The sequence below is a fragment of the Labeo rohita genome, chromosome 19 (assembly GCF_022985175.1).
Source record: "Labeo rohita strain BAU-BD-2019 chromosome 19, IGBB_LRoh.1.0, whole genome shotgun sequence".
NCBI classification, from domain to species: Eukaryota; Metazoa; Chordata; class Actinopteri; order Cypriniformes; family Cyprinidae; genus Labeo; species Labeo rohita.
The window spans coordinates 22909603-22979968 of record NC_066887.1 but is presented as its reverse complement, the minus strand read 5'-3'; the positions used below and the strand labels follow the sequence as shown (position 1 = coordinate 22979968).

Here is a 70366-nt window from a genome sequence, read left to right as displayed (position 1 = left end):
TATGAAATATCTTATTCAGGTCAAAAAACAAACAAACAACAAAAAAAAAACATGCATTTTGTATGATCCCTCTTATTTTGGTAAAAGAATTAACATTTTGCAGATTCTGCAAGGCGTATGTAAACTTTTGACTTCAACTGTAAATCTATAGATTAGTTCATATAAATTGTTAAAACGTGTATTTATTTACAAACCAAACATTTTATTATGCTAAAACTTGTCATAAAGGATAAGTACTCCTATTTTAGCGTTTGTCATGTATCATAGAAACGCTGCATAACATTACAATTAGGCTTACAGTTAATTAAATTAGACCTAATTAAAATAGCTTAAGGCAAAATGTTTAAAAATTATCAAAGATCACAAAACAACCTTTAGACTGTTCTGCTGTCAGAATCTGTAAACGAGGAGCTTTAAAGGCAATGACAGTTCACTCAGGTGATAATGATTGAGAAACTGAGGTAACTGCTGGATAAGGGGAGAACTGTATGCAAAGTGAATTGATTTTCAACACAATGATATGCAGTGTTAGACTCAGTTTTTCCTCACAGTTTCACTCTAGGTGCACATGCAGCTGCAATATTTAATTCACATTCTACACTGTTTAAATTTAAAGTTCCATTAAACAGATGAAGTAATGCAGGCAATGCTAAAGGTCTAGCATCTTAAGCCACTGATATGGTCATACTGCTGGAAAAACATGAGGACTTTGCACTGGCGTTACAGGCTTAATAAGTAAGCAGACAGTATCACTGGAAAGAAAATACAGCGTTTGCACCTGTCCAATCTTCTGATAGGCCTCGATGATGTTGAACCAGGCTAATACAGGGCCTTTATCATCGGTAGATCCACGTCCATACATTTTACCTATGACAATTAAATGAAGCATGAGCCGAAGTCAAATAAAATGTCATAAACTGTGATGATTATAATGCAATCTCAGTTCAGCAAGCATTTTACAGTACATATCAAAGTGCATATAAAACCCTCACAGATGCATGGCCTTGGTATTTATTTAACAAAAACTATAACTTAAAGCCAGTTGTAATAGATTACTAGAGAATTACTACACACAAAGCAATCATTTAAGAGAATCTTGAAATTTGAACCTAGTTGTGAAATTTCTGAATTGGTGGAAGAAAGAAAAAAGATTGAGTAGGTAAATTTGACAAAGGTAAATTGATACTTCTTTTTGTTAAAATGAATATTCATTTGTGCCAGCTTGAAAAAAACCTATGGGAATCAGCTGACAGGTCACAAGGCTAGGCTCAAGCGTCAGATCTATCTCAGCAAAAAGAGACAATAGGATTTGTCTTGAAATCTCTTCGGGCTGGAGGGACACAAATGTAACATGCTGAGTCGGTGAGATTTCTTCCTTTTTTGTGTCAACACCCGCATGCAAGCAGGACAAAAAAACTGTTAAAAAAAAACGCTAGTGGCGACTAATTTTAGCCAAATCGAATGTGAAATATTACCTGGAGGGAGCACTGCTTTCAGAGTATTGCACAAAAAGCAAATCAATTGTAGAACCTCATTTGGTCTTAACAGGTTTCTTCCATACACTTCATTAATAAATTGATGCTAGTATCAGTCTCTTCAACCCCAAGAGAATGCTACCGTACACTTTAAAAAAAAAAAAACAATGCCTTGTACGTGCACAATCATACCGTCTTTTTCCACCAGAGTGAAGGGCGGTGAGTCCCAGCCATCCTCAATATTGGCTGGCTGCACATCCAAGTGGCCGTAAATGCACACAGTCTTCTTACCTGGGTCGGAGCCAAGTCTGCCCAGAACTATTGGAGGAAGAGGGATCTCTTCACCACATGGCAGCTAAATTGAAACAAGAAAAAGGCAATGCATTAGAAATTTAAAATTATGCTGGAGTGAAGTTATAAAAATCAATACTTTTATTCAGCAAGGATGCTTTAAATTGACCAAAAGTGATGATACAGTTTTATAATGTTACAAAAGATTTCTATCTCAGAAAAATGCTCTATTTCAGAACTTTCTATTCATCACAGAAACCAGAAAAAAAATTCTACTTAGCTGTTTTCAACATAATAATAATGTTTTTTGAGAAGCAAATAAGAATATTAGAATGGACTGGAGTAATGATGCAAACATTCAACTTACATTACATTTTTAAAAAAATATTCAAATAAAAAACAGTTATTTTAAATAGTAAAATGTTACTGTTTTTGCTGTAGGTCTACTTTGGAACAAATAAATGTTTCAGTTTCTCAGGAAATAATAGCATACGAATTTGGAACTACATCAGATAATGACGGAATATTGGGAGGAACCATTAATGTCACTTTCACATGATCCTTACTTCAGTATATTCAAAGCATAACAACACGACTGCAATCTTGTAGGGCACGAGACCTGTGCAGTCACACGGTCAACCACAAAAAAATTACAAGCAGGAAGCAGCTTGTAATGTTTGCGTTTCAAGGCTGTTCTCACTCAAAATTCCAAAGCCAGACACAAAAATACAAATTGAAACTCCACTGTAGGAGATTAATATTAACTGAATTTTAAAGAAAAATAAAACACCTTCTGCATGCCGATGTCAACAATCTCCACAGTTCCCCCCAGTCTCTCAATGTCTTTGGCTGCCATCTCCATCATCTTCTTGATTTCTCCTCGTTTCTCTGGCCAGGCAGACACACTCTGTACAGCAACCCATTGTGCCAGGCGCTTCAAACACAAAGTGTTTACATTACCATTAGAAAATACATTCATGCTAAATAACAGTAAAGTCATCAAACATTTTAGAAAACATGTATGAAAGTACATGAATAAACAAAACAGGGTATTAAATAAAAAACAAAACTATCTTAGCTTAAAATATACACATATTCCAAATTTTGACTATATAATATAATACAATGTGACGTCAGTAAAGAAAATCTTAATACCTCAACATACTCGTCCTGGTGCTCATCGACGTATTTGAAGAGAGTTGGAAGGTAAGACATTTCTGCACAGTGATCCAGTCACTCAATGACAGAACAACTGACCTAAAAGAAAGGAAGATTGACGTGTAATAAAGATTTTTGTCTTCCAGAGAGGAAAATTAACTCCTCCCAATTCTGTAACTGCTGACAAAATCATTCTCCCTATCGGTGTACAAAGGCTGAGAGTATAACAGGACACAATGTATCATTAACTACTACTTAAAAATAAGTAGTACACAAACGTATTTTTGTCAATCTCAGCCATCGCTTTAACTTTATTAATAATGATAATGATAATAATAATAAATTATCGCTTACTAATAAAACTCCTAAGCAATAAGTCGTTCATCGAAATTCACTAAATATAGCTAGCAGTGGCTAAGAACTCAAAATACAATTCTATACTTACCGAGCAAAAACAGTTCTAGGTCTTCAAGTTCACTGAAACTGAAAATTGAACTGCTCTGTTATCTCAGTCGTGTGAAGAACGCCATCAGCAGCAACTCATGTTCAGACAAGTTTGATGGATTTCAAAATAAAGGTCTGAGGAAGAGGCTTTTACATACGGTACAATGGCCTCAGAAACTACTTTCACATTTAAGCAACACTGCATTAGAATATCATAAATTAAACCAAGTGGTATGTATCACTTTTCAAAGAAAAAATATTTCACAAAAAGATTGTTAGGCTTTAGCTTTATTTGCATTTTAATTTTTTTAATTAATTTTAAAAGAAAAAAACATGACCTCAACAACGTTGCCTTTGGTTGATATCATCCCAACAATTAATGTAATTTTCAAATTACATTCATTTTCCAAATAAAATCAGATATGAACTGCAATCAATTCTGCATAAGTTCAGACATGTACAGCTGAAAGCAAAAGATTACATACCTTGCAGAATCTGCAAAATGTTAATTATCTTACCAAAATAAGAGGGATTACACAAAATGCATTTTATTTTTTTATTTACTACTGCTCTGAATAAGATACATAAAATATGTTTACATAGATTAGTGCACAAGAGAAAATAATAGTTGGATTTATAAAAACGACTCCATTCAAAAGTTTACATACACTTGATTCTTAATACTGTGTCCTTACCTTAATGATCCACAGCAGTTTTTTTTTTTTTGTTTGTTTGTTTTGTTTTTTTTGTCCTTTAGTGATAGTTGTTAATGAGTCCCTTGTTTGTCTGCCTGCTGTTCTTCAGAAAAATCTTTCAGGTCCCACAAATTCTTTGGTTTTTCAGCATTGTGTATTTGAACCCTTTCCAATAATAACTATGTTTTTAAGATCTATCTTTTCACACTGAGGACAACTGAGGGACTGGTATGCAACTATTACACAAGGTTCAAACGCTCACTGATGGTCCAGAAGGAAGCGTGACGTATTAAGAGCCAGGGCGTGAAAACTTTTTGAATTTCAAGATCAGGGTAACTTTAACTTATTTTGTCTTCTGGGAAACATGCAAGTATCTTCTATAGCTTCTAAAGGGCAGTACTAAATGGGGAAAAAAATATTAGGCCAAATATTAGGCAAAATTAGAAAAATACACATCTTCACTCCGTTCTTATATCTATATTGACTGTTGACAAAGCATTGTTTTATTATTATTACCAAAGTCATTATCAGTTTTCCTAGGGGAAAACTTTGTTAGGTAATTATTTACAAATGCACAGAGCAAATGCAAGCATCTTTAAACACCTTTAATAGAAAAAACATTTTAATACATTTAATCTCTAAAGAAACCAATACAAAAGCACACTGTACATTAGACAATCACATTTAAAAGACATTATACAATCAAATTAAGATGACATGATAACATACATCTACAGTTTAATAACTGTAAGGCAATATTAGAGTTCTAGACAAACATTGCAGCATAAACACTAGCTAGAGTCAAGGACATGGATGATTAATTGCTGTTGTGCAGAAGCAGGTGTATTACTCTTATTGGAATCAAAGAGTGAATCAAAATGTGATATTCTGAAGACGTGGTTCAAAGCAGTATCCCTTGCTTAGAAATAGGAGCTAAGGAATTGGTGCATCAGTTCTAGCTGATTCTTCTGGCTGGTAAGGAACTGGTGGGATAACAGAGAATTCCCATCCAAAGCCAGCTGCATTACCAGTGTAAGCATCTACTGGGGAAATGCTTTCAGAAGGTGTATCTTCACCTGGCATGGGTGTTAGGAAAGTCATTTCTGGAACTGTTGTAACTGTAGAAGCAGCTTCTACATGAGCAGCCACAGCTGTTTGGTTATTTCGAGGAACTGTGGTCGTTCCAACAACCCGAGTCGATTGTCGGCTAGTAATTGTTTCATTTGGAGTTACAACTGGTTGGTATGGAACTGATGGGATATCAGAGAATTCCCATCCAAAGCCAACTGCACTACCAGTGTAAGCATCTACTGTGGAAATGCTTTCAGATGGTATATCTTCAACCGGCATGGGTGTTAGGAAAGTCATTTCAGGAAAGGCTGTAATTCTAGAAGCACTTTCTACATGAGCATTCACAGCTGTTTGTTTATTTAGAGGATTTGTGGTCATTCCAACAACTTGAGTCGACTGTTGCCTATTAATTGTTTCAGTTGGAGTTACAACTGGAACATAAGGAACTGACGGCATACCAGAGAATCCCCATCCAAAACCAGCTGCATTACCAGTGTAAGTATCTACTGGGGAAATGGTTTCAGATGGTATATCTTCTTCATCTGGAATGGATGTTAGGAAAGTCATTTCTGGAACAGCTGTAATTCTAGAAACACTTTCTACATGAGCATCAGTCACAGCGGTTTCTTTATTTAGAGGAATTGTGGTCGTTCCAACAACCCGAGTCGACTGTTGGCTGTTAATCGTTATAGTTGGAGTTACAACCGGTTGGTAAGGAACTGATGGCATATCAGAATTCCCATCCAAAGCCAATGCATTACCAGTGTAGGTATCTACTGGGGAAATGCTTTCAGATGGTAAATCTTCACCTGGAATGGGTGTTAGGAAAGAAGTTTCTGGAAGAGTTGTAATTCTAGAAGCAATTTCTACGTGATCAGTCACAGTTGTTTGGTCATTTCGAGGAACTGTGGTCGTTCCAACAACCCGAGTCGACTGTCAGCTGGTAATTGTTTCAGTTGGAGTTACAACAGGTACATGAGGAACTGATGGAATATCAGAGAATCCCCATCCAAAGCCAACTGGAATTGTGGTGACTCCAATATGAGTTGACTGTCGGCTGTCAGCCGTTTTAGTTGTGGTTACAGTTGGTAGGTATGGAACTGATGGGATGGCTGAAAAAGCCCATCTAATGCCACTGGATGGAGTGGTTACATCTTCAGTTAAAGTGGCTACTTGTAAAGGGCTTTCTGTAACAACACAAGTTCCCTCAGCTACAGTAGTTTCAACATTTTTTGTTCCTGCTAGAGATGATGGTTCCAATGGAAAACCTGAAGTTTTCCTTAAGAATGTTTTAGCTTGTGTTGTAGAGAAGGGCATTGTCTTAGCTGGTGTGGTTGTGTCCAATACAATACCTATTGATGGTGTCATTCCAAACATCATTTTTTCAGTAGATGTTGCTGATGGGAAAGTAGCAATGGCTGTTTTAACAGATGTTGTGGTGACAAACTTATTTTCATTTGAAGTTGGTGCCACAGCGGTTGTTAACGCAAGTGTAGATTTCCCCAATACAACTTCTGCTGTGCTATCTAAAGAAGTGGTGTTTGGTGCAGTTGTGGACAACTCTAAACCATCTTCGGCTGCACTATGTGATGGAATGGTTCCAGATGTCATTTCTTCAACTGAAGTGGTTGCTAAGGTTGATGTGGAGACAAACATTGTCTTAGCTGTTGTTGCCACTTCACCAGTGGTCACAGGTTGCATGGCTTTCGAAGTAGTGCTAGTTTCTATAGGGGATGTGGAGATTGATGTCATCTCAAAAGTCACTGATCCTTCAGCCCTTGTCATGGTTTTGGAAGCAACTGATAAAATACCTTTTGTGCTAACTGAAGGAGTGTTTTCAGAGATTAGTTGCTCTGCAGTAGTGGTTGGCAGGGTAGTCATAATCGAAGAGGTGGCCATGGTAGTTTCAACAGGGATTGAGGAGACAAAGGTTGTTGTTGCAAATGGTGTTGTGGAGACAGATGTAGTTTCATCTAAGTTTGTTGAAGTTTTCACAGCAGATGTGGACACTTTAGTTGCCATTCTTTCAGCTGAAGTGGCTGCTATTGAACTAGATTCTGTAAGTGTTGCAGACGTTGCAGGTGTTGTGTTTAATACAGTACCTGCTGATAGTGTTGTTCTCATTGAGGTTTCAACAGTTGATGTTGAGAAGGGCAAAGCCTTAGCTGTTGTTGCCACGGGTTGCATGGAAATGACCTCTGACGTAGCGCTAGTTTCTATAGAGGATGTGAAGATGGATGTAATCTCAGAAGTCACTAATGCTTCAGCCCTTGTCATAGTTGTAGAAGTGCCGATGAAATGCCTTGCGGGCTAATTGAGGGCATCTTTCCAGACATTCGTCGCTCTGTAGTAGTTGCTGGCAGGGGAGTCATGAATGAAGATGTGGCCATTTCCACAGGAATGGTGGTTTCAACAGGAGATGTGGAAACAAAGATAGTTGGTGCTTCAGGAGTTGTTGCAAATGGTGTTATTTCTTCGCTTGACATGGGTGCTGTCATTTCTGTAGTAGTTGTAAGTTGAGATACAATTTCTACATGGGCAGCAGTCACAGCTGTTTGTTCAGTTTGAGAAATTATGGTGGTTCCAACTTCCAACAACCGGAGTTGACCGTAGGCTGCCAGCTGTTTCAGTTGTTGTTACCTCTGGTAGGTATGGATCCAATGGGATATCAGAGATACCCCATCCAAAGCTAACTGCATTATCAGCGCCAGTGAAAGGATCTGCTAGGGGAGTGTTTTCAGATGTTAGGGTTTTAGAAGGCAGCACCGAGACAGCCATTGTTTCAGCTGAGGTTGTTGCTCCAGCTTTTGTCACTGAAGGCACTGAGGTTTCCAGTTCAATTCCTGTTGTGATAACTGTTTTTGTGTCTGTGGAAGTGAATGCTGGAGAAGTGGTTTCTGTAGGACTGGTGCTCTCAACATGCGTTGCGGAAACCAACAAAATATCTGGTAAAGTAGTGCCAATTTCTTCTGTAATGGGTGACTGAACAGGTGTTGTGGAGATGGACATAAACTTTGCTGTAGCTGCTGAGATCACATGAGCGGTTGTTGTAGCAGCTATAGATTTGCCTAAAACAGTAGCCGTGGTGCTAAATAAAAGAGTTTTTTCAGTACTCTTTTCGTGAGTGGAAGTGCGTTCTAGCGCCACAGGTATGGTCGTTTCCAAACGCAATGTAGAGAAGGGCATCAACTTAGCTGTTGTTGTCACTTTACTAGTTGTTACAGGTTGCATGGAAATAGCTTCTGAAGTAGTGCTAGTTCCCATAGGGGAAGTGGAGATGGAAGTCATCTCAGAAGAAACTGATGCTTCAGCACTTGTCCTGGTTGTGGAAGTATCCAATAAAATACCTCTTGTACTAATTAAGGGCATTTTTCCAGACATTAGTTTCTCTTTAGCAGTGGCTGGGTTGGGAGTCATAAATGAAGGTGTGGCCATTTCCATAGAAATGGTAGTTTCAACAGGGGTTGTGGAGACAAAGGTGGTTTCAGGTAGGGTTGGTGGTTCAGGAGTTGTTGCAAATGGTATTGTGGAGACAGATCCAGTTTGAGCTGAGGTTGGTAAAATTTTCACTGAGGATGTAGACATTTCCAAAACAGTTCCTGTTGTCTTTCCTTCAGCTGACGTGGCTGCTATTAAACTAGTTTTTGTAAGCATTGTGGGGACAGATATTATGTTGGCAGATGTTGAAACATCAGGAATAGACTTTGCAGGTGTGGTTGTGTGCAATACAATACCCACTGATGGCATTATTCCAAATGCAATTCTGTCACTAGATGTTGCTGAGTAGTTGGTGTCTCAGTAGTTGTTAATGCAGGTGTGGAGTTCCCCAATACAACCTCTGTTGTGCTATCTAAAGGAGCTGTAGATGGAGTTCTAGATGTTTTTCCATAAGTGGAAGTGAATGCTGGAGGTGAAGTGGCTTCCATAGGACTGGTCCTTTCAACTAGAGTAGTGGAGCCCTTCAAAGTAGCTGGCACAATAGTTCTAATATCTGCTGTGATTGGTGATCGAACAGGTGTTGTGGAGATGGACAAAGACTTGGCTGTACTTGTTGATATCCCAGGAGACAATGGTGTTTCAGCAGTTGTTAATCCAGCTGTAGATGTTTTCAGTCCAGTAGCGGTGTTGCTAACTAAAAGAATTTTTTAGTACTCTTTTCATAAGTGGAAGTGTCTTCTACTGCCACTGGTACAGAAGTTTCAACATTTGATGTGGACAAAGGGACCGTCTTAGCTGTTGTTACCATTTTACCAGTTGTCACAGATTGCATGGAAATTTCTTCTGAAGCACTGCTTGTTCCCATAGGGGATGTGGAGGTGGATGTCACCTTAGAAGACACTGATGTTCCAGCCCTTGTCATGGTTGTGGAAGTAGTTTCAACAGGGGATGTGGAGACAAAGGTAATTTCAGGTATGGTTGGTGCTTCAGGAGTTGTTACAAATAGTGTTGTGGAGACAGATTCAGTTTTAGCTGAGGTTGGTGAAGTTGTCACAGAGGATGTGGACATTTCCAAAGCAATACCTGATGTGATCCTTTTTCCTGAATTGGCTAGTATTAAAGTAGATTTTAGAAAGTGTTGTGGGGACAGATACAATTTTGGCAGAGGTTGAAGCTTCAGCAATATTCTGTGCAGGTGTGGTTGTGTCCAATACAATCCCTACTGATGTCATTCCAAATGCAGTTTTCTCAGTAGATGTTGCTGATGGGGAAGGAGCAACTGTTGTTTTAACAGATGTTGTGGCAACAGACATCATTTTTGCTGAAGTTGGTGCCTTAGTAGTTGTTAATGCGGGTGTGAAATTCCCCAATACAACCTCTGCTGTGCTATCTGAAGTTGTTGATCTGATGTTTTTCCATAAGTGGAAGTGAGTGCTGAAGAAGTGGCTTCCATAGGACTGGTGCTTTCAACTGTGGAGGCCACCAAAGTGGCTGGCAAAGTAGTTCTAATTTCTGCTGTGATGGGTGATAGAACAGGTGTTGTGGAGTTGGACACAGACTTGGCTGTAGTTGTTGATATCCCAGAGGAAAATGGTGCTTTAGCAGTTGTTATTGCAGCTGTAGATGTTTCCAATCCAGTAACTTTAGTGCTAACTAAACATGTTTTTTCAGTACTCTTTTCATAAGTGGAAGTGTCTTCTACTTCCAGAGATACAGAAGTTTCAACGTTTGATGTGGAAAAGGGAACTATCTTAGCTGTTGTTGCCACTTTACCAGTTGTCACAGGTTGCATGGAAATGGCTTTTGAAGAAGTGCTAGTTCCCATAAGGGATGTGAAGATGGATGTCATCTCAGAAGACACTGATGCTTCAGCCCTTGTAATGGTTGTGGAAGTAGTTTCAACAGGGGTTGTGGAGACAGACGCGGTTTTTGCTGAGGTTGGTAAAACGGTCAAGTCAGATGTGGACATTTCCTGATGTAATCCCTTTTCCTGAAATGGCTGCTATTAAACTAGATTTTTCTAAGTGTTGTGGGGACAGATACAATTTTGGCAGAGGTTGAAGCTTCAGCAATATTCTTTGCAGGTGTGGTTGTGTCCAACACAGTACCTACTGATGTCATTCCAAATGCAGTTTTCTCAGTCGATGTTGCTGATGGGGAAGGAGCAACTGTTGTTTTAACAGATGTTGTGGCGACAGACTTCATTTCAGCTGAAGTTGGTGCCTTAGTAGTTGTTAATGCGGGTGTGGATTTCCCCAATACAATCTCTGCTGTTCTATCTGAAGTTGTTGTTCTAGATGTTTTTCCATAAGTAGAAGTGAGTGCTGGAAAAGTGGCTTCCATAGGACTGGTGCTTTCAACTAGAGTAGTGGAGCCCTTCAAAGTGGCTGGCAAAGTAGTGCTAACTTCCACTGTGATGGGTGATAGAACAGGTGACGAGGAAATGGACACTGATTTTGGTGTAGTTGCTGATATCCCAAGAAAAGATGTTTCCAATCCAGTAGCTGTAGTGCTAACTAAAATCATTTTTCAGTACTCTTTTCATAAGTGGAAGTGTTTTCTACTGCCACAGATACGAAAGTTCCAACATGTGATGTGGAAAAAGGAACCATCTTAGCTGTTGTTGCCACTTTACCAGTTGTCACAGGTTGCATGGAAATGGCTTCTGAAGTAGTGCTAGCTCTCTTCTCAGAAGACATTGATGCTTCAGCACTTGTCATACCTCTTGTGCTAACTGAGGGTGTTGCTCTATAAGTTAGTCCCATTGTAGTATTGGCTGACAAGGACTTCATTATTAAGGAAGATGGGGTCATTTCCACAGCAATGGTGGTTTCAAGAGGTGTTTTGGAGACATATGTTGCTTCAACTGAGATTGGTGCAGTTGTGGACAATTCCAAACCATCTTCAGTTGCACTATGTGACCGAATGGTTCCAGATGTCATTCTGTCAATTGAAGTGGTTGCTAGGGAAGAGATTTCAGATAGGATATTTCCAGGGCCATTGTAAGTATGTATCTGCTAGGGAAGTGGTTTCATAAGTTATTTCTTTGCCTGACATGGATGCTAGGGATGCAATTTCTGGAACAGCTGTAAGTCTAGATGCACTTTCTACATTCGTATCAGTCACAGCTGTTTGTTTAATTTGAGGAATAGTGGTGGTTCCAATGACCTGAGTTGACTGTAAGCTGTCAGTTGTGGTTAGAACTGGAAGGTAAGCCAACGGGATGTTTGAGAAATGCCATCCAAAGCCAAATGTATCAGTATCATTACTGCCAATATAATTATTGGCTTGAAGTGTTGTGGGCTTAGAGGGAACTGAAGTAATGGGATCTGAAGGATCTTCTATTTGCCTAACAACTTTTTTATAATGTAACTTGTGTTGTACACAGGACACTGTGATTGCCTGTGCTTTTCTAGTCATATCAAGGTAATCCAGCTGGAGAGTGCCATTCTGGCAAAACAAGAACCAGTGGTTTATACAAAGTAGTATGTATTGACATAAGTCCTTAAAAATTCAACAGAATATTAAACAAGGTTATACCTCAATCACGGAGCGCTTCATTTTGACAAACACAGTGTGTTGACTTTTCCAAAAATGGTGCAGAGGCAGACCTTGAGAGAACAGATGTTTAGACCTGGCTCATCCATATATTCCTTCATAAGTACTGCCTTGAGCATATACATTTTTAATTTACTGTATTATAATTACACATCACCATATTAGTGGTGACAATTTAGGTAAAATGGCTACAATCAAAATATTATTGCATTTAATCATAAGCACTCACCTAAAACTTTTGCATGAAACACCCTCTTTGCTGGTAATTTCACAATCATATAAGACTTTCCACAGAGAACTTCAGGTGATGCTCCTCTAGAAGTCATACTGTGAGGCACAATGGCGGCATGACAGCTGAGCCAGACATGTTCCTCATTAGAAGGCGATCAAAGTAAAGTACCCTTATAGAGTAGTACTTCCTTCTGCCCTGAGTCTAAAGAGACAAAAAAAGCAGTTTAAGAGTTGGTTTAAAACAGCGCTGGAGCATAAAATGGCCTAATATATATATATATATATATATATATATATATATATATATATATATATACACACATATGCACTACATCTGGGTAACATTATATTCCATCTTCATATCCTCATGGAAACAAAGCACTAACATCTGCATGTTTTTTTTTAATACATAACATTTTTGTACATAATAATATAAGCACTTTAAGACAACAGTACATAAACTCATATTCTAGGTGTACTGAAGAACAAATTATTTCCAATGGTCATAGATACTGCAAATCAATAAGGCAATACCCATCCACATACGTTTGCCTATGCATGCATAAATTATTCACCCAGATGGGATTATGGGTTTTTCCCACAACAGAAATTTCCCCAAAAATACATGTATGTTTACATTGATTCTATAACATTTAAGATTGAAGAGGCTAGAGCAAAGAGAATTTCCTACCCAGTGGTGAACATAGCAGTCCTTAAAAATGGATCCTTAATTGATCTTTACCACACATCTCTAACATATGTACATCAAGCTACTACTACACATATTGTAAAAATGTCAATTTGGTGTAAAGTTGCTTTGCAACGATATGTATCGTGAAAAGCGCTATACAAATAATTTTTTGAATTGAATTGAATTGACTTGAATCCTCAAAATCTGTAATGACCCATGACTCCTTTTGATGCATCAGCACTGATTTTGTGTGAGTGAATCTGCACTTTTTGTTCCTGTAAATTAACCATTTAAAAATAATTCAGAAAAAAGAGGACAGAGTTTGCAATATCATCAAGCATGTTTAATCACAATTAAGCCAGTATTGTAATGCATAGAATATTTTATTAGACTGAAAAAAGCTAGCAAATGGCATGTTTCATATTCTAACACTGTAAAAGCAGAGTGAACCTGTATATTTCAATGTCTCATGGAAATGGAGAAGCTCTAAAACATTAAAATAATGTAAAGATGGTCCATATGCGTTTTAAAAGACATTTTAAAAAAACATGTCCATGTGCTCTTTGTGTTTTTTGTCTTTGTTTTAATTAAGCTGTACTGTTGTGTATTCAAAGGTACTTACTGATCTTCAGGTGTGGATCGGAGTGCCGGGTCATAACAAACTTGATGGAAAGGATTTCATTCTCACAATTAAACAATGGCTAGACATCAGACACAAATACACCATCCAAATTCCTCTGATGCTCTTGACAAACAAAAACAAACATATTTTCTGTACAGTTAATGAAACACAAGACAGATAAATTGCCTAAGTAGCAGATTCTTACTTAAGTAGTGCCAGATTCCTGTTTTAGACCCTCTGAGAATTTCCTCAAATTCGTCACCGTGCCCCCAAGTACTATCCCAGCTCTGGTCTGCCCCACATACATAGCGTTTGAGAGTGGATTCTGTCACTGAGTCTTACGACCAACTTCAAGTCCACTCGTTACTCGTAAATAAGGCAACAACCCCATGTGTGACTGCCGCGCTTTGCGCAACTCAGTAACTTTATTTTTATCTCTTTCACTTTCTGTGTTAAGATGGGCTAATGTCAATATCACAAACTCCCAACTTATCATTAATGCTACAATTAACACGTTCACTCTCATGTTCCATGCAGTTTCAGGACCGTGCATGACAACGCCGATTCCAACGCGCCACACAGAAGTCAGCGTAAAGAACCGGAAATCTAGTGTAATGATAAACTGCAGGTGCAAGTAGTTTAAGGCTCAGTCATTATGGGAAGGTAACGGGTTTTAAATTAAACGTCATATAGCACATGTCCGTACCGACATATCAAAATGAAAAAGAAACATGTAAATCAAGGATATAAATGTAAAATGAATCGGAGTTTTTGAATGAATCTTTTAGGTGAACGAATCATTCCCGCTCACTTACGTATTTGAAGGGCGTGACTGCTTTATTATTAGCAAATAGCATTCGAGTGCCAGTGGTGAAGGAAAATTTGTTTGGTTGAATTAATGAACGAATACGCCCACAGTTCTCGGACTAGGAACTTTTTTGTTCATACACCACATGATTTGTAAACAAAAACAATTATATGATTACTAATTAAGTAAGTCTTGTATTCTTTATGAAAGTCATGGCCAGCAGCTGGAGGAACATTAAAGGTAAATTGATTTTTGACACTTTTATTTAGACACTCTTTGAGACACGAACATTTTTTATATAGAAAAATGTGATTAATACTCGATAAAGGTAATGATTTGATGATTCACTGATTAACGACTGTGTTAAATAAATGATTCACTAAAACAGGATATATATACTCACTTATTGCCAGTTGCAAGAGGCCCCTGTGAATGAATCTTTTTGGTCAAATTCAAAATACTCGACTCACTGAAATAAATCAAGTCTTACTTACGATAATACAGCTGTGATTGTAAAATACAAAAAGGAATTCAGACACCTCACACAGTTTAATGTGCTTATTCTACTTTAATTTTTGTAATTACCTATTTAAGGCTTTTACCTAATAATTACCTAATTTTTTAGGCTAAGTAATATATATATTCACACACACACTCAGATTTTTTACCAAAAATATTTTTTTATGTTTTTTAAAAAAGTCTCTTCTGGTCACCAAGCCTGCATTTATTTGATCCCAAGTACAGCAAAAGCAGTACAATTTTAAAATATTTTTACTATTTAAAATAACTGCTTTCTATTTAAATATATTTTAAAACGTAATTTATTCTTGTGATTTTAAAGCTGCATTTTAGCATCATTACTCCAGTCAAATGATCCATCAGAAATCATTCTAATATTCTGATTTGCTGCTCAAAACATTTATTATTATTATATTGAAAACAGCTGGATAGAATTTTAACATTATAAATGTCTTTATCATCACTTCTAATCAATTTAAAGCATCCTTGCTAAATAAAAGTATTAATTTCTACATTTGACACTGTGACACTGAAGACTGGAGTAATGATGCTGAAAATTTTGCTTTGATCACAGGAATAAATGACATTTTAAAATATATTCAAATAGAAAACAATCATTTCAAACAGTAAACATATTTTAAATTTTACTGTACTTTGGATAGCAGAAGAGAGTTCTTTAAAACCATTAAAAATCTTACTGTTCAAAAACTTTTGATTGGTAGTGTGTGTGTGTGTGTGTGTGTGTATAATATATATATATATATATATATATATATATATATATATATGTGTGTGTGTGTGTGTGTGTATATATGACTACATTTTGTCACTACATTGCCAGTTTTGTCTCCATACTCTTCCTTGTGCTTAATGATAAATTTAGTTCATTTTGATTTAGCTGATTTAATTATGACACGTTTATTATGGACAAACCTAATTATTAGCACTACCGTGGTAAATTAGAGTTCAGAAATCTAAACACCAGACACACAATCAATACTTATTCATCCATTCATTTAATATACAGTTGCATTTTCAGATGAACAATATTATAAAAGACTGGTGACCATAACTACAACAGTGTAACATTTAAATATAAAGTTGAAAATCCAAAACAAGGCCATTAAATAGTCCAAATGGCCATATTGTTAAATGCACAGATCTTATCCGATGTTGATGAGAAGGGAAAAAAATTGCAAAGACTAAACAAAAACACAGAAATCAGTATCTGTATTTGGTTGAGTAATCTTTCGGGGACACTACGAGACCTCTTCCTTTTCTTGCCCCCCTGTAGACGGTCTCAATAATGTCTATCATCTCCTGCTTGTCTTCCATGGTCCAGTTTATCTTGTTGTTGTTACCAGTCCCAAGATCAATCATGATGTGCTTGTTCCTGAGATAGACAAGCAAAAGCAGAAATATGTATTAGCATACATATGCACTGTGAAACTAGGACAAATATTAAGGAAATGTTAATATCACTAATAATAAATCAGAGCTTGTTAATCCAAAAAATGAAAAAAAGTAAAGTACGCCACTAGGGGGAGAGAACTCTACATTCTGTGCTTTTCAGGGTAAAAAAAAACAAGCAAGAAGTCTGAGGGAGAGTAAATGACCATATGTTGAATTGCTGACTGACTTGGCTGAATGCAATGGATAAATTGACTCACTGTAGTCATTATTCTACCTTAGGACTTACCTGAAAAAGAACATGACTGTGCAAGGATCATACAACTCGTACATCTTGTTGAAATCTGGCACTTCTGTGATATCCACAAGATAAATGACTGCAAAATTCTTCACCTGAGGAAACACGTGATATTAAACATTGACTAATACTAATGCACATAATTTTTCCCAAAGCAATGATGTAATTTTTAAGAAAAAAAATATTCATGCTAGCTGATCTGACGTGTTTACGTTCAAGTCGGTGGTTGAATATTAGGACAGTGTAATACCTTTTCCGCGATGCTGTACAACACTTCATCCATTTTCATACATGTAGGGTCCCAATCGTGGCCAAATCGTATAACAATCACACGGTCTTCCTCTGATAAAATAGCCTGGTCCACTTGCCAGCCATTGTGAAGATGAGGGAGCATGTACGACATTTTGATGGCTATCAAAACAAACTTCTAAAAGACAAAAGAGGTTGTTCTCAAATTCACATGCTTGAGAATTGTGTTAATAAACTGTCCAAACGTTATAAAAATATGATGCGATACTAATTGTTTACATTTCACACGTTGTTTCCTCGTATTAGCATTAGCTTTGAATTCTAGAAAATATTAGCAGACGCCAACAGAAGTTTTCTTTAGTGAAATATTAGAGCAACGGAGAAGAAAAAACTTTTAAAGGAAAATGCAATCCTTACCTCACAATTTAAATTAACCTTGTCGTGTAGAAAAAGTATGTGTTATCAGTTTATTAGATATGTAACAGTTTAGTACTGTTTTTAGTACTACAACGACGGCGGCTAGCGGACAAAGCGTACAAACCGCTGTCATTATCGCCATCTGCTGGATTGGAGAAAGCCGCTAAATTTACAACTGGAAATATTTTCATCAGATTTTGTAGAGATTCAGGTTTAAAGTTTACATTTTAGTATGTCTTAAGACATAAGATGTGTCAGTTTCACTTATTTGCCCTTAATCACAAACCTATGCACAGCAATGGTTTATAAGTATCATGGCAAAACACCTATGCTAAATAGTACTAATATTTGTTTTATAATTACCATGTATTCAGCCATTGTGAACTTATTTTAATTGAGAGAATGTGTAATGCTTATACTTTTAAAAATCTATGTAACATTTACCATTTTAATCCTAAATTAAGACTATTTAACATTAAGATGAGAAGCAAAAAGGTGATTAAAACTGGAAAAAACAAAGAAATTTTGCCTGTGGACTTTTTTAACTTAAACATTTTGTGTATTAATGTATGAAAGAAAGTGTATATCTTGATAAATCAGACCAGACATTTATATAAAGCGTATACCATGATCTAAGATGTAGACTTTCCTGTGTACATTGTATACATTTAAACCTAAAATAAATATATAAGTCTATGGATATGTAAACATTAACAATGTCTATATTTACTAGTCACAACATATCCATAGAGGGGTTTTGTAGTCATATATGTTTTATAATACTCTTTAAATTGAACTGGCAGCATGAAGAATGTCAGCAAGAAAAAAAAAAGTGTTAAACTATTGAGAATATTGGTAACAATTTACAATAAGGTTTATTACTTAACATTAGTTAACATGAACTAAGAATGAACAATACTTCTACAGCATTTATTAATGTTAATGTTAATTTCAGTATTTACTAATGCATTATTAAAATCACAAGTTGTGTTTGTAAACATTAGTTAATGCTCTATGAACTAACATGAACGACTAATGCTAATGGAACCTAATTGTAAAGTGTTACCAGATTTTTTTTTAGTTCTTTAGTTCTTCAAATAAGACCTATGAACACAAACATAAATGTATATTTATTTTCCCCATTTGTGTGCTGCAAATAAATAGTAAAAACTACATACTGGTTAACTGAAACATTTTGTTCTCTGATAATGACAATTAAGATTGAGGTTGAAAAATGGATATTACTACACATAAACATACATACATTGAAAGAAGTGCACTTGTAAGTATGTATATATGCTCTAATTTATTTACACAGCTTTTATTTCGTAAGCTTAGATGTTGTTGTTTACTATACTGAATACTGAACAGGGGAAATAAAATAGGAACTCAAGAGTCTACAAGATATTCTGATGCTTACAATCAATGTACAATTGAAATGAACTGCAACCAAATCAAATTCCTCAGCAAAACGTCCACACTTTAGTAAGTGTAAGTTGAGAGGATGTCACTTAGGTAAGCAGCATTAATTAATAATATAAGAGAAAAGTTTTTGGCAAAAAAAATCTGAAAACAATAATTTGAATATACCATATTTATAAAAGTATAAGGCAAGCAAAATAGGAATTTAACAATAAATGGAACTGATTAACAGTAAGACACATGGTCTAAATCAAAAAAGGAAATGGGTAACCTCATAAACTCTTACATTCCAACAAATATATAAAGAATGTCACAAAAAAAGTTCATGACATTTGGCAAATAGGAAAAGTATAATTCACACAAACGTTTTCAACCCTAGAACTATAAATGGGCTACAAACATCTAATTTTACATGAACCTTGCTTGAAGTGATACCTCAGTGAAAAGTATTGGATGTATACTTTAAAATGATTAATATGAAACAAAACATAAGCATTCACACATACACACACACACACACACACACATTTATGAACAGCAGCCAAACATCGAAGACATTTTTGTCCGTTTCATTCTCTCAAGTTCTACTTGGTTAAGTTTAACACTAGTTTCGGTGAGAATGAAACATATTTTGCATTGTTTCAAGGAACACGTAACGGTTTAGGCTTTCCGTACAATTTGCATTCAAGTCCTCCTTGTCTAACATGAAGCTACTCTTGGAGGTCCTCCATCTCCGCGTCTGCCACAGTGGCTGTCTTCTCCGGCTCAATCTCTGGGATGTAGAGGTTATGCTTCAGTTTCATCAGCTCTGCCATATTGAAGCCTAAAAGTACCACAGCCTTAGTTTTCTGTATGTTCTTCATACATCTGGTACGCTTGGAGCCGATCTGGCAAGCGACGTCAGTTTTGTTAAGCATTAAACGGTTACTCAGGGCAATGATCTCCTTCTTGAGCGGGTAAGGCTGTGTATTGAAGTACTTATTGATAAACTCACGACGATCTTCAAAGGAAGACAACTCCATTCCAGCAGGATCCAATGCTAATTGCACGGAAGGATCGATGACTACTTCAGGTGTGGGGACGGTCAGACCTGCCAACCTATCTCGTTCGAGCTTCCTCTTCTTTGCCAGGCGTTCCTCCCGCTCTCTCCTATTGGCCTCCATAGCTTCCTTGAAGGCTATTTCCAGACGCAGCTTGCTCTGCATCTCTGCTTCCGATTCTGCTGGCTGAGTGGCAGGAACAGAGGCTTGAGCTGAAGTCGGGGTTGGACCGGTGATTTGTTTCGGATGAGCCGGGTATGACACGACTGCTCGGTTTGCTCTGGGAGTAACAGCTAATCCTAAATTCAGTTTATCGCTATCTTTGAGACTCTTCGGTGCACTGCGGCATTTAGCCAAGTGGACAATGATGGCCTTGGTGGTGGTTTTCCCAGTGTACACGCCACCACAGTAGAGGCATCGGTACGATGGCATTTTCAGTATAGCATGCAGAGTTGGCACAATGAAATGCTTCTCTTTGAGGTGCATCTGGTAGCATTCCTTGTTCAGAAGCTTCTCCGAGCAGAAGGGGCAGTCCGTGCTGTCAGGCTTGGGTGTGGGCACGTTGCACGGTGTGGACACCTGGCCAATACCCAGAGGATTGTTGGGCAACATCTTCACGAAGATCAGATCAAGGGAGCTTGTGACCAACGCAAGGTTGAGCTCCTTTTCACCCATAATTAGCTTAGGAGCCGTGGTCCTGATGTCGAAGTAAGGGAATAGCAGATTCCCTGAATCATCAGTATAAAGTCGGTATTCACGCCTCATGAAGTCACAGTTGCTCTTTCGGTTCACATTATGTTCATTCTGGATATGGTCGACAAGCTGCTTGATGGAGTAAAAGAGCCCCGAACAGAACAAGCAGTTCATGCCATGAAGCAGGTGTTCAAAAACTCCCTTTTCTGAAATCAAAATCTTGCACGTCAGGCATTTCACTGTCTTGTCTGGCATCTTTTTCAAGAACGGAGCACGTGCGGCTAGACCGACCTTGGGCATTTTAGCCGCCTCTTTGTGAACCTCTGGATGGGACTCGTAGATATCGGACGGGAAGAGTTCGTTACAAATAGGACACGTGATCCACTTTTTGGTTTGCTTGGGCGCCGACAAAGAGCTGATTGGTTTGCTTTGCTGAACAGGTAGGTTGTTCTGGGATGGAGGCAAAGGTGGTTTGCTGCCTCCTTGGGAGTTATTTCCTTGGACCGATAGGACCTGCAAAGGTGCAAGAGTGTAGGTGGGCAAGCCGTCCACCTTATTGCCAGTGGGGACCAAATGGCTCAGAAGTGATTGAGAGGTTATCATTGTGCCTCCAGAAGCAGGTTGATTTGTGGGCATTCTAGGATGAGCAGCGAGGGACTGAGGTGCCGGTGGCCTGACAGCGGGTACATTAAGGCGAACACCTGGCGGTAAAACAATTTGGCGGGAAACGGGTTGTAGTTGTGACTGACTAGGTAGTCCCACCCTGACAGACACCTGGCTGGGAGGAATTGCGCTAGGAGCAGGAGGCAAGGCAGGTCTGGTAATTTGGGTGTTCTGAAAAGACAGCGGGACTCCAGGCCTCAGTAGACCCTTGGCCTCAGCGCTCGCGAGCTGAACCAGAGCAGAAGCTTGAGTTGGGAGAAACGGCTGGCTGCTTCCAGGGGCAGCAATGACTGCAGAACCACCATTTTCCGGTCCTTTCATTCCACTGGTGGCCAGTGTCGAAGTCACCGTTGGCTGATCTTTCATCATTAAGACAGGAGTCGTCGTTTGTGTTTTCGGTGCTAGAGCAGGGTATTGTTTCTTACTTTCAGTTTCGAAAATTAGAGCTCTGATATGAACATCCAGCTCCTTGTGCTTTTCTGATGTTAGAAGATGATACAGCAAGTGTTCAGATGTCTCTGCTGATACATAACACTTTTTACAGTAGAATTTCTGAGACCTGTCTCCCAGGGCCAGAAGTTCCCGCTCAGATCTCTGCCCGGCATATTTATTCAATGTGGAAGTGTAGTGATAAAGAAGAACGTGCTTTTTCACGCTGTATAAAAGAGTATCTTGTATATGGCATCTTCGGCACTGAAACACAGTGCCGTTCACAGCCCTTGGAGGCAGCTGCGGGGCATTCGGAGCCGGAGTTTCTAACTTTGTGTCCTCAACATGGAACAACTTGAGGTGCCTGGAGACCACTCTGGGGTGGGCTATGAATGGGCAAGAAGTACATGCCGAAAGCTTGCACAGACGCTCTTCTTCATCATGGTAGCGCTGAACATGGGTTTTGTAGGCATGCCAGGATCTTGTAGAGAACTCGCATAAGGTGCAGCACAATCCTCGAGTCCGATATTCCCACTGAGAATGGAAAACACTAATTTAGAATTTCAGCTAGTTGCCAGTCGATATTCAGAGATGCTCATTATTTAAACAGTTTTAACTTAGCAAAGCTAAAATAATTTACTGAAGTGAAAAGCTTTAAGTTCACCTTCTTTCTCCACCGGCCATCAAACCCATCGGATAAACTGGGCCAGTCGGTGGCATCAAAAACATTGTCTCCTGGGTAAAATTCCTGGAGTTCCTGATAAACAAAAATTTTATTTTTATACACATGGGACTACAGTTGTAGTCTATTTTATTTGTACGCTGTAAAACAAACATACCTGGCCCAAATTAAGACATTCTTCAAGTCCAAATTCTCCAAGAATGTTTTTCACTTTTCGTCTTGTTCTGCGGATCTTCTCCAACCCTCTGACTGGAAACTGGTACATGGCCCTACACCTGAAAGAGAATCACTTTTTGTTTCCATTTGAATGATGTAATTATTTTGATTTCTAATTTGATTTATTGACCATTATTGAAATTATATGACATTAAGGGAAGACTACAATAAATGCTAGGTGGCATATTTAGGTGTGTCACAACACTTCTTAACCAAACTTTTTGTTCAGAGATGCAGATAGGAAAACTTAATTGTTTGGCATTGCTGATTTGCATCAATGTTTTTACAGACTGAACAGAATACACACACACAAAATCCAATATGTGACCCTGGACCACAAAAGTCATAAGGGTAATTTTTTTTTTTTTTTGAATTGAGTTCTATACTTCTGAAAGCTGAATAAATAAGCTTTCCATTGATGTATAGTTTAAGACAAAATTTGGAAAAGACAAAATCTGCAATCTGAGGGTGCAAAATAAAAAAAATATTGAGAAACTTGCCTTTTAAAGTTGTCCAAATAAAGTTCTTAGCAATGCATACTAATCAAAAATTAAGTTTTGATATAATTACGGTAGAACATTTACAGAATTTACTTATTATCCTAATTATTTTTGGCATAAAATAAAAAATTATAAATTTGACCCATACAATGTATTGTTAGCTATTGCTACAAATATAGCCGTGCTACTTACAACTGGTTTTGTGGTCCAGGTTCACATATGTACAACACCAAAGAAAAAAATATTTTTTTGGAATGCATTTCAACCTGGACTCCATCTAAAAAAATAAAAAATACAAAATAAATAAATAAAAAAGGACACCAACCAACAACAGTGGTGGTTACACATAAATATTTTAACTGTTTAAACTGTCTGTCCGAAATTATTGCTAGGAACAATTAAGTAGTCTCTGGATATTGGTGGGGACGTGTCCCTAACACACCTACTAAATTCCAAACCTTTAGCTTGCCGTTTTGAGTATTTGTAGCAACTCTTTGAGCACCATATTGACACCCACATCATTACCATGGAAACCAACAGACTTATACCAGATACTGACTACTATGTTCGAGCAATGGATCCAAATACATAAATTGTAAAATAACAGTCTGGTCATTCAATTCAGATTTGAAAATAATAATAATAATAATAATAATAATAATAATAATAATAATAATTAATAAAAGATTTCTTTATATAAACTCACTAATAATTATGCGTTACATTAGTGCATTATTGTTTGACTGCATTCATTTATATACATGCACATATTCTTTTACAGGTTTCCAAAGTTTTAACAATGTCTATTTCCATGCTACAAAATACAACTGAAATTATTTGTCTATTAGTAAATTATATAGAATATCAGTATATCTAGTTGTGGTAACATGAAAAAACACAATGTTCATCATCTGTAAATCAGGAGCAGTTTAATATAAATTTGAATTTAATAAAATGTCAAACTATGGGGAAAAAAAAGTCCTTTTTGTGATTTCTGCTATTAATAACTTAATTATTTAAATGTCTCCCTCTGAATAAATATAAATGTTGTCTGCTTCCTCCAAATTAAAATACCAAGGGAAGTTTGTCACTTTTGACCTAATTATTGTCTGACCCTGAATGGTTATCACATCTCCATTACATTATTAAAATAATGAAAATTAGATGTTGGCATTAATAAGAACTTGTCATGAAAAGAAGTTCAAAAGAACATTACATTTTCTTTCGGGCAAACGTAATTATTTTATTTTGTTGGAAAAAGGGTTTTTAATGTTCACATATTTGCCTGTTGAACGTGCAGTGATTATGATAAATCAACACAATCTGATGAATTCAGTCCTAGAGCAAATTATACAACACATCTCACTCACATGGAGGAATACCTCATGCAACATCTACACGAATGCTGGAAATATACAAGCATGCTAAATGACAGATATCGTGAACTAAAGACAAAACATCAGATCTTACTTAGCCCTGCATCAGTCAAATGCAACACTTTGTGACCGCACACGTTTACATTATCATATCCTGTGAGCGCCAAAATGCATGTCGAATTTAAGCTGTAATTATTTATTTATCGCAAGCATCAACTGCAGCCGCTGGCCAAACATATCCACACCCGCCAAAGCACACGAAATGTTCGAAACAATAGTCTAGCGTGATTCCAAACTAGCCAGATGTAATGTATCAAGCAAGCGCCCCGCATCGATATGAATTCGACAGGAATGATTTCGCCGATTCCATCCAAGAACGCGCGGTTCTAAATAACGCAGTGATGTCATAAAGTAACCTCTTCCCAGCTCTCGGCTAATGGGCTTCGTTCTACTTCCTGATCATACTGAACCCGCAACAACTGTACGCAAAAGCTAATGTTCCCACTGCTATCTAATTGTGAGGACATTACCTTTTTTCAGCGCCACACCGACTCAGGGAGGGGATTTAGCTACTTTCACCAATCCGCGTGCTTGCCAAAACCGATGAGAGGAGATGTGGAAGCGGTGTAGGATGTTGAAACAATAATTCTGCGCTCTCAACTACGGAAACCAGCAATGTAGAGTATTTATTAATATTTGCAAGTAGGACTCATTTATTGTGCTTGCCGTTTAGAGTCGAGAAAATGGCGCATTGAACAACTGGGAAGTGACGTCAGGGGGTAATTATCATACTGCGCGCCTGGCCAATCGCATTTCAGGACGCTTGAAATGGAAAAACTTTCTTCTATATCACTCCTGCCGGTATTCAGTGGTAATCACGTGGAGTGGTAAGTCTTAACTTTTAAGTGGGACCTAGTCCGGTTGTGGTTAGTTTCAATCTTTCAAATACTCATCATAATGAGGCATTCTCTTAAATGTGGTCTGGTCACGAGGGGGCGCTCTTACATGTAATTCATAGGCATAGCCACTAGATGGCACCTTGAACAGTCAGCTGGTTGCTGAGCAACGGCACAAGATGGGAGGGGTCTTGTTGCTGAAGTCATATCACACCACTAGTCTTCATCCAATGGGTAACAAGTAATTTATACTAGCAAAGGCATATAAAAAACGGTCTTATAGCTACTTGCAGTGACGGTGCATGACATTTTTAACAATTCAGATTTGTTTTTTATTTCATGACAAAAAGTTACATTAGACTCTACATGTGAAGTATTTTTTTGATTTAATAAATGGGTTGATCACAACAATTTTGTTCGCATTTTTTAAATTTAAAATTATGTCAATCCACTGTAAAAATATTTATAAATAATGCAAATCATAGATATTTTTTTATTTAACGACCCGATATTGTTTCAAATAATGATTGCGATAATCGTAACATGCGCTGTACATTTCATAATGACGTTATACCTATTTATTAAATTAGTTTACAGAACTAAGGGTTGCCAGGTAATAGGTGATGAAATGTGGCTGACTTTCTTAGAAAATCTCGAGGATTTTAAATCCCCAGTGGCTAAAATAGTGCTAACCTATCAAGTTGTGCGATTTTACGTTATACGTGAATTAATTTTCAATTTTAACGTTTTCGAAAATTAATTCATGTTGTTCGAAAAATAAGTATTTATATTATTGGACACAAATTTTCATTAAAACGTCAAGCGTTATCCTTCCGTCGCAAGATATAGTTCGTAAATAAAATGGCGTAGCCGCACTACACTTGTGCTTCATTCATTCTATTAATATAAATGAAAGTGAGAAAATCCACCTTATTTTTCCCGTAATAGGCCATTTGTAAATTTTATAGGTCTAGCTTTTGGTCTCATCTGCGTCCAGCTATTTTTAGCTGTACAAAACAGCTCATTTTGTTGCTCGATAATGCAAATCGGTGTCTTATGATGTTATTTTAATGTATTATCTGAATTATGAACACACTGGTTTGTATTGCAAAGTTTTACCGTTTACCCCATGCTGTTATTTTTCTCGTTATTTAATACAGCTCGCCCATAGGTATACTTCCATGTTGAAAAATAAGGTGGATAAGCATGTGAAATTTCGCATTTTGCTGTGTATTTAAATGCAGTTTGGTGAACTGTCTTGCTTTTTTTTTATTGCAAAACACAAACGGGTGCTGTGCAGTGATATAAACAGTAGTTAGTTCATAGCTAGGTTTTTTTAATCTTGTACTTATTTGTCTGTATTTGAAATTGTTGGTCTTGAAACTGTTGTATGTAAAATATTTCCAGAGACAATGTATTTTGTTTCTTCCTCTGGCAGACGACAAAGAAATGACAAACCACTTCACTTGACTATACTGTATCAACTAATCAGCACAGAGTACCAAAATCATTTGGTTTACAAGTGTTAAATGACCCCCTGAGGTAAATACAGTCATGACTATATAATCTGACTGGGGCAAGACACACATTCCTTTTCCCGATGCCATTTTCTAATAGTTTTCATACTTGTATTATGGTCTTGACAGTTTGATTAATGTAAAATCTGTTTTTATTATTTAAATGATCATAAATCAGGAACAAAGACATTTAACCAAAACAATGAGACACAGGCTTTCAAAAGATTGTTGTAACCGGAGATTTATTATCAAACTCAAGTTCATTTCAAACAGTGCATGCCACAACATACAAATTATGATTATTATAATCAGTTGTTTCAACATGACTTTTTCCTTATCTGGAGATGATCATGAACCTTCAAGATCCTTGGATGAAAACTGTTCGGAATGTGAAACAGGAAACCATACTCCAGATACAAAAGTTGCATGGACTGTAAATACTACATATTATGCTCCAAAGTTATGAAGAGCTAATCGGAACATGTCGTTGGTGCAGACCCATTTGTTATCTACGTTCTTCAGCAAGAAGACCTGCTGAAAGCCCATAACTTGGTCCTGATCAGCCTGTAAAAATATACAAAATATTAATGTTTGTGTTTTTTTTTCACAGGCGTATTAAAAGGAATAGCTCACCCAAACATAACAATGTGCTGAAAATGTACTCACCCTTGGCCACCCAAGATGTAGATTAGTTTGTTTTTTCACCAAAACAGATTTGGAGAAAAATTCCCATTACATCACTTGCTGACCAATGGATCTAATGAATGGGTGCCGTCAGAATGAGAGTCCAAACAGCTGGTAAAAACATCCCAATCTACACTACCAGTCAAAAGATTTTTAATGTTTTTAAAGAAGCCTCTTCTGCTCACGAAGCCTGCATTTATTTGATTCAAACTACAGCAAAAACTAAATTTAAAAATATTTTTACTATTTAAAATAACACTTTTCTTTTTGAATACATTTTAAAATTTAATTTATTCAAAGCTGAATTTGTATTATTACTCTAGTCACATGATCCTTCAGAAATCATTCTAATATTCTGAAACAATATAATTGTCTTTATCGTATAAGTTCTTTTCTAAAAAAAAAAAAAAAAAAAAAATTTGAATAAAAATTATACTTGAATGATATAGTGTATAATGTTACAAAAGCTTTTTATTTAAGATAAATGCTGATTTTGGATCTCTCTATTCATTAAAGAATCCTGAAAAATGTACTCAGCTGTTTTTAATATTGATAATAATAATAAAAAATATTTATTGAACAGCAAATTAATTAGAGTGATTTCTAAAGGATCATGTGACACTAAAGACCGGAGTAATGATGCTGAAAATGTAGCTTTGTTCACAAAAATAAATTACATTTTAAAATATAGTCAAATACAAAGCACTTATTTTAAATAGTAAAAATATTTCACAATATTACTGCTTTTGCTGTACTCCGGACCAAGTAAATGCAGGTTTGGTGAGCAGAAGAGACTTCTAGTGTACAAGTAATCCTTGTTGATCATTTTATGTCTTTGAGTCATTTAACTTTAAACTATCGCTTCTGGCCAAAATATCAGTCCATAATCCATAATAATGTTTCCTTCAGTGAACAAGTTTTTCTCTCACATCAAAACCCACTAACATGTTTGTTTAGAATGGTTTTGGACTGTTTTTTTTACCGGCAAACCGTGCTTGATCTGTGCATTATTTATGACAATTTTTCACTGGAGAAAATAATGTTGTGGATAGAGGATTAATTTTTCATCATTAAGTGTCTTAATTTATTTTTTTTCTTACAAACACAGCTTTTCATTTAAAAAGACATTAATTGATGGACTGGGGACATGTGGATTACTTGTGATGTTTTTATCAGTAGTTTGAGCTGTCATTCTGACGACACCCTTTCACCAATTTCGAGCAAGTGATACAATGCTACATTTCTCCAAATATGATTGCCTGAGGGTGAGTACATTTTCAGCAGATTTTAATTTTTGGGTGATCTACTCTTTTAAAACACAACAGCACTGGTATTATTTTCTAAACAAACATGCATAAATCTACTAATTAAATCTAAATCTTGACAGCTGTCTGATAAAACAGAACAGTACTAAAAAAATGCAGTCTTACTTTGAGCTGGCCCATGACCATACTCATGACACAGCTGTCTGGAGTGGGGTGATGGTCCTGAGCGGTGATGCTGTGCTGAATGGTCTGAAAGGGAAGGCTCTGCAAACAGGCACATTCTGTTACACATAATCAGACAATGTGCATGTGACAGTAATGACAGTTGTAAAATAAGCTAACATACACTTAGTTTGGTCATAATTGCATTCTTCCCTTGAAATCCCTCTCCCTCCCATGTCAAACAGGAAGCATCGGTCTGGGGAAGAAAAATATAATATCATAATCAGACACACAAACATAGAATGAAGTACTAAAACACAACAAACACAACATTCTACAGCTAAAACACAATAAAGATCGTTTAAGATAAAATAATGTGGGTTTCGGAACGCCAGATAATGAGGTTCATTAACTTAACAGTAATTTTACTCGCAAATATTCACTTACATACAGGTCGGCGAGTTTCACGCGGTCTGTATCAAACTGCTGGTAATAGTGTTGTACGAATCCACTGCCGATTTGCTCCCACATCGGTTTTTCTGCCATTGTTTTTCGCTGTATAAAAGATCCGGTGCTAGTTTGAACAGACAAATTTCCACGTGTAGCCGACTCTGCAAACAAACACTGGAATCACTGATCACAAAGTTAAACGAAAGTGTATCACTATGTTATTAAATTGTCATTCTATATAATATCGTGTTTACAAAATTCTTGCTGTAGATACTATTTTTTAAACTTACAAATAATCGCCTCAATGTGACGACAAGGCTAGCGTTACCTGGGCTGAGTAACTTCGCGCCTTATTGGCCGGAACAAGAAGCAGCGATGACAGAGTCAACTGCAGATCTGAGATCAGCTTTTAGGAGAGTATGTGAATCACAAGAATTCAGTTGTTGGGAAACCGGATGATTTTTTGGGTCATGCGAAAAGAGTACACAACCAATGCTTTTAAGATGTTTTATAATATGCATACGAGCACAAACAGACAAAAGACAATAGTTAATTCTCAATAAAGAGAACAACACTTTACAGTTAAAGCATAAATTATTTTAAGTCACCCAAACAACAAGTATAATAATACTTAAAAACCGAGTAAATATTTCACTTCACTTCATATAAAATGTATAATATTACATACAAAACAACCAAATGGATTTTTTTCGAACCTCACACTCATTTGTTGGAACTTCAAATAATATTGGAATGAATGTTCTATTAACATTCTATTAACATGTTCTATGAATGTTCTATTCATTATTGTACACATCCATGTATGTCTATTCAATAATAAACCCATGTAAACATATTCTCCGTTCAATGTCTATCCGTCTTCTGCTAATATCTATACATCTGCTTAATTTATTCGGACAAGCACAGCTAAGTATTAGATTTTACAGTGTATTTCATTTTCATTCTCTCTAAATCTGTATTGCATACAAGCTATAGAAATATTTTATACATTAAAACATTTGATTATTGTTAGATCAATATATTATAATTATTGTATTACATATTATATTTCTATCATGTGAAATGTACTTCTTAAACACATTGTGAGTGTTATAGTAAATTAATAAAATAATAATAATAATAAAAAGCATTGACCGGTAGGGACTTTTAAAAGACTTTTATCGCTTGTGTAGGGCTCTGGGATCGCCTGTTCATCTATGATTTCAACTAAACGATTCAATCGTGCCAATATGTGTTCTTAAAATATGTTTAAAGCCCTTTTGTATACTTCATAGTTAGATGAAAAATGAAACAAAGGAACGTAACCGACCATATTTCTTTGTAGAATATATGTACCAGGCACAAATCGGACAGCTATGAATTCGCAACTTTCAGTAGAAGTCGGCTACGTGTTGTCACACGGATGTATTTGCTGCTCCTGTACAAGTTAAATGCCTAATCATGTCTGGGTCTCAAGGAGTCACTGCTTTGTGTGAAAATCCCACAGAAGTGTTTTTGGATGTTTCAAAATTGCTCATTACATACGCGGACAATATTCTTAGGTAAGTGAAGTGTTCGGGAGACATTTCACGGTGCCGGGTGGAATGTTGTTATGCCTGAATATTTGGAAATGACAGTTTCTTCTGTATGTGGGTATGGACAGTCTGTCCAACCATCTTGTTTTGTTAAATTCCTTATTCTACACTCATCATATTGTACGCGAAACCTATTCTACAGATTGTTTTTATCCCTTTTTTACGTGTTTTGTAGAAACCCAAATGAGGATAAATACAGATCAATCCGTATTGGAAACCCAACATTTTCCACCAAGCTTCTACCTGTCAAAGGAGCAGTTGAATGTCTGTTTGAGATGGGATTTGAGGAGGTTGGTGCCCTGCATATGACAGTGCAAATATATGTATACATATAGATATGTACACCTTATTGGCTTCAAAGCATCATAACATGTCAGATTTGCTTTCTCTGTGTGTCCGTGTTAGGCTGAAACCCACCTGGTGTTTCCAAAGTCTGCATCTGTAGAGAGGTTGAGACAGGTGCGGGAGACAATTGCTGCTGAGAGGGACCAGAGACTTCAAAGCCAACAAAGTGCCAGAGTTCCTCCAAGTCCTGTCCCACCACCATCACTGCCCTCCTCTTCTTCTGCAGGCTCTGCTTCTGCCACTGCCGTCCCTACGCCTGCACCCGCTTCTGTGCCGTTCATGGTAAGTCTGTTTTTTTTTTCTTCCTAATTCTGTTTTATTTTGTAGGGTTAAGGTCTTATTTGTGTGTTTTGTTTTAAGAATGATATCATGAATTTGATTTTCAGCTTATAGCTGAAGCTTTCTGCCCTACCAGTTAAAACGGCAAAATTAAAGGCTCGCCCAAAAATGAAAATTCTGTCATTAATTACTCACCTTCATGTCCTTACAAACCTGTAAGATCTTTGTTCACCTTCGAAACACAAATCAAGATATTTTAGATGAAATCATGCATCGTGGTACTGGCATGAATGTGCGTCGAAGACTGACACGGAAGAGAAGGAGTTGTTGACTAAAGTCGTTATTTCGGTTTTCTTTGCGCACAGGAAGTTTTCTTGTAGCTTCATAAAATTAACGTTGAACCACTGATGGACGATTTTGATGACGTCAAAGGCTTTCTGGGCCTTGAATGAGGTAGTCTATACAGGGTCAGAAAGCTCTCAGATTTCATAAAAAAATATCTTAATTTGTGTTCTGAAGGTGTTACAGGTTTGGAACGACATGAGGGTGAGAAATTATTGACGGAATTTTCTTTTTGGGTGACCTATCCCTTTAATAATATGGAAAATAAATCATTTTGATTCTAGCATTTTCATGCTATTTTCATCTGTTTTTGTTTTCGGCTATATTAGTCGAGCAGTGTGCCATTTCTTAGGACTCTGCAGTCAAACTTCCAACATGTGTTGATATACGAGAGCCCTGAACTGCAGCAGAAGGCTCTGAACTGCATACCTCATGAACTGCTGAGATCCAGGGCTAAAGAACGCTTGAAACAAGCCAAGGATGCGGATCCAGGTTAGAAAGACACGCTATCATTTAAAATGAATTTTAAAGTTTTATATAAATGCATTTTGATGTTCTTTAGAATATGACTTTAAAGAGATAAAATTAAACAGAAGTCTATTTAGCATGGATGCATTAAAGTGATCAAAAGTAGACATTTTTAATGTCACAAAAAGTTTATAATTAAAATAAATGCTGTTATTTTAACAGGGTTCCCACAGGTCTTTGAAATCTCTGAAAGTTTGTGAATCTGGAAAAAAAAAAAAAAAAAAAAATCAGTGCCCTGGAAATTTTTTGAAAATAAACATACATAGATACAGGTTCTTGTGCTTGAATTTATTTTCTGCAGGAAGTTTTCTGGAAAAAATTCTGTATTATTCCCTCCTGTCCGCTAATGTGTTATTTCGCCAACACTTCATGGCCTATGTGTACTAGCTTGCTTGATTTATGTTAGTTACGCGCTTTTACGTGTTACGTTAGGTGTTTCCTGCATGAGGTACTTTGTGTTGTACGCTGCCAAGTTCACGTGTGCACAAAAGCACAAAACAACTACGATGGTACCTCAGAGTTTCACAGACAAACTGAGACATTGCAAAAACAGGCTGTTAAGTTTGAATAAAATGCTTTTTTGCACAGTTGTGTTTAACACATGAAAACTGTAACAATTTATCTTACAAGGTAACACGATGTAACCTTGCTCTCACTTGAAATCTGTGGGAACCCTGTTTTAAACTTTTTATTCTTCAAAGAATCCTGAAAGAAATGTTTTATGATTTTCAGAAAAATATTAATTAGCACTACTGTTCTGTCATTAACTACTTACCCTCATGTTGTTCCAAACCTGTAAGACTTTTGTTAATCTCCAGAACACAAATGAAGATATTTTTGATGAATTTCGTGCTTATAAGAGTACCACGATGCACGCATGGTGAAGACTGACACGGAAAAGAAAAAATTGTTGAATAAAGTCGTTTTGGTTTGTTTTCTTTGCACACAAATAGTATTCCCCTAGCTTCATAACATTACTGTTGAACCACTGATGTCATATGGCCTATTTTATCGATGCCCTTACTACATTCCTGGACCTTGAACGTGGTAGTTACATTGCTGTCTATGCAGGGTCAGAAAGCTCTTGGATTTTAAAAATATCTTAATTTGTGTTCTGAAGATAAACAAAGGTCTTATGGGTTTGAAACAACATGAGGGTGAGTAATGACAGAATTTTCATTTTTGGGTGAACTGTCCCTTTAATAATAATAATAATAATAAATGTTTCTTAAGTACCAAATTATTATATTAGAACAATTTCTGAAGGATCTTGTGACACTTAAGACTAAAGTAAGGGCTGCTGAACTTTTTCCCCTCTTTTAAAAGTTTTACACAAAGACATTTAAAAAAAAAAAAGTTTAAACCTGGATGAAATGAATACTCCAGACTCATGTTTATGTGTTGTTTTCCACTCTCAGCATGTACCCTACGTGAGGAGGACATGTTAGTTCTAGAGCTGTTGCAGTGGTTCAAAGGGGAGTTCTTTTCCTGGGTGGACAATCTGCCATGTAGCCGATGTGGAGGTGCAACCCAGGCCTCTGGATCCCACCCCCCCTCAAATGATGACCTACGCTGGGATGCAGGCCGTGTAGAAAACCACTACTGTCACACCTGCCAACTCTCCACTAGATTCCCAAGGTACATCAGCTTTATTATTACTATTAGCAAGTTGCACTGTTAATTAAGGTAGTACAAATCTTGAAGGTTCAATAACCTGTATGCAATTTTAGGCCGTTTTATTCTGTATTAAAGGTACAGTTCACCCAAAATGTAAAATTCTGTTATTAATTACTCGCTGTCATTTTATTCCAAACCTGTAAGGCCTTTGTTCATCTTCTGATCACAAATTAAGATATTTTTGATGAAATCCGAGTCCTTTCTGACCCTGCATAGACAGCAACACAACTATCATGTTCAAGGCCCTGAAAGGTAGTAAGGACATTGTTAAAATAGTCCATGTAACATCAGTGGTTCAACCTTAATTTTATGAAGCTACGAGAATACTACAAGAATAAGGATAACAATACCACAAAAGTAGTCCATGTCACTCTGAAAGAGCAATGTTATTCATGTCAATACAGTTCCACATTGAATTGTTTTTCCTTTCCCAGGTACAATCACCCAGAGAAGCTTCTGGAGACCAGGAGAGGGCGTTGTGGAGAATGGGCCAACTGTTTCACGCTGCTCTGCCGAGCCTTAGGCATCGAGGCCAGATACATCTGGGACAGCACAGGTACAAATCAAAGCATTTCTGTACCACAATGATATAATTAGTGAATAGAAACACTCAGTTTAGTCCTGCTTTCAGATCACGTGTGGACGGAAGTCTATTCTCAATCCCAGCATCGCTGGCTACACTGTGACCCTTGTGAGAACACATGCGATAAACCCCTCTTGTATGAAGTCGGCTGGGGGAAGAAACTCTCTTACATCCTGGCGTTCTCTAAGGACCAGGTTGTGGATGTGACATGGAGGTACTCCTGTAAACACCCAGAGGTTCTTTCCAGACGCACACAGGTGCAGGAAACATGGCTGCTTCATACGCTCAACGGACTCAATGCTACGGTACGTTTCTCTTTTCTTGCAGTTCCTTTCATTGCTTCCTCAAATAAATTAGTCTGATGGTCATTTCCACTTCATACCTGTAGAGGCAGCAGTCTCTAGGAGCAGAGAGGAAGCAGCAGCTGTTGCAAAGACTGCTGGTGGAGCTGGTGGAGTTTATTTCTCCCAAGACTCCTGCATCTGGAGAGCTGGGAGGTCGCATCTCAGGATCTCTGGCTTGGAGGGTGGCTCGAGGGGAGACTGGAGCAAGTGACACTGAAGGGGTGAGATGATAGTCTATAAAACCATTGTTTCACTGATTATGCCATTGGAGTGATTTTATATATGTGACCCTAGACCACAGAACCAGCCGTAAGGGTCAGTTTTTGGAAATTTAGATTCATACATCTGAATAAATGAAGCTTTTCATTGATGTATGGTTTGTTAGGATAGGACAATATTTGGCCGAGGTACAACTATTTGAAAATCTGGAATCTGAGGGTGCAAAAAAAAATCTAATTATTGAGAAGTTCTTAGCAATGCATATTACTAATCAAAAATTAAGCTTTGAAATATTTATGGTAGGAAATGTACAAAATATCTTCATGGGACATGATCTTTATTTAATATCCTAATGATTTTTGGCATAAAAGAAAAATCTTGACTCATACAATGTATTTTTGGCTATTGCTACAAATATACCCATGCTACTCCTGACTGGTTTTGTGGTCCAGGGTCACTGATATTTTTTTAATGTACGTTTCTTTTCAGGATGCACAGAAATGTGTCTTCATTCCTTCGGAATCTGAAAAGCAAAGCAAGTTGTTTCACATTTGCTACAACGTGACCAAAAACTGTTACTTCAGACGGAGCAATGGCGAAGAGACTATCTCAGGATGGCAGAGAGGTGCTTGGAAGACCGAAAATGTGTTCAGGAAAGAAGAGCATGACTGGCAGATGGTTTGTTTCTTTTAGTCATTTATTTATTGAAGATGAAGGAAACTACATCTCTTTAAATAACCAATATTAGCGATACACTGTTGTTTTGATGTCTAATTTTACTTTTTTTTTCCTTATAGGTAAATTTGATGTTAAATTTCATTTCCTGATTGTTTATGATATTTCTTATTTAATTTTTATAATATTAATCTAGTAGTACCAGTTGTTTAGTTGCATATTTTTGTTTTCTATAAATTCATGATGTTTAAATTTTCTTACTTTGGCAGAGTAATAAATTTACTACCATTCAAAAGTTTGGGGTCGGTAACATTTTTTATGGGTTTGCAGGAAATTTTGTTAATTTCACCAAGCACTTATTAGAACAACAATCACTCCTCTGAGTTTTCAGCAGTTGTTACTTATTTTGCTTATTATTTTTATAGAAACCAATCAATTTTTTCAGGATTCTTTAGTGAATTGAAAGTCCAACGGAATATTATTTGTTTGAAATGGTAACTGTCTGTAACATTATGAATGTCTTTACTGTCACTTTTAACTTAAACTCCGTAATGAAAGTAATTTGTCTTTGCTAAATTAAAGTATTAAAATCTTACTGACCCTAAAGTTTTTAACATTAAATGAAAGTCATTATCGAACTTTCAAACTATCATGTCTTTCTATCATATTAGCCATTGTTCCCTTAGAGGGAAATTTCACTCAAAAAAGAAAATTCCATCATTAATTACTCACTGTCATGTTGTTCCAAACCCGTAAGACCTTCATTCATCTTCGGAACACAAATTAAGATATTTTTTTGATGAAATCCGAGAGCTTTCTGACTCTGCATACAGTAACACAACTACCAGTTGAGCCACTGATGTCACATGGGCTATTTTAACAATGTTCTTACTACCTTTCTGGGTCTTGAAAGTGTCAGTTGCATTGCTGTCTATGCAGGGTCAGAAAGCTCTCAGATTTTATCAAAAATATCCTAATTTGTGTTCCGAAGATGAACGAAGGTCTTACAGGTTTGGAATGACATGAGGGTGAGTAATTAATCACAGAATTTTCTTTTTTTAGTGAACTATCTCTATACAGATATTTACTTGGGTTTAAATGCATTACTTACAGTGCTGGTTCTGTTATTGTAGGTGTATTTGGCACGAACAGAGGGCTCCTCCTTTGGGAAGATAAGCTGGAAATTTAACTGCGCTCCAGTTGGGATGAAGATAAAGTCCGCTTCGGTTCGAGCCTTCAGCCAGACCTTCCAGTCGGGCAGCGTGCGCTGGAGTTTACATTCTGCTGAGACCACCGTAGAGTTCCCTGGAGGTATGAGTCTCTGCGCTTTGTTTATCAGGGTGAATCACTGCTCTCTGTGCTTCGAGAGCTCATTTCTGAAATGGGTTTTTAAATGTAACATGATTGCCACTAATTAAGCTTGATTATAATATTAGTAATCGGTTTGTTTTCACAGATGGTGAACTGCACTCCTCTTCAACTCTGTCCGGAGGCAAAGAGCTGATTGTGGAGGCGGAGCTCACAGGAGGAGAGGGTGAAGTGTCATGGCAACACGCTCAGCTCTTCAGACAGAGCTTAAAAGACACGGAGAAAGTTATATTTGAAATTTTGGTTGAAATGGAAGAGTCTTAGCATGTACAAGTACTCATTAGCAAATCTTTCAACATAGGTAAGAAAGCTTTTAGTTTTTCTTTTAGATGCAACCCTGCAATTAAGGGGTTTCTTTTAAAGGAATAGTTCACCCAAAAATTAAACTTCTGTCATTAATTACCCTTATGTCGTTCCAAACCCGCAAGACCTTTGTTTATCTTCTGAACGCAATTTAAGATATTTTTGATGAAATCCGAGAGCTTTTTGACTCTGCATAGACAGCAAAGCAACTGACACATTCAAGGCACAGAAAGTTAGTGAGGACGTTTTTAAAATAGTCCATGTGACATCAGTGGTTCAACCTTATTTTATGAAGTTACAAGAATTGTGGTTCTCACCTGAAAACAAACTATTCTTGTAGCTTCATAAAATTAAGGTTGAACCACTGATGTCACATGGACTATTTTAACAATGTCCTTACTACCTTTCTGGCCCTTGAACATGGTAGTTGCATTGCTGTCTATGCAGGGTCAGGAAGCTCTGATTTCATCAAAAATATCTTAATTTGTGTTCCGAAGACGAACGGAGGTCATGAGGGTAATTGATAGAATTTTCATTTTTGGGTGAACTATCTGTTTAAAGCCAAGCTTGTCTTCTAACTATATGCCATTTTATGGATTTACTCTTTTAATTGTTGCCCACTAGCCAGAAATATTATACTGTGACATATTCTGGAAAGCTGGTTGGTTCTTAAAAACTATTGTGTTGTAACATGTCAAATAAATGTGATTTTTAGCTGTGAGCAGATTTGGAAATTAAGAATCTGGCATTGTTCCTAAACAATGGTTCTTATTTTTGAGTTGTAGGCATCTCTGTTGTACATCATACTGACTGTATGTCATACTTTCCTGTTCAGAAGTGTAATGATATGACCTTTAGCCATACATTAAATTATTTAGTTCTTCAGTTGTGTATGAACTCTTTATTACACTATATTTGCACTATTTAAGGGAATTGTTTACCCAAAAATAAAAAAATGCTGAAAATATACTTACCCTTAGGTCATCCAAGATGTACAGTGCATCCATAAAACATTCACAGCACTTCACTTTTTCCACATTTTGTCATGTTGCAGCCTTATTCCAAAATGGATTAAATTCATTATTTTCAAAAAGAAGTTTGTTTGAAATCTTTGAAAATTTATAAAAAATAAAAAACGAAAAAAATCACATGTACTTAAATATTCACAGCTTGTGCTGTGACACTCTAAAATGAGTTCAGGCGCATCCTGTTTCCACTGATCATCCAACTTTATTGGAGTCCACCTGTGGTAAATTAAGTTGATTGGACATGATTTGGAAATGCACACACCTGTGCATGAACACAAATGCATGTCACTCTGAAAGAGCGCCAGAATTTCTCTGTGGAGAGAGGAGAACCTTCCAGAAGAACAACCATCTCTGTAACACTCCACCAATCAGGCCTGTCTGGTAGAGTGGCCAGACGGAAGCCATTCCTCCAGTAAAAGGCACATGACAGTCCTCCTAGAGTTTGCCAAAAGGCACCTGATGGACTCCCAGACCATGAGAAACAAAATTCTCTGGTCTGGTGAAACAAAGATTGCACTCATGTCTGGAGGAAACCAGGCACCACTCATCACCTGGCCAATACCATCCCTACAGTGAAAGATGGTGGTGGCAGCATCATGCTGTGGGGATGTTTTTCAGCAGCAAGCACTGGGAGACTAGTCCAGAGCGAGAGAAAGATGAATGCAGTAATGTACAGAGACATCCATGAAGAAAAAACTTGCTCCAAAGCACTCTGGACCTCAGACTGGGGCGACGGCCCAGATTTGAACCCAATTGTACATCTGAAGAGATCTGAAAATGTCTGTGCAGCAGTGCTCCCCATCCAACCTGATGGAGCTTGAGAGGTCTTGTAAAGAAGAATGGCAGAAGCTGCCCAAATATAGGTGTGCCAAGCTTGTAGCATCATACTCAAAAAGACTTGAGGCTGTAATCGATGCCAAAGGTGCTTCAACAAAGTGTTGAGCAAAGGCTGTGAATACTTATGTACATGTGAGATATAGAGATAACGCGATTTGGCTCGCGCGCGCTCCGCGTCTCCGCAAACTAACTAAGTAAACAAAGACAAAACTACAGCACTAGTACTATAAACGAAACTAAACTAAATTACTATCATCGCTCAAAATACTCTATGCTAAAGGACATCATTACAGTACAATACAGTAGTAATTTAGCAAACAAAAGTTATAAAACATTGTTTTGTAATACATTCAGAGGGAGCTAGGGCAGATAACAACACAACCCTTATAAAAATTACAACCAAAATCTATGGTTACTATAGTTAAACCATGGTAACCACAAATGAACCATGGTTTTGCTACAGTAACCATAGTCTAACCATGAGATGTGTAGTAAAACTTTGGTTGTAGTTAAATTAAAACAGACGGTAATCAGTCCATCGAGGAAAAAAAAAACATGGTTACTATACTTTTACTGTAATAAACCATGGTTCATTTTGGTAAGAGAAAAATATGAAACTATGAATTTGCAACAAGGTGGAGACAGTTCTGCTCTTAACAGTAAATGGCTGATGGGAAAAGTGACATGTACAAGAAAATTATTGAAAAAAGCAAACATACAAAAAGTGAGATGCAGAGAGATATCATGGAAAATAAGACTGGAAAGGAAAATGGAAGTTCAAGAGAGACTTTTTCTTATTTTGCATGACCCCAGCCTAAGATTTTAAACATTTATTTAAATGTAATGGCCATACAAAACAAAACAAAAACAATAGGGTTGTCCATGGTTTCATAATTTGTTGTGGGTGTATGGGATGGCCTGCATGACTGAGATTTCCAGGCCTGAAGTTTTGTCCCAGTCCGGCCCTGTTCTGCACAGTGGTTGTTTAGCCTTGATACATTCATTAGCTAACAAATTTTCATGTAAGTTATTTTGTATTAATGTGTCAATTTGATATGAGGTCCAGTTACCAGCCTGACACTAGAACAGGTAGTAGTAATGAGTACTTTTTACTTAAGTACATGTCTGATACTTCTTTAACTTGAGTAAAAAAAGCGTAGTCAGTACTTCTACTTTTACTAGAGTATTTTTAAACATAAGTATCTGTACTTCTACTTGAGTGAAGGATGTGTGTACTTTTGCCATCTCTGAAGATTACAAACAAACTTCTTTAATGCTGTCATCATTGGGTATTGTTTGTAGAATTTTGATTAAAGTAATAGTAATAGTAATAATAATGTGGAAAAAGTGAAGTGCTGTGAATACTTTACAGTTGTACTGTAAATGAGTTTGTTTCTTCATCTGAACAGGTTTGGAAGATTTTAGCATTACATTGTTGTTCACCAATGGATCCTCTGTAGTGAATGGGTGCTGTCAAAATGAGAGCTGATAAAAACATCACAACAATCTACAAGAGTCCAGTCCATCAATTAATGACAAAAAGCTGCATTTGTAAGAAACAAAGTCCACCACTGCTTCTGGCCAAAACGCCAGATTCATTGGTGAGCAAGTGATGTAATGCTAAATTTCTCCAAATATGTCCTGATGTAAAAACAAACCACTGATGTCACATGGACTATTTTAACAATGTCCTTACTATCTTTCTGGGGCTTGAACCTGGTAGTTGCTGACTATGCAGGGTCAGAAATCTCTTGGATTTCATCAGAAATATCTTAATTTGTTTTTTTGAAGATGAATAAAGATCTTACAAGTTTGAAATGACATGAGGGTGAATAATGAAAGAATTTTCATTTTTTGTTGAACTCTCCCTTTAATATTATTTTGGAATGCTTATGAGCCAATCAGATTAAAGGATCAAAACTAACTGTTGTATAAGTAAAAGATAACATACAATGAGCCATTCGTTAGCACTTAATAAACCCTGACAGGGTGGTCAGGACCCACACGTGAAGCAGACGGCTAATTGACAAATACTTAAATGATGGCAATACTGATTTTAAATTATTTTATTATCAGATCGTGAAGAGACAGAACACGAGCACAGCTATGTAGGAAACAGGTTTCCTGGATGAGCAAATAGGCTTTCTTTACTTGGCTTTATAGTATCATTGAGAGCATTGTGCTACATGGCGAAATGCTAGACTAGACCAGCAAATTTTGCACAATTCCAGGAAATCCAGTTTGAACTCATTTTCAACAAAAACAAAAACAGACATAAGAATTTTCATACCTAAATTGGTCAGCAAACAAAAATGGCATCCAAATAAATCATCAAAAAATATACATAAACGTGTAATAACTCAAAAAAAATGATTGTGATTATTTTTTAACAATTTCTGTATCTAAAAAGTGCAAGAACGAAAAAGAATTGTGCAGTTTGTGCAACATTGCCCTCTACTAAAACAGTCTAACACAAAAGTAGACATTTCTTTCACATTAGTTGCTCTAAAGATTTAATCGTTCTATAAAATATGCTATGTCTTTAAAAGCAAAGGTACAAAGACCTTAAAATAGCTTTATCCCCTGTTCCCCCAAATATAGTACAAAGCCCATCTCTTAAAAGTACAAATGTTTTAGAAAACAACAATAGTGCGAGTCATTGCACATGTCATCTTTACATACAAAAGCAGTACGTTCTTATTAGAAGCACAGCCATAAAGATGAAGCATATTAAGACTGTTTTTTTTTCTTACTGCGCAGGGAATGCTCCTCATTACGCCACGACCGCAAATGTGCAAGTTTCTGATTAGGAATCTTCATATTTTTTTCAATACTAGTATTTATCACCATTTCTTTAGGTTTAATAATAAATAAGTGCTATTTGAGGATACAACATTAGGTAATTAGAGTCATTTTTCTTGGTTGAGTTCTAGGCCACATTCTTTGCTACTATATAAAATATACAGTTTTTCATAAAATCGATCCATATAAACAGATTTTTCACTATTATATACACACACACTAGCAAGAACACATGCACGCCAAATGCATCCAGCCGTACGCACCGTAAAATTGTTCCGCAGTTTTGGCAGAAGGAATTTTTAAGACAAGAAAAAGGCTTTTCACATATGGCGGTCATGCGGATATTCACACCCCAAAGATTGATCTTTAAAGGAACAGGTCACCCAAAAAATAAACATTTCCTGAAAAAATTTAATCACCAGTCCAAGATATAGAAGAGTTTGTTTCTTCATCAGAACATATCTGCATCAGAAATTTAGCATCACTTGCTCACCAATGGATCCTCTGCAGTGAATGGGTGCCGTCAGAGTCCAAACAACGGATGAAACCATCATAATAATCCACAAGTAATCCACGACTCCAGTCGGTCAATTGATGCACAGCTTTAGTGAACATAGTGAATATTGTGATGTTTTGATCAGCTATTTGAACTCTAATTCTGACCGCACCCATTCACTGGTGAACAAGTGATGCAATGTTCATTTTTAGGTGAACTATTCCTTTAAACGTCATCATTTTAGCTAACACTCCTTTTGATGTGAAAACAATGGGGATAAAAAGGAGTTACATCTATATGCTAAATGCTGAGAAGTAGAGGTAGAAAGGGAAACGGACTACTTGCGCCCCCTAGCTGGATTACTTGTCGATGAGGCCCGCCTCTTTGATCTTGGTGTAGAAGAATTTCTCTAGTAGGTTGGCACATTTGTAGTACTCGCTCTCAGGAGGGTTGTACTCTCGGCAGTTAGTGAAGATCCTCTGCATGTCGGCCATAAACAGCTTCCGCGTGGTATAGTACCGACTCTTCAGACGCTCGCTCATCGTCTTCAAGTCTACAACACACAATAGCATTCAGGCATTACATGTTGGAAGTAAGTGTAAAGAACATTTAGTATAAGTGATCTTGGCGTACCCATAGGGAAGCGGATGACTTGGTAATAACCAGGTGCCTCGTTCTTCTTCACAGGCTCCATGAAGGGCCATGCATTCTGGTGTGACTGAGGAGAACAATACATATTCCTCATCAGCTGTTTTATGGTCTTCCATAACTGTAGTTTTTGAAACATGTAAGCACTGTAGTTACACAATACCTTGACCTGCTGTAAGATGTTCTTTAAGGTGCTGTACAACTGGTCTGGATCCTTCAGCTCTTTGCTGTTAAAAAATACACAAATATGTAACAAACTACCTGTTTACATAAGATTTGTTTAGCTGTGTCTCACAAATACACGCTCACCTCTTCCCTAAAGGCTTCCAGCCTGTCTCACCTGTCCAAAAACAAGTAAATTAAAGTTGAATGCATTATATATTATGAAATAAATTACTAAACATAATTGAAGGCCTAGTTCACCCAAAATTCTGTCGTTAATTACTCATCCTCATGTCGTTCCAAACCTGTAAGACCTTCATTCATCTTGGGAACGCAAATTAAGATATTTTGGATGAACTCAGAGAGCTTTCTGCATAAACAGCAACGCAACAACCACGTTCAAGGCCCAGAAAGGTAGTAAGGACATTGATAAAGTAGTCCATGTGACATCAGTGGTAGTTGCATTGCTGTATATGCAGGGTCAGAAAGCTCTCAGATTTCACCAAAATATCTTAATTGTGTTCCAAAGATGAATGAAGGTCGTATGGGTTTGGAATGACATGAGGGTGAGTTTTTAATGACAGAATTGTTATTTTTGAATGAACTAGGCCTTTAATGAAATATTTATATACTACTGTTCACAAGTTTGGGGTCATTAGGATTAATTTAGAATGTTTTCTATATCAATTTCAAATGCTATTCTTTGAATTTCTATTCAGCAAAGCATCCTGAAAACAATTATGTCATTGTTTCCACAAAAATATTAGGCAGCAAAACTGTTTTTAATGTTGAGAATGCAAAGAAGTGTTTATTGAGCACCAAATCAGTTTGAATGTTAGAATAATTTCTGAAGGATCATGTGTCACTGAAGACTGGCGTAATGATGCTGAAAATTACAATAAAAATAATTTACATTTAAAAATGTTAATTATTATTATTATTATTATTTGTATTATTATTAATTAAATTTAGAGTATTACTGTACTATATTTTAATGTTTACTGTATTTTTTTTGATCAAATAAATGCAGCCTTGGTTAGCATAAGAGACTAACAATTTTTATTATTATTATATAAATAATATGATTTGTATAATAAAATGTGACCCTGGAACACAAAACCAGTCTTAAGGGTCGAAATTGGTTGGAAATTGATCTATGGTTTGTTAGGATAGTACAATATTTGCCTATTTAAAAATCTGGAATCTGAGGAAAATCCCCATTAAAATTGTAAAAATGAAGTTCTTAGAAATGCATATTACTAATCAAAAAGTACGTTTTGATGCATTTACGGTAGGAAATTTACAAATTATCTTCATGGAACATGATCTTTACTTAATATCCTAATGACTTTTGGCATAAAAGGAAAATTGATTATTTTGACTCATACAATGTATTGTTGGCTTTTGCTACAAATATACCCATGCTACTTATGGCTGGTTTTGTAGTACAGGGTAACAAATACATAAAATATAGTACTATTATACATAATAACATAATTTATTAGTGTTTAAAAAAATAATCATAATGTCTAAAAATACAGCAAGACATACGGATTCCTGGAATGCTCTCAATGGCAATCTGACGAACTCCCTCCTTGAAACAGGAAAGACCAGGGTAGACTTTCCGAATTTGTGCTTGCTTGCGCTCTATAAGCTTCTTAATGATCTGAGAGAGAGAGAAGGTGAGATAGAGACAGAAAAGCCTTTAGGCAATAACAGAATAATGAATTTTACCATTCTGAGTAACCACTTTGACACACCTCAGATTCCATGCTCACACACACACACACACACACACACCTCTTTCTGTTTCTTAATGATGACAGAGAACTCAGTGTATGGGATGCAGGGGTTCAGTTCACAGCCCATGAGTGTGGCCCCCTCATAGTCTTTAATGTAGCCCACATACTTGGATTTCGGCACTTTAATGTCCTTAGAGAATCCCTGAAGTAAGAGAAACAAAATAAGAACATGGACATATACTTAAAGTGACAGTACCCTCATTATTGTCTTCATGTTGCTTTTTTTTTATCATATCATCATATTCTTACTAAAAATATTACTATGTTAGTATATATATATGTGACCCTGGACCATAAAACCAGTCATAAGGTTACATTTTTGAAAATTTACATTTATACATGACCTGAAACATAGCTGAATAAATAAGCTTTTCATTGATTTCAAAAATTGTTTGAGATACAAATGTGAAAAATGTGGAATCTGAGAGGTGCAAAATAAAAATTTACAAAATGTCTTCATGGAACATGATCTTAACTTACTATCATAATGATTTTTGGCATAAAAAGAATTTTGCCCCATACAATGTATTTGTGGCTACTGCTACAAATATACCCATGCTACTTAAGACTGGTTTTGTGGTCCAGGGTCACATATATACATACATGCATACATACATATACATATACATATACATATATATATATAAACGCTTTTTGCCATTTTTGGAGATGGCAGTATAATTCACCATGCACTTTGCACTTGAGTTTGTGTCATGAAACTAACAGAGCACTGACCTGCTTTTTGAAGTAGCCAATGGCGTATTCATCAGCGTAGGTGAGAAAGTTGAGAATTTCGTGCTTGATGTGATACTCCTTCAAATGATTCATGAGGTGAGTTCCATAACCCTTAAACAGCAACCAAATGAATAAAGACCAAGTCAGCAATGTGCGAGGAAGAAGAATGACAATGCATCACAGTAATTCTAAGACAACACACCTTGACTTGTTCATTAGAGGTGACGGCACAGAACACAATCTCAGTGAAGCCCTGAGTTGGAAACATCCGGAAACAGATTCCCCCAATAACACGGCCATCTTTAATCAAAGAGAGAGTCTTGTGTTTCCTGTGAAAGAGGAAATACACTGACTCATCATAATACTATGCACAATTCACAGGAAGCAATAGATTAGAATTAACTGTGGTGGTTAAGAATTGTGGTAGCTAAACAGTTGCTGGTGGCCACTGACTTCCATGGTTCGGTATTCAGTGGCTATCGGTAACTATTTGGTTACTTCATGTTAAACAGAAGAAACTCATTCAGGTTTGGAACAAGACGAGGGTGAGTAAATGATGACACAAGTTTCATTTTTGGGTGAACAAACTCTTTAAAATGTCAGAAAAGCACTAGTTTTAAAGCTTCAATCCTCCACAGCAGGCTTGTTACTATAATCATCAGACTTTTAAAGAGTACATTAAAATGTTTAATGGTAACAAACATACGGGTCAAAGACAAGGCGTGTGATGTATTCTTTAGGCATGCGGGGCAGCTGGTGTGAGAAGACGTTCTGCAGGCCAACAAGCCACATGAGGATCTTCTTATTGGGCTTTTGGTTGAGGGAGTTTCCAATGACGTGGAACTCGATGACGCCGCGTCTCTCCTCTAATCGAGCTGCTTCGTCACGTGCAGAATGAGCTGAGAGAAGACTGGTCTGAAAGAAATATGGAAATTACATTTTTTGGTTTGATCTCTATGATATGAGATCTATTGGATACAAAACACATTAGACAGATTCTGTTTACCTCTGGTCCCAGCATGGCAGTAGGGTCTGTAATGGTAGACATGACTTCATTAATTAATTCCATAGGAATGTCACCAACCACACGGGGTCGTTTGCTGTCCTCATGAGACAATGGCTCAGAAGGCTTTCGCTTTTCTCCACCTGCGAATGTGCATAGAGACAAATCTTTTAAGATACAACACACAGTATCTGGTCAAGAAACACTCCTAACAGACCCATGAATTTAATTCAAGTGGGTTTAGCAACTTAAACACATCAGGTTCCCAGCTCAATTTCTCAATATTTTTTCTCAAAAAAGATAAACATGTATAGTGGTGAAAGCCAACTTATTAAATGCCACAGATGTGTATTTACAGAGTAATCCATTGTTTTATAGAGGGGGTCAAAATGACGACTTTCACCTGAGATTCAGAGCCAAATTCCAGGGGGGGTAAAAATGACTTCAGAAAGATGGCAGCATCATAATGTTATTTTTACACAGAGATTGTTAGCTCTATTAGTAAAATCTGTTGACTTTAGTAATCTTTTTTACATTATGTGCCGATAGTAATGGGGAAAAAGCACTTTTCAAGTTTTTTTTTTCCTCTAAAGTCTGCATGCCTGTATCTCAAAAATCATTATAGATATTTGAATGCCCTTTTAGATATTGGGTCTTAAAAAACTTGACTTTAAGACCCTGTATGGTTCAGTTCCAGAAATACTGTGATTTCAATATGGCTCCAGGAGTAAATCCTTTTACTCCAAACATTTGAGATTCCCCATATTTCTGACTGAATGACACAGGGCCTTGAAAATAGAAATTCCAAAAGAAAAAGTTATTAAGAACTAGAATATGCACACAAACTTTGTAAAAAGATTATTTATGGCACTCAGACAAGTATGATCAATCCAGTTGTTTTGACACAAGGAAACAAAATGAATTTCTAGTTTCAACATTATTTGTTCTTCAGACATTCCTCTTCGAAAGAAAAGAAGCTTCATCTTTATGCCAACTGACCCACATTTGGTTTTTGACCACTTAAAATGTGTCCAATTTAACAATTTACTCCTTGAGCCATATTGAAATTGCAATATCTCTGGAACTGAACCACACAGGGCCTTAAAAAAGGCATTATGATATCTTTAATACTTCTTGAGTTCGAGGCATTCATAATGTGGAGAAAAAAACTTGCTCTTTCCCTATTTTTGAATGGTCACCATTGGCACATAACCTAAAAACGTTTGCTAAAGTCAACAGATTTTACTAATAAATGCTAATAACTACCAACCTCTGTGTAAAAATAACATTACGATGCTGCCATCTTTCTGAAGTCGTTTTCCCCCTTTTTAATTTGGCTCAGAATCTGAGGTGAAATGTCATTTTGACTCCCCTCCACAAAATAATAAGTAATGGATTACTCTGTAAATATACATCTGTGGCATTTAATATTTTGGCTTTAATCACTATACGTGTTTATCTTTCTTCCAAAAAAAAAAAAATATATTGGCAAAATCAAAAAATTAAGCCAGGGAAGATTCTGAAATTTGGTTGATTTGACACAGAATGACCCAGTAGTTATCTGTAGTGTGTATATATATATATATATATATATATATATATGTGTGTGTGTGTGTGTGTCTATGTATATAGATTGATAGATTGTTGTTTAAATTAATGGATTAAACATTAAAAAATAGATTTTAAAGTAACAAAACAGAATTACAAGATAATCATAATCATATACATATACATAATCCTGAACATACAAATAGTTTTAATTTAAATTCTTAAAAAAAAAAAAAAAAGTAAAATATTTACATATTTAACAGCTATTAGTAAAATAGCTGTTTTTTTTATGTAATTTATTTCTGATGCCAAAGTTAAATTTTCAGCAGCCACATGATGCTACAGAAATTATTCTAATATGCTGGTTTTATTTTTGGAAACTTTGATACATTTTTTAGGATTTTTTGATTAATTGAATGTTCAAATGAACAGCATTTATTTGAAATGGAAATCTTTTATAACGTTACAAAATCTTTACTGTCACTTTTGATCAGTTTAATGCATCCTTGCTGAATGAAAGTATGATTTCTTTAAAAAAAATAAATAAATAACTGACACCCAAAAAGTAGTGTAGATTCATTGGCAAGACTAAATGGCAAAGTTCTAGCATTTCTAATCAGGCACTGAATATAACGTTATAAAATATGTTAATACCTGGAATGGGCTCCAAAGCGGATGCTGTTTTCCGGGCCGGGCTTACGCTGCCTCCTCCAGTCAGCTCCATTGGGGCGGGACTACTGCTGTAGTACAGGGGGCGGGTCACGGGTGGAGCACTGATCACTGTACCAATCAGAGAAGCGAATAGTCTGTTTAAATAGCCATGCAACACATACAACTGAATAAAATTGTGTAAATGAACTCTGCTAATCACCGGTGGGAATCTGTCCACCTGATAATCGAACCATGAAGTCTTCACTCCAGATGGGCGAATTATGACTATAAACCTCTTCCTCAAGCATAGACAAAAACCTGCGCAGAATGCATACATACACATGTACATAAACATAATACCTGTTATTCATGAAGGTTTTTGTCTGTGTGGTTGTGTGCTTACTTTGGGAAATGTGTGAGAATGAGTGTGCGTTTCTCAGGTGGTAGTTTGTCTTTCTCCTGCCGGGCCTGTTCCAGCAGCTGTTTCCTCATTACAGTGAATACAGAGCGCAGGAAAGTGCGGCCGAAAATCTGTGTGGCCTCATACCGAGGGAGACTATCACAAAACTGGGGCACGTTACAATAACACAGCCACCTGCAACATGAACACACAAGAAGACCAGAAAGGGCTTTTTTAATTTACCTTTCCTTTAGTGTCTAACATAGCTTTCTGTGCATGTAAACAACCTGCCAAACTCAAAACTAACAGTCACCTGGTGTAATTGACTTTATAACCAGCCACATCATCATCAGGTGCTCTTTGCCTCCTTTGTGAGGGTGTCTCTAGCTGCCAGTAGTTGATCTGGTTGAGGAACATCTTCGCGAGCTCCACAATAGTTTGCCTCTCCTTTGATGGTAGGTGGCTAAACTTGTACTGCACAAAGTTGTTCACACCCTGCAACAACAACAACACATGAAAAAAATGTATATGTGACACCAACAAAAAAAATGTCAGGAATGTGTGTAGGGTTGTTTGCTATGTTTCTGATTTGTGCATCACGGGCAAAGTACACTGCCTATAAATAAACCAAGGAAACTGACAGTCGTGGTAACCCAGTGAATGTTTTTAAAAATAACCCAAAATTTCCTGTTTATATGCCTGTTTCAGAATCAAATCGCTATATGAGACTCATCTCTATCTGCAGCTTTATACTTCCTGATACTGATATTATGATTGAATGTGATGTGAACAAAAGGTCAAGCAAATATGTGACCCTGGACCACAGGTATATTTGTAGCAATAGCCAAAAATACACTGTATGGGTCAAAATTATCGATTTTTCTTTTTTGTCAAAACTAATTAGGATATTAAGTAAAGATCATGTTCCATGTAGATATTTTGTAAATTTCCTACCGTAAATATATAAAAACTTAATTTTTGACTAGTAATATGCATTGCTAAGAACTTTATTTGGACAACTTTAAAGGCACCCTGAGATTCCCGATTTTCAAATAGTTGTATTTCTCCCAAATATTGTCCTATCCTAATAACATATTGTCACATACTGTTACCAAACATTCCAGACTGAAGGGTTTAATAAAACTAGAAGAATCAAGATATTGACAAAATTCATACTTCATTATCTATGGTGATTACAACGTTACAATTCAAGCAGCTACCTGTTCAATGCTTGGTTTTTCAAAAGGTGGGCTTTCCAGAGCTTCTACCACCGGCCTTCCCATCTGCAGGATGCATTTCCGTAGCAACTAAGACATTTTCAACACATATAAGTAGGTAAGACTGACAAATAATAGCACATATAATGAACACAGCAGAATACAAACAGTGTTGGGGAGAAACTACATGTAAGGGAATTGCATAAATAAATTACAAAATAAATGTAACTGTAATCTGTTGTAGTTACTGAGAAAAAATGTGTAATTAAATTAGTTACAAAATCAAAACACTGATTACAAACACACACATACAGATTTGATTGATTTCTTTCCCCAATTGCATTGACTGCTCTAAAATATGAGACACCAATGTTTCAGTACTAGTTTAGGACACAGAATAGGACACAAGCTTATTCGATAATTGTTTAATTCCCTATCTGGATTCAAGTATATGCTTTATTTTTTTAAGATTAACAGTTTTTCATGATAAGGCATTGTTAGATGCCAGTGTTTCCTGTCATTGATATGCAAAGATTTCATTTCAAAAACAGTATCATAGCTATTAAACTATATCTTGTCATGGCATTCATTAGAAACGTAGAAAATCAAAAAGTAATTAAATGCAATAAGTTACATTACTTTAATTAAGTCATTGAAATAGTTACACTACTTCTTAGATTTTAAATTTACATTTCAAAATTATATTTTAAAAATATTACATTTTAAAAGTAATCTTTCCAACACTATATATAAATATATATTAATACACACTACCTTTTTTTTAAAGAAATTAATTATTTTATTCAGCAACTTAAGTGTGCATTAAATTGATCAAAAGTGACAGTAAGGACTAAAATTCAAATAAGTGTTGTTCTTGTGAACTTTCTATTCATCTGACAAAATATATCACGATTAACAGAAAAATAACCAGCACAATTGTTTTCTACATAATAATAAGAAAAAACTATTTCTTCAGCACCAAATCAACATGAAATCTGAAGGATTGTGTTTCACTGAAGACTTAATTATTGGCTTCTGAAAATCCAGCTTTGCCATCACAGGAATAAAATATATTTTTAAAATAGAAAACACTTATTTAAAATTGTAATAATATTTCACAATATTAATCTCTTTACTGTATTTTTGATCAAATAAATACAACATTGCTGAGCATAAGTGACATATTTCAAAAACATTACAAATCTTACTGACCACAGATTTTTGGGAATTAAATTAATTGTAAACATAAAATAATTGTAAACAATTGTAAACATAGTTGTCACTATTTCATTCAGTGTTCTATATTTTTAATATTCCAAAACAAGGAATCACATAAGGTAGTGGGGGTGGGCAATATACCAGTAGAAATGGTCAACAGGTAGAGATTTTGGACTTTTGTCACTCTTGTTGTGCTACAAGCTGCTGAAAAGCAATCAGCAGAGAAAGAGAACTAATTTCGCTGCGCACGCTGTCTGAGAAAGTTTTCTGAGCACTGTCAGAGAAGCACACGCATGTGAAGACAGGAATATTGAACTGAGTTGTTTTTGCTGCTTTATAGGCTTTGAAGCGTTAAATACATTCACTCGTATGTGTCAAAATGCTTGGCTCAAAGTATCCTTGTAAAATCTAGGTCTTAAGTAAAAGCAAACAGCTGTGAAAGAAAACACATGTGTAACAGTATATTGAATCCAGGCAGCTTTTAAAGTGACAGCAGTCTAATATTCCTGCTGTCTATCATTCATGTTAATCAAACAACAAAAGAGAGAAAATCTCTTACTGCTCATGTGTTTTTATGCATCTGATTACATTTTTGGTTATATTAGTTTTCTGGCAAGATTTTGGTCATATCGCCCAACCCTACATAAGCGCCACTTCACAATGTGCAACAGCCCACAAGAACTCACTTTGAAGAGAGAGAAGTAGACTTGTTTAGTGTCAGGATCCTCTTCTTTATGGACACATGTGTACAAGTACTCCACATCCAGTACAATTCCAAGCAGTCTGTTCATCTCCTCCTCCGAAACATTCTCCAGGTGTGTTACATGGTCACCTGGCCAAGAACACAAAAGAATAAAATTGTGACTTCATAAGAAGCCTTGCCATTGACACAGCTGAATCATAAACAGTACAATATAAAACATACTTGAAGCTTACTTAATTATGTAGCTGGTGTCAATTGTTTGTGTGAAAACATTATCGCTTCACAACCCTGACTCACTGCAGGATCTTATAAGATTTATATACATCTAACACCAAACATCAATTTCTCTATGGATGACAAGAATTGGATTTTATCGTCTGGAACTCTATTATTACACAATCAGTCATTACCGAGGGCATGGCTGCAGCTTCTGCACGGCTCCATTAAGTTAACAGCAATTGGCTGCTCGGCTCTGGGTGGGGTTGGAGGGGGCGGAGTTGGTGGTGGGTTTTGACTCTTCCAGCCATTACACTTACAAGCTCCTTCAGCCTGTGTGAAGAAGATAACAGATCAGTCACAAAATAAGACACTAAAATAACTACAGTAGGAATATGTCCATACTTACGCAATAAACATGTTGAAGCACTGCACAGAAACCAATAGAATCTTGTTTACAATATGTAATTATATAAGTCCTATCTATGTTTAACGTATGTTTTCAATGCTGATGGACTTGTTTCTATAGAGGGCCCAATGACTCACAATTAAATCACTAAATATATGTTGAAACATGCCTAAACACACTGGAGTTTGAAAGTGACACCCACTATTATTGCAACTGTAACCTTGCAAAAGAAAGCTTGTGCCTAAATGAAAAAAATCAATCCAAATATAATAAAAATGAGCGTAAACATAATGCTAAAATTAAATGCAATTTACTTATTTTTTGTCCTTTAAAAAGCAGATTTTTTTTATTATTTTAACATTTGAGTAATCTGGCCCTCCATATGTTTCGTGCGTGCCTGTTCTGACAACAATGAGCGGACAACGCCCCCCAGCAACAGACCCCGCCCCCGGTAACAGACCACGCCCCTTCAGCAGCTGTCATCCTGTCAAAACAAAGACGCCGCTCTCTCTCCTCTTGAGTAATCAACTTCAGATTGCGTCCCCCGTTCTGGCACAACTCTTGCACCAAAACACCATGAAACTTTAGTCTGACTTGACAAAATACCATATAAAAACCTGCATTCATTGTTAAAAGAGAAACAAACTGACAACCCGCCAAGAGTGCCCGATGTTCACGTCATATTGCCCACTATGGGCAAACGCAGCGGTATTATCTCTGCAGATCACGGAAATGATATGTTCATTGATATATTTTTGTTCTGCATGCATTTAAAGCGCGCAAAAAGGCGCATTCGCAATTTAAAAGAATGGAAGACAAAGCAATGGCTTTTTGTGCTGTGCTTGCAAATTCAAGAGTGGGTAAAGTAAGGTAACAGCTAGTTTCAGCTACCAGACGAACGTATAAAAGCGAGGCTTCCTTTGCACTGCAGACGTAAACAATGTTTTGACATCTCTAACGTACCTTGCACGAGGAATATACGCCGAGTTTCTCCAGTTTCTTCGGACGCGGGGAGGAGCGGAGCTGCGCCTTCTTGACGGCGATACGTGCAGAACCGACAGCAGCGCCTGAACACTCGGTTCCACCGACTCCTGGCGCAGCCGGAGCCGAGCCCGCCGCGCCTACCGCCGGGGAGCCCTGAGGAATCCCCGTGCTCTCCGACATCGAGCCTGCTTCCGCGCTCCGACTCGAATCCTCGAAGTCCGCCCGCTGTATTCGCTCTCTCTACCCCTCAACAGCGGGATCAGACATGGCGTTCATCCCTGCTTTTTTATTTTGACATTGTAAATCCGCCTTGTCTCCGCTAGGGGAGGTACAAAATGAATATCCCGTTATGATTCGGAGAGGGATACAAATGTGTCAGGTTACTCAACGAACCTTTCAAGGTCAAATACATTAAAGCGTTACACATGATTTATAGACACATTATTGCTTCTAAAACGACCAGCTGGAAAACTAAAAATTGGTCTACCATCCTGACCGAGCTGGTTTAACTGGTCTGGAAGCCAGCCACTCATTCTGACCAGCTAAAAAGTACCCAAAACTTCTTTGAAATCAGCCTGGCCAGGCCAAGAAGCCAGCGTAGGCTGGTTTAAAGTATTTTTTTGTCAGTAAAGATCTGGATGTGAAGCCACTTGCACAAATAGCATGCTTTTGATACAATCAGGGCCTACAGTCCTAATGTCACCTCTTTATTAAACATATTTTAGACCTGCAAACACCTCCAAAAGTTATTTTAAAAAGGGTTTAAATAATGTTAAAGGCAATAAGAAAATGAACTTAAGGTTAAAAAGCAGTTGCATGCTTACCCCTAAAACCAAAACTATTAAAAACCTGAAAATAAAATACAAACATTAGAGGAAAATCTAATGAAAAATAGAAATGTTGCTTTTGCAACTAACTGAAATAGGTTTTAGTGAAAGTACTAAAATTACTTAAATTAAATGACACTATGTATGATTATTAAAAAAAAACAATAAAATGGCAAAAGCTCATAAATTTCTAAAACTTAAACTAAAATTTAAAATAAAGTGAAAATACAAAAAAAAAAAAAGTAATTTGACTGCGGACCAGTCAAAAGTTTTTGAACAGTAAGATTTTTAATGTTTTTTTAAATAAGTCTCTTCCGCTCAGCAGGCCTGCATCCAAAGTAAGAAAAAAAAAAAACAATAAAATTTTGAAATATTTTTACTATTAAAAATAACTGCTTTCTATTTGAATATATTTAAAATGTAATTTATTCTTGTGATCAAAGCTAAATTTTCAGCACCATGTCACATGATCCTTCAGAAATCATTCTAATATGCTGATTTGCTGCTCAAAAAACATTTCTTCTTCTTATTATTATCAATACATTTAATTTAAAACAGTTGAGCACATTTTTCAGGATTCAAAGACAAACAGAAAGATCCAAAGATCAGCATTTATCTGAACTGAAAAGCATTTGTAACAATAAAAATGATAGAAATTAATACTTTTATCTAGCAAGGATGCTTTAAACTGATCAAAAGTGATGATGAAGACATTTATGTTACAAAATATTTATATTTCAGATAAGTGCCGTTCTTCTGAAAATTCTATTCATCAAAGAAACCTAAAAAAAATTCTACTCAACTGTTTTCAACGTAATAATAATAATAATAAAATTTTTTGAGCAGCAAATCAGAATATTAGAATGATTTCTGAAGGATCATGTGACTGGAGTAATGATGCTAAAAAATTTAGCTTTGAATTTACAGGGATAAATTACTTTTTAAAATATATTCAAATAGAAAGCAGTTATTTTAAATAGTAATATTTCAAAATTTTACATTCACGCAGGCTTGGTGAGCTGAAGAGACTTCTTTAAAAAAACATTACAAAATCTTACTGTTCAAAAACTTTTGACTCGTAGTGTAAAACAACAATAATGGCAATTAAATACTGATCACCTGTCAAAAAACAGGTAATCATAAATCAGACAGGACTTACTATAAGGAAATAGGAAAACACTTTGTAAAATGAAGCTTATCTGCAATCAGTCACAGAATAAAATCAGCAATCAGTTCTTTATGAGCAAACAAATAAGTGTTGTGACTCAAGGTACAATTTACTTATTATGGGTCATTATCACAAACAAATGCTATTACACAAGAATTCGCACTGTGATGGGAATTCCACTCAGTGATAAGACTAGAAGTTAATTTGGCCCTCTGAACACACAATATTATCAATACCATTTATAAGAAATTTATTTGATACATTAACAGCAATATTTAGGTAACTGCAGTTTTAGTCTCAAAGGGGGAATCGCTAAAAAAAACAAACAAAAAAAAAAAAAAAGACAAAATTGAATGTAGCAGCGAATTTATGTGGTACCAGTATCCTGAAAGGTAGAAGTTTGAGAGAATGTTAAAAGTGTATGTGTCGTCCGATACTGGGAAGAGAAGCAGAGGAAGAACTACCGTAATCGGTCGATGTGGACACTGTTTAGTGACAAAAGCATTTGTTTTTGCTTTCTCATGAAAATTACAAAACAGACCACTAAAGAAAAGCTTTTTTTTTTTTTGTTAATAACACTACATACATTTTTATAAGACCACCATTGATTATAATTTAACCATTTGTGAAAAAGAAACATAACTCCAAACCCCTATTAAAGCAATTCTTGGTTACTGTACAATTGTTTTTTTTTTTAATGATTATCTAACTCCCTATCAAGCATTAGTCCTGCAACAGTAAATGGAAAAGACGAATACATTGCAACACCCTATTTACAGAAAATTATTTATATATATTTATATCACTCTGGCTGTACTTGCAAGAGATAATATCATGACCAAAAATTAGTGCAAGGCATGGAGTAAGAAACACCTGGGTGAGTTAGAACCAGAAGAGTGTGAGCGTGACTGGTGCATGTTTTTTTGTGAAGGGGAAGTTACTTATCCCGTATGCAGACTTTTTTTTTTTGTTGTTTTTGTTTTTTAGTTTAGGCCTTTTATGCTGAATGAAAGCGCAGCCACATATTCACTCAGTTATAGGACGGTGCCAATAATGCTGACAAAAAAAGTGAAGGCTTGCTAACTGGCGAGAGAATAACAAGGGGGCGGGATCTTGGATAAGTGTGTGTGGTTAAGAAGGAGGTGGGCTTTTTGTTGGCGGTGTAGCCTCAGGAAGTGGGCAGTCTGCCACTGAACAGAGCCGCTGGGACATCCAGAATCAAAGCGAGAGGGAAAGAGACGGGGTGGAGCAAAAGGGCCAGGGTAATTTGTCACGTCCTCTCTCACTATGTGTGCCGTTGGATAAGGTTAAAACTTTGATTTACCTTTTTCAGGCTTTGTAGTGATACATGCATCCATCATTCAGAGAAGTACATTTCTATAAAACTAAATCATAAAAAAAAGATTTGAGAAAAGAAGAGCAACTGTAGAGTTCTGAAATATGACAGGGCAGGTGAACCCTTGCAGAGGCCCCACCCCTTTCATCCTGGTCAGGCAAATGGCATTCAGAGAATTTTTTTTTTTTTTTTTTTTTTTTTTTGATGGATATCTGTGACGGCATATATTACAGTTTGGAGACAAGGCATGACCTTAAGCATGAATACAGTAAGAGGCCTGGGTCTTTACAGAAAAACAACAAAACAAAAACACCGCAGATACATGGGCGGGGCAGAGCTTTTGTTACAGCGTAAGAGAGTTGTGGAAAATGGGGAAAGCGGAGGCATTTCATTAGTTAGTCAAAAACCAAGTTGGAGGGCGGGACCTTGCGTTAGTTGTTGCGGTAACAGAGTTTGGTGAGGGGGGGTTTGTTTTGCATTAGTTGCTGCAGCAGGGGGCCTTAGTGGGTTGGGCTGTCTCTGTAAGGTCCACGCCCCTACTCCGCCCGCTGTTGGCTCCGGCAGCTTGGGGCTCGTTCTTAGGCAACCTTTTCGCTGAAGAGAGACAAGAAACAAGAAATTAACACTGGAACACTTCATAATGTTTTTTAAAGAAGATTCTTATGCTCTCAAAGGCTGGTTTTAGTTTAAAGGAGTCATGTACTGAGAAACCAAAATTGCCTTGATCTTTTGACATACAAGGTCACTGTACTATTTCAGAACCCAAAGCTTTCTTGTTAGTCTAAAAACAGCTTATTGAAAGAGGATGCTGTGCCGACTATCTTCCGAATGCATCGCGATTCTCTTTGGAATCGATTCTGAGCTTACATTTTAACAGCAGAATCACCATGTGTTCGGAAAACCTCAGAATCGATGCTGAATCATTTCTCGATTCGTGTTACAACGATTTATTGTCCCATCCCTAACATGTATTGAGTTATTTATGCATCTTTGACCTAAATCACAACAGCGTCCATCTGTGAAGAATGTAGGTTGTCAAACATTAGCCAATCATAGCAGTGGGCGTTTACTTTCGAGTCTGCAATCCACCATCCCTAATCAAGCAGAGCGTTCTGATGAGGGGGGTTAAAAATGGGACAGAAAACAGCTTATTCTAAATTATGATGTTTTTTTGATGTACAAATCTTGATAACATTATGAGTGGACCTCAGAGAACAGTACAAAATAAAAAACAAAGGCAGTTCATGACCCCTTTAAAAAAAAAAAAACATTAATATTATAACAGTTTAAAAAAATCATTCCATTTTAATATATTTTGACATATTTTATAATAATATGTGATGCAAAGTTGAATTTTCAGTCTGCATTACTCTTATCTTTGATGTCACATGATCCTTCAGAAATCATTCTAACAAAATGATTTGGTGCTCAAGAAACATTTCTCATTATCATCAAAGTTGCAAACAGTTGCTGCTTAATATTTTGTGAAAACGGTAAACCTTTATTTTGTTTTTGTTTTTCAGGATTCTTTGATTAACAGAAAGTTCAAAAGAATAGTTTTTAATGGAAATATTTTGCAACATTATAATAATTTGTCATTTTTTATCTATTTAATGCATCCTTTTCTAAATAAAAGTACTCATTTTAAAAAAAAAATATTACTGTGATAGAGATGTGCCTGAAGAATAAATCTGTATTCAGAAAGGCACAGAAAAATAATAACTTGTTCTACGGAGCCACTAAAGGAGATTGGTTAGCTGCTTGCTAGTGGCAGCATGTTGTATTACAGTACATAAAATTTCCCTTACCACATAAACAGAGTAAAGCCAAAAAGCATACTTCGCTAGCACATGTGTACACTCAAACGCATATCCTTTCAAAGTATACTCCATTTGATCTTGTGTGTGAACGCAGGCGGTCGACACATGCGCTCTAGAAAGCTTCATCCATGTCGTGAGTTATGACCAAAAAAAAAACAGTATTTAAATTTTTTGGTGTTTTTAATTTTTCTTCGACAGGACAGTGGAGATATGACAGGAAGTGAGTGAAAGAGAGAGAGACGGGGTTGGGACCAGGAAAGGTCCACGAGGCGGGATTCGATCTCGGGACACCTGAGGTGCAACTGCACCATATGTCGGGACATTTCCTACAAGGCTATCGGCGGCAACGATAATAAATATTTTTGACCTTTTTTAAACCAAAGCCGAGTAGTCATGTCCTCTCGCTGACAAGTGCTTGTCAATGTGCATGTCTGTTGCAGTCTCCACTATTTTGTTGCTGTTGTTCCGTCTCTGAAACAACGGCCTGGGACAGTGTTGCCACCTTGTGAAACAACGGATTACTGCAAAATAATGTCCATGCGCACATGCAACGTGCGCATACAAAGTATGCACGTTTGCAAAAATCATGTGGTGCACGTAGAGTACGCGCATATTATTCTAAAGATGACATTCGCATCACACGTCCTGTGCGCTGTTCCTTGCATACACGTAAAGGTGCAAGTATACTTCGGGCTGATAGAACAATGATGAATGATTTGCACATCCTGAGCACCACTGACAATCATCTTGTAAAATGTGAGGCAAGTACTGCCGCTCCGGTAACGTGTGATTGCGAATCTCGAAAGTGAAAGTAAAAAGCGAGCACACATTCAAAAGTGATTTCAATGCCCCACACATTATATACAGTATAATTACCCAACTGTATAATTGTGAGAGAAAGCATTGAAATATATTTTTTTCCAATATTCCCATCTTGTAATTATTCCCTTTAGGGGTTCCATAGTACAAGTCATTTCCTTTCTGAACACGGTATTCAGATTTGGGCACATCCCTAATAAATATTATAAACATTAAAAACAAATTTCCATTAAAATATTTCATGTTAACAGGTTACAATAAGGTTTCATTAGATAACATTAGTCAACTGCTTTAGTTACCATGATCTAAGAATTAACAATATTTCTACAGGATTTATTAGTTTCAGAATTTACTAATGCATTATTAAAATCAAAAGTTGTGTTCGTTAACATAGTTAACACACTTTGAACTAACATGAACTAACAATGAGCAACTATTAACATAGTTTGTTCATGTTTATTAATACTTTAACTAATGTTAACAAATGACACCTTATTGCAAAGCGTTACCCATTTAATTTGATTAAAACCAAGTATTATTAATAATCATTTCCCAAATAATAATCTATTAATTAATAAAACACCTCAGCACCAAAGCATCACAAAAAATATGTGCATTTACAAAATCTTATAAATATATTAAAACATCACTGTACTATAAGGTAAACCCTTACCAATGGCCATGAAGATCTCATTGACATTCATGGAAGTCTTTGCTGATGTCTCCATGAACAGCAAATTGTTGTCTTCTGCATAAGACTGAGCATCCTGTAAATAAAACGGCTCAGGTGAGGGAGACAGCAATGGTCAGATATAAAAGCTCTCTCTGTTCTTATTGTGAAGTCATGTATACCTGGAAGTCCACAGCTCTCTTGTTGGCAAGGTCAGCCTTGTTCCCAGACAGTGCGATGACAATGTTTGGACTGGCCTGCCTCTGAAGCTCCTTAACCCAGTTCTTTGCTCTTGCAAACGACTCCTTCAAGGTGAAGAAAGCGAAAGGCACGATAACGGAAGCAGAACAGAGAAATGTGACAGTAGGACAAAGTGAGTCACTGTATAAAACACAGATACTCAAAACAAAACATATCTACTCACCTCATTGGTGATGTCATAAACTACAATGGCAGCCTGGGCACCTCTATAGTACATGGGGGCCAAACTGTGGTAGCGCTCCTGTCCGGCTGTGTCCCAAATCTCAAACTTTACCGTTGTGTCATCCAAGCACACCGTCTGTGTAAGGAAGGCCGCTAGAAGCAAAAAAGAAAGGTCGTTGAGAACATGTGCAAACAGGTACACGTAAATTTAAATACAAAAAAACCCTACCTCCTATTGTGCTCTCCTGAAACTCGTGAAACTGCCCCTTGACGAAGCGCAGTACGAGGCTGGACTTTCCCACAGCCGACTCTCCTAGCAAGACCAGTTTAAACTGGCAGATCTTATTGCCCGCGTTGGACCCGTTGGGGCGTGTTGCTCCTCCCCTATTGGCCATGACAGTCGTCAATCACCCCGTCTCCTTTAAGCGGTCACACACACACTGAGAGCTGTCCCAGTACTGGCTGCACAGGACAACATGTAACCAAAAAAGAGAAATGAAAAAGAGCACTTTCATGTTGACTATAGACAAAGATCTTTTCTTTCTTCTCTTTTTTTTCTCTATTCAGAGCTCTCGTACAGGGAATCACTCATCTTGGCTATAGTGATAGCGGCAAGTAACTCAAATGCTATTTTTGGTTTTGAGACATGCACATTTTTAGACTAAAACCAATGGATTATACAAAAATAATTGGATTTACACATCTCGGCCATTTTTTTCTTCCTTATAGCTGAATATATGACATTAAGCTGCCAATTACACAGTTTTGTTACATGATAAAATTACTTTGCCATTACTGGGTAAGGACTAATTTTTTATTTATTTATATTTTTATTTGTTTTTATTACTATATTTATTTTTACTTTTATATAATTTTTATTTTATTTTTTATTTTAATTATTTATTTTTATTGCCATGTCAGCAGCAAGGCTATCGTCAAGGAAAAAACTGAATAAATAACAAAATCATACAATTATTAAAAGATATTTAAGGTTAATACTAGGCAACATAATCTAAAAAACATTCAGGTGAGACTTTTTTTAAATAAACAGTTATAAAACCACATCTCTGAATAAAACTGTTTCCTATTTAGGTTAGAAACAATACAGTCCAATAAAAATGTTTGGTAAGAATGATTAAAAAAAAAAAAAAAATCAGTCTAATAATTCAGACTATAAAATCATCTGATGAATTCAATTAAAAAAGGACTAATATGATTAAAATTCTTCAGTAATAAAGTAAAAACATGAAGAGTTCATTTGCAAAAACAGATTATTTTGGTTTTAACAATTTTCAAAACTTTTCTCATTGTGCATTCCAATTAATCTCAATCAAACGGCAGTTGGGTTATTTTGATTAATACAATATAACAAATAAATACAGCTAGCGAAATAAAAACATGATAACAGTTATTTGTGTTTTTGCAAATAAACTCTTCATATGTGTTTTATTATGAGTTTTAGGAGCTAATTCAAAATAAAATAATTATTTATTAAGACGATGAACAACATTTTCACCATTTTTCACAAAAATATTAAGCAGCACAACTGTTTTCAACATTCATAATAAGAAGAAATGAGAACTAATTTCTAGAGCTCTGAAGCAACATATTAAAATGCTTTTCTGAAATATCATGCGACACTGAAGACTAGAGTAATGATGACTGACAAAAATTCAGCATTGCAATTACAGAAATGAATTACATTTAATAATATATTCAAATAAATTATATAATATATTTAATAAAAGTCTTCAGTGACAGTGGAAATTCCAAATATTGCTACAGACTAACCATGCATCAAAAACGGGAAAATCAATAGTTTTGTTAAACATAATTTAACATTGCTGAAAATCCTTGCAGAAATAAATGTCTGTAGCCATGGTAACCCGTTCTAGCACAGAATGTCCTGAGTTAGCAGTCAAAACAAGCATGCTCGCTTAGCCCGACGCAACAATTCAACAGCTGGGGAAACATGTCACTTCACAATTAAGTACCTCAGCCTTCAGAATGACTACACATACCTGGGATACAATACCAGAGATATAGACCTCAACTCGGATGATGGCAATAAAACCCAAGGAATCTGATAGACATTTACTGTGGTGGTGACCTCAAGGCTTGAAACAGCAGGAAAAAACATTTTCCATGTCAAAACTGCACAGTTACTGCTGTTGTGAAATAGGAGAACATAAAAACAGACCCCTGATGCTCCTGTGGCTGCTGCGGCGTTGCATCATCATAAACTGATCTTTCTCTAAAAGAAACCAAGACCTGCTTTGACACTTGCATCAGATCAACAACAGGATCTCTATCTGCATAATCAGGACATGAACCGACTCCTTAAGAAGCAAGCCTGGTATGTCTGGTTTATGGCACAAGCCATGCCAAATCTGCTGTGTGTTCATCTATCTGGTATGTACAGCAGCTGACATTAAAAACCACATTTGTCTTTTCACACATTGGCGAGGCTTGCATAGAAAATTACAAAAGCGAAACAAAAAAGCACAGCTTATGAAACAAGCCATGACATTGCAAAAGTCTCATCACCTGTGAGAGGTTTTACTCAAGTGCTGCTGGTCAGATTGAGGTCTCATTTTGATGACAGGCCTAACAAAACAAACGTGTGATTTTTGTTGAAGGTTGACACACAGTCATCCTGTGCATGAATCATACGCCCAAAATAACCCTGTATTATCAACACCACAGCACTTCATAACCATAAAGACGAGCAAGTCGACATTGGTTGGACTTAAGTACACCTTACTTTAACAATTCCTCTATTTTCAACCCACCCCTGAGCCTCAAGCCAAGGAACAAGCTGTCTTGTTTCTCGCAAAGACAGCCCACATCAGATCAAATGCCAAGTCTGTTAAACCACAGTGATCGGCTATATACCTCTGGGAATCAGATAATAACGATAATATAGTAAGCTGATAAGCTGCAGATAACTTTAACTCCAGCATTCCCACCCTATTTGCACCCAAACTGCATTCCGACATAAGCCTCAGCTAAGCATACCACTATAAACATATATTCACGCTTCTCAGGAACAACAACATGTATAATGTATGTATTAGGCTGAAGAGATCTGGTTTGATGACTTGTGTGGGCTGAATAAGAACAAGGGGCCTGTAACATTTTTGACGAAATCTAGCTAGCTAAAGTGGCTAACTAGCTTGAGGGATACGCCAAAGCTGAAAACGGCACATACAACGGAGGTATTCGGTGTTTTTTTACCTGAATGTCAGCCGACAGGTTGCGTGAACTGATTTCCGACGACGGGGTGCTCAAATTTTTGAGAGGTTTTCCTTATTATTGGGGTCGGTTACTGGGAATTTTACCAACCCCGATCAAGTCTCCTCCTTTCTTTTCTCTCTCGCAACTTCCCCTTTAGAACCAAAACACAAACAAGCGTTTCCGCCCCTCATGCCACGTCAGATGAAACTTCCGCCCTGCAATGACGTGCTTCCTCGGCGTAAAACGTCCTCCTCGGTGGATCTTTAAAAAGTGAATTAAACACTTCTAACATGTATTCGTCTTATAAAGAGTAAAAACCCTAAGATTCCTGGAATATTACAGAGAAGTATTTAAAGAAGATCCACGCATTTGGATGCTTTCCTTGTGTTTGATTGTTTGAATCTCATTGTAATGTGTCTGTAACGTCATTCACAATCTGTTAAGAGGTTTTTATTAATTTATTTATTTTACTTGTTCTTTTTGTAGCAATTTTTAATTTATTATAAATGTGTACACTGCCAGTCAAAAGATTTTAATGTTTTTTAAAGAAGCCTCTTCTGTCTACCAAGCCTGCATTTATTTGATCCAAAATACAGCAAAAACAGTAAAACTGTGAAATATTTTTTCTATTTGAATATATTTTAAAATGTAATTTGTTCCCATGCTTTCAAAGCTGAATTTTTAACATCATTACTCCAGTCACATGATCCTTCAGAAATCATTCTAATATTATGATTTGCTGCTAAATTATTATTATGTTGAAAACAGCATAACAGCATGAGTAGAATTTTCTCAGGTTTCTTTGATGAATAGAAGTTCAGAATAACAGCATTTATCTGAAATAGAAATATTTTGTAACATTATAAATGTCTTTATTATCACTTTTGATCCATTTAAAGCATCCTTGCTAAATAAAAATATTTTTATATATTTTATATATTTTATATTTTTATAAAAAAAATTATACTGACTTCATGCTTTTGAACGGTATAATGTTACAAACCGTTTTTATTTCAGATAAATGCTGATCTTCGGATCTTTTTATTCATCAAAGAATCCTGAAAAAGAATTACTTAGCTGTTTTAAATATTGATAATAATAATAATAAAAAATGTTTCTTGAACAGCAAATCAGCATATTAGAGTGATTTCTGAAGGATCATGTGACACTAAAGACTGGAGTAATGATGCTGAAAATTTAGCTCTGATCACAGCAATTAATTACATTTTAAAATATATTCAAATACAAAAGAGTTATTTTAAATATTAAAAATATTACTAATTAAATAATATTAAGTATTACTGCTTTTGCTGTATTTTGGATGAAATAAATGCAGGCTTGCTGAGCAGAAGAGACTTCTTTAAAAAGATTAAACATCTTACTGTTCAAAAACTTTTGACTGTATCTGTGTTTGTTAATTATGTTTTATTTATATTAATCTGTCTGAGACATGAGAAATATTCGTTTTCACATGCAGTTGCAATATCTATCAACAGAGGGCGCAAGGACGCTGTTTTAGGCTATTTTCTGCTTTAAAAATGTCTGCAAGAACAGTCGAACTTTAAACTTAAAGTCATTTCAGATATTTTGGCGGAAAACATCGTTTATCCTCTTGATAAACCACTATTCTTTTCATTTTAAACTAATGTTACTTATAAAAACTGATTCATTTTATGTTCCAGTCATAACAAAACATTTTATTTTTACACAAAATAACAAACCAGTCTAGACAGACATTCCGTATGTTATGCAAAACCATAAGAAGATCGGTCTCAGAACTAAATGTGAGTAGTTTTGAGCAGATATATAAGCTACCTTAAATAAAATATTAGCTGGGTCTAAAGATCGTTGATGTTTTGCTCTAATTGCTGGAATGAATGTTTTGGTGAAGACAGAGTTCATTAAAGCAGTCAGGAAATGGCTCGCAGAGTAAACCTTAATTGCCCTTTAAAATGAGACGATACACACACACGACCCCCTGACATAATACTGTAGCCTATGTACCATAAATAATAGCCTGGAATGGTTTGGGACAAAAATGAAGATGAATCGGACTACAATGAAATTGGTTCCATATGTCAAGCAGGGGACAGTTCCCAATGAATCATGGGCAGAAGTGTCATATAAAGTAGGTGTTGAATGATCTAAAGGGTTCCGTCGCCATAATTGAGGCCATTCATCAGATAATTAATCAATGAGCACTAAAAATGCTGAATTTGCTGTTCAGTTCTACGATTTCATGCAACCACTCAACTTGATTTAGACCTTGCTTATTGTTAATCCTGTCAGTTTTACACTATTTTACAATATTCTGGTTATATTATAGTTTAAAGTTTATTTTTTAAGCTGTTTAATGCAGATATGTACATGATGATGACTGATGATGACATAAATGGTTTTGCTGATTTTGCAGCAGTTTGTCAAACACCAGCAATCTACTTCTAAACTGTTACATTTCCTTTCCTGGAAGAAAAAAGGTCAATGTTCAGATCTCATCATCTGCCTTTGTGACCCACTGTGTAACAATTACAAGAGCCTGCTATTGTAATTGTGGCCCCTGTGGGGCCCGAAGTAAGCTGCAATAATTGGTCTCAAAAGAATATAGACCTCCTTTGAATATAATGCCAAGCAATATCAAATATGAGCTTATAGCAATGCCTGGAGGCATTCCGTCAACGCGACTGAAAAAAAATCTTTTTGTATTTTGCTCGAGGACACAGATAATTCAGATAAAACCGTGTATGCATCAGACTATGGAGTTATAATATATAGAGTCCTTCTCATTTTATTTTAACAATGTTTTAACAATAAATTAATAATAATTTAAAAAATAAAAAGCGAAATTGTTAGTGATTCTTTGAGGCATATTAATAAAATAATTTGAATTTTGGTCATTAGGATTTAAGCAATTATTTATAATATTGAGTAGTCATGTGTACACAGTAAGGATAATATAGATACAAAACAGCTGCAGAAAAATGATGACATGCTAATTTTTAGTAACCTTTCCCTTGTACTGTAAAGCAAGTTCCATTCGAATATAAAAATAGGTGTGAGAATAGGAGTCCATCCTTGAGGATTTGTGCAGATGATGTTTTTCATCACGCTTCATGGTGTTATATATTCATGTATTCCTCTGACAGGTAGTTCATAAGACCTGTAAGTGTGGCACTGTGTGAGACATGAAGTACATTATCCTATTAAAATTCAGCATGAAGGAATTACATGCCCGAGACCAGCGAACAAATGAGACACATGGTCACGCAGGTCATTTCATTCGCTCTCCTCTTCTTTTGCTTTCATTCTAACACAAAGCGCTTCAGACATCGAAGAGTATTTTCCCTTATGTTCCTCTGTGGCAGGTACAGAAAAATAAAGATTCTTAATTGGCATCTACAGTACCATGATGAAGCATTAATGGAAAAGTTCAGCCAAAAATGAATGTGCTGGAAATTTGCTTACCCATCAGGCCATCCAAGATGTAGCTTGTTTCTATATTTGGAGACATTTAGCATTACATCACCTGCTCACAAACGGATCCTCTGCAGTGGATGGGTGCCATCAGAAAGTGAGTTCAAACAGCTGATAAAAATCACAATAATCCAGTGCATCAATAAATATGTTGAAAAGATGCATGTTTGTTATAAACCATCCATCATAAAGAGGTTTTAACTTCAAACCTTTCCTTCCGTGGAGATATTCACTTTTCTGTTAAGCGGCAATATTTGCCCCTGATATGGATATGCCAGGGGCATTTTTTACATTTGTGAGGGCAATTTTTATGATCACCTAATTATAATAAAAACCATATTATGTTGTCTTTAATGCCAAATACCTAAATTTACCCAATTACTTTAATCAATATTTTAAACAGTTTACACTGTTTAAAAACAGGAGCTCACAGGGCTGCAATATTATAAAAAAAAAACATTATTGTAGATTTTTGCTCTTTATATCGTAACAATAAGATCGATATAGAAAACAATATAAAACGTTTGTGTATCGTTTTGGGCACGTCACATTCTGGCTTCACAGACAAACATGTCAGTCCATAACTTTAGCCAAGTTTAGCATAAGTTATGCAAACTCATAAACTATAATCACTGAAGCTACGAAATTAATCTTTTGTTTACATCATATCTGCGCTGTGTTGTTTACGATCAGGGAATTCGCGAACGTGCGCAAACAGCAACAGTTCAGGCGTTTTCAGCGTGGACTAATCTAATCTCCTCTGATTGGCCAATGCATTCTTAAATTCAACAGAAACCCGTTTGATTGGTTATACCGCTAATAGCTGCGCAAAACAGAGCGTAATAACAATGGGATGCAGTGTGAGCGAATCTAAATGTAATTCCGGAATTGACACTTTTCATTCTTTTTCACATTTAATTTTAATCGCGACAGACGTAATACATTGTTTAAAGGATTAGTTGACTTCCAGAACAAAAATGTACAGATAAAGAGGTTCATGTCCAAGAGGTTCATGTCTTTCTTTCTTCAGTCGTAAAGAAATTATGTTTTTAAGGAAAACATTTAAGGATTTCTCTCCATATAGCAGACTTCTATGGTGCCCCAAATCTTAACTTCCAAAATACAGTTTAAATTCAGCTTCAAAGGGCTCTAAACAATCCCAGCTGAGGAATAAGGGTCTTATCTAGCGAAACGACGGTTATTTTCTTAAAAAAAAATTACAATTTATATACTTTTTAACCTCAAACGCTCGTCTTGTCTAGCTCTGTGTGAACTGTTTTTTGAAAGTTAGGGTACGTCTAAAAACTCTTGTCTCATTTTCTCCTCCAACTTCAAAATCGACCTACATCGCTGTTTTTACATTTCTTTGTAAAGGGTGTTCGGTCTTCTTTGCTTGTTCACTTTGTAAACTCTGGGTTGGTACTTCTGCAGCGATGTACGATGATTTTAAAGTTGGAGTAGAAAATGAGATGGGAGTTTTTAGATGTACCCTAACTGTCATGTCCGGAAAAAAAAACGTTCACACAGAGCTAGAGAAAACAAGCGTTTGAGGTTAAAAAGTATATAAATTTTATTATTATCAATAATAATAATAATAATGATCGTTTCACTAGATTAGACCCTTTTTCCAGATCAAGCAAGAACAGTCCAAAACTAATATGTTGGTGGATTTTGATGTGAGAGGACAACAGGGGATTGAATCTTCACCAGAGGTTGTATTATTATGGATTATGGACTAGTATTTTGGTCACTTATGAATAATGATCGATTCGTCTCTTACAAACACACAGCTTTTTACTTCACACTATTTGATGGACTGGAGATGATTACTTGTTATTGTGATGCTTTTATCAGCTGTTTGCTTTTGACAGCTCATTCACTGCAAGGTTCTTTGAGCAACCCAAAATGTTTCTCATGGCATCACTGTAAACCCCCCTTTTTTTTGCACTTTCATTTTTTAAGACTGTACAGTACGACAGAAAGCTGCACAAACAAAAAAAGCTTAGCCAGCCTTAAACCACATTACAAATAAGCCACATTGCAATTTCAAGAGTGACTTATGTTTAGTGAATAAATCAAATCGGAGCCGCTGTAACAATGTTTTCAGC

At 36.4% G+C, this 70366-nt stretch overlaps 7 protein-coding genes across 11 annotated transcripts in view; 1 reads left to right on the top strand and 6 right to left on the bottom strand.

Moving 5' to 3' along the window:
* The window catches only part of cndp2 (carnosine dipeptidase 2), a 7921-nt gene extending 4436 nt beyond the window's left edge, over window positions 1–3485 (bottom strand). Inside the window, exons 1-5 of the mRNA XM_051137427.1 lie at window positions 3370–3485; window positions 2922–3023; window positions 2557–2700; window positions 1668–1830; window positions 779–867 (exon numbers count right to left, since the gene is read on the bottom strand). Of these exons, the coding sequence (XP_050993384.1) occupies window positions 779–867; window positions 1668–1830; window positions 2557–2700; window positions 2922–2981 (456 nt within the window). The 5' untranslated portion in view covers window positions 2982–3023; window positions 3370–3485. The remainder of the gene's footprint in view (window positions 1–778; window positions 868–1667; window positions 1831–2556; window positions 2701–2921; window positions 3024–3369) is intronic.
* A 12516-nt stretch (window positions 3486–16001) lies between these two features.
* txnl4a (thioredoxin-like 4A) lies at window positions 16002–17523 on the bottom strand. The gene is made up of 4 exons (XM_051136215.1): window positions 17376–17523; window positions 16960–17136; window positions 16701–16804; window positions 16002–16394 (listed from the first exon to the last, which is right to left on the bottom strand). The coding sequence occupies exons 2-4, from the start codon at window positions 17110–17112 to the stop codon at window positions 16223–16225; spliced, it is 429 nt and encodes a 142-aa protein (XP_050992172.1). The 5' UTR covers window positions 17113–17136; window positions 17376–17523; the 3' UTR covers window positions 16002–16222.
* A 965-nt stretch (window positions 17524–18488) lies between these two features.
* On the bottom strand, window positions 18489–25396 carry adnp2b (ADNP homeobox 2b). Of its 3 annotated transcripts, XM_051137256.1 has the most exons (5): window positions 24927–25396; window positions 23213–23297; window positions 22462–22579; window positions 22287–22379; window positions 18489–22156 (listed from the first exon to the last, which is right to left on the bottom strand). In XM_051137256.1, the coding sequence occupies exons 2-5, from the start codon at window positions 23278–23280 to the stop codon at window positions 19508–19510; spliced, it is 2928 nt and encodes a 975-aa protein (XP_050993213.1). In that variant the 5' UTR covers window positions 23281–23297; window positions 24927–25396; the 3' UTR covers window positions 18489–19507. The 3 variants fall into 3 exon arrangements, with proteins under 3 accessions (XP_050993213.1, XP_050993214.1, XP_050993215.1); XM_051137257.1 differs by lacking the exon at window positions 23213–23297 and having other exon boundaries at window positions 24927–25390; XM_051137258.1 differs by lacking the exons at window positions 23213–23297; window positions 24927–25396 and adding an exon at window positions 24491–24920.
* Window positions 25397–27034: 1638 nt separating this feature from the next.
* Window positions 27035–29827, bottom strand: nutf2l (nuclear transport factor 2, like). 3 transcript variants are annotated; one of them, XM_051137003.1, is made up of 5 exons: window positions 29699–29827; window positions 29368–29531; window positions 29105–29176; window positions 28924–29022; window positions 27035–27373 (listed from the first exon to the last, which is right to left on the bottom strand). In XM_051137003.1, exons 2-5 carry the CDS (start codon window positions 29464–29466, stop codon window positions 27257–27259), a joined length of 387 nt encoding a protein of 128 aa, XP_050992960.1. In that variant the 5' UTR covers window positions 29467–29531; window positions 29699–29827; the 3' UTR covers window positions 27035–27256. The 3 variants fall into 3 exon arrangements, with proteins under 3 accessions (XP_050992960.1, XP_050992959.1, XP_050992961.1); XM_051137002.1 differs by having other exon boundaries at window positions 29661–29780; XM_051137004.1 differs by having other exon boundaries at window positions 29368–29553; window positions 29661–29730.
* Window positions 29828–30662: 835 nt separating this feature from the next.
* Window positions 30663–38513, top strand: ngly1 (N-glycanase 1). The gene is made up of 11 exons (XM_051137575.1): window positions 30663–30932; window positions 31141–31255; window positions 31371–31592; window positions 32261–32423; window positions 33878–34097; window positions 34571–34692; window positions 34768–35024; window positions 35108–35284; window positions 35772–35960; window positions 37091–37268; window positions 37414–38513. The coding sequence occupies exons 1-11, from the start codon at window positions 30832–30834 to the stop codon at window positions 37587–37589; spliced, it is 1920 nt and encodes a 639-aa protein (XP_050993532.1). The 5' UTR covers window positions 30663–30831; the 3' UTR covers window positions 37590–38513.
* A 3819-nt stretch (window positions 38514–42332) lies between these two features.
* kat2b (K(lysine) acetyltransferase 2B) lies at window positions 42333–56220 on the bottom strand. The gene is made up of 18 exons (XM_051136395.1): window positions 54467–56220; window positions 53289–53427; window positions 52862–53007; window positions 50961–51047; window positions 50054–50235; window positions 49744–49935; window positions 49561–49658; window positions 49344–49469; window positions 47145–47284; window positions 46845–47053; window positions 46341–46467; window positions 46139–46249; window positions 45402–45545; window positions 45153–45267; window positions 43749–43779; window positions 43603–43666; window positions 43425–43509; window positions 42333–43344 (listed from the first exon to the last, which is right to left on the bottom strand). The coding sequence occupies exons 1-18, from the start codon at window positions 54665–54667 to the stop codon at window positions 43151–43153; spliced, it is 2391 nt and encodes a 796-aa protein (XP_050992352.1). The 5' UTR covers window positions 54668–56220; the 3' UTR covers window positions 42333–43150.
* A 311-nt stretch (window positions 56221–56531) lies between these two features.
* On the bottom strand, window positions 56532–64952 carry rab5aa (RAB5A, member RAS oncogene family, a). Its single transcript, XM_051136396.1, has 6 exons — window positions 64788–64952; window positions 61780–62012; window positions 61552–61703; window positions 61310–61432; window positions 61131–61224; window positions 56532–58412 (listed from the first exon to the last, which is right to left on the bottom strand). Exons 2-6 carry the CDS (start codon window positions 61943–61945, stop codon window positions 58297–58299), a joined length of 651 nt encoding a protein of 216 aa, XP_050992353.1. The 5' UTR covers window positions 61946–62012; window positions 64788–64952; the 3' UTR covers window positions 56532–58296.
* Window positions 64953–70366: the final 5414 nt, after the last annotated feature.

Excerpts from the sequence above, each read along its gene's own strand:
- txnl4a (XM_051136215.1), bottom strand. The coding sequence starts at position 17,112 with ATGTCGTACATGCTCCCTCATCTTCACAATGGCTGGCAAGTGGACCAG. Across the intron at positions 16,805-16,959 it reads TGTACAGCATCGCGGAAAAG|GTGAAGAATTTTGCAGTCAT; the intron begins GTATTACACTGT and ends GTGTTTCCTCAG. Across the intron at positions 16,395-16,700 it reads ACAGTCATGTTCTTTTTCAG|GAACAAGCACATCATGATTG; the intron begins GTAAGTCCTAAG and ends TGTCTATCTCAG.
- adnp2b (XM_051137256.1), bottom strand. The coding sequence starts at position 23,280 with ATGCATTCCAAAAAAATATTTTTTTCTTTGGTGTTGTACATATGTGAA. Across the intron at positions 22,580-23,212 it reads CCTGGACCACAAAACCAGTT|GTGTAGGGCCATGTACCAGT; the intron begins GTAAGTAGCACG and ends ATTCTCTTTCAG. Across the intron at positions 22,380-22,461 it reads AATGTCTTAATTTGGGCCAG|GAACTCCAGGAATTTTACCC; the intron begins GTATGTTTGTTT and ends TTTGTTTATCAG.
- nutf2l (XM_051137003.1), bottom strand. The coding sequence starts at position 29,466 with ATGGCAGAAAAACCGATGTGGGAGCAAATCGGCAGTGGATTCGTACAA. Across the intron at positions 29,177-29,367 it reads TGAAACTCGCCGACCTGTAT|ACCGATGCTTCCTGTTTGAC; the intron begins GTAAGTGAATAT and ends TTTCTTCCCCAG. Across the intron at positions 27,374-28,923 it reads TGGTCATGGGCCAGCTCAAA|GCTGATCAGGACCAAGTTAT; the intron begins GTAAGACTGCAT and ends ATATTTTTACAG.
- ngly1 (XM_051137575.1), top strand. The coding sequence starts at position 30,832 with ATGTCTGGGTCTCAAGGAGTCACTGCTTTGTGTGAAAATCCCACAGAA. Across the intron at positions 31,256-31,370 it reads TTGAGATGGGATTTGAGGAG|GCTGAAACCCACCTGGTGTT; the intron begins GTTGGTGCCCTG and ends TGTCCGTGTTAG. Across the intron at positions 34,098-34,570 it reads CTCTCCACTAGATTCCCAAG|GTACAATCACCCAGAGAAGC; the intron begins GTACATCAGCTT and ends TTCCTTTCCCAG.
- kat2b (XM_051136395.1), bottom strand. The coding sequence starts at position 54,667 with ATGTCGGAGAGCACGGGGATTCCTCAGGGCTCCCCGGCGGTAGGCGCG. Across the intron at positions 43,667-43,748 it reads TGGAAGCCTTTAGGGAAGAG|CAAAGAGCTGAAGGATCCAG; the intron begins GTGAGCGTGTAT and ends ATTTTTTAACAG. Across the intron at positions 43,510-43,602 it reads ACATCTTACAGCAGGTCAAG|TCACACCAGAATGCATGGCC; the intron begins GTATTGTGTAAC and ends TGTTCTCCTCAG.
- rab5aa (XM_051136396.1), bottom strand. The coding sequence starts at position 61,945 with ATGGCCAATAGGGGAGGAGCAACACGCCCCAACGGGTCCAACGCGGGC. Across the intron at positions 61,433-61,551 it reads TTTATGACATCACCAATGAG|GAGTCGTTTGCAAGAGCAAA; the intron begins GTGAGTAGATAT and ends TTCACCTTGAAG. Across the intron at positions 58,413-61,130 it reads TGAGATCTTCATGGCCATTG|CGAAAAGGTTGCCTAAGAAC; the intron begins GTAAGGGTTTAC and ends GTCTCTCTTCAG.